Genomic DNA, 72089 nt, shown 5'->3' with positions numbered 1-72089 from the left:
GCAAACAAATCTGACAGTTCTGAAGAGATTTCCGTTGCGATTTCAAAGTCTAATTCCACACTATTGGAATCACTGTCAAGTACTTTGAGTGCTGGGTTCTATATGTAGTTTCACATAGCAACAGAAGAAACTGCATAGCAACAGCTTCAACTCTGGTAACATGACTGCAAAGATCTTTTCCATTTGTAGTGTTTAGAAGCCTTGAACTTTGGATGGGGAGAAGCAGAAAATTATAATTGTATTTTGAATATAGACTTTGCAAATGGTGACTGTAGCCATATTGGATATCAATAACAATTAGGGCTTAATTCAAGTTTGAAATTATTAATTGTTATAATGGATTTTATTTTGCATTGTAGTCTTAATAGAAATGGTATGATTTAATTTTAAAATTCATAGCCTCTTTTGTGCTGTCTCTAATACTAGGCGATAATCTACCATATATCTGATCACCTGTAAGCATTTGCAGCTATAGTCACTAACAGAGAGCAGATTGTGGTCATCCAGAAATGGACAAGTGTGAAAAATAATGCTATTTCAGTCAACGTCACAAAGACTATGTTTGGGAATGATTCAGCGTAAGGCCCATGCTTTCGTACGCGAAGCAAGTGCTCTACTTAGAACTCCTTCACGGCAAACGAGCCAAAGGTGGGCAGTGGAAACGTTACAAGGACTCCCTCAAAGCCTCCCTGATGAAGTGCAACATCCCCACTGACACCTGAGAGCCCCTGGCCAAAGACTGCCCTAAGTGGAGGAAGCGCATCCGGGAGGGCGCTGAGCACCTCAAGTCTCATCGCCGAGAGCATGCAGAAATCAAGTGCAGGCAGCGGAAAGAGCGTGTGGCAAACCAGTCCCACCCACCCTTTCCCTCAATGACTATTTGTCCCACCTGTGACAGGAACTGTGGTTCTCCTTTTGGACTACTCAGCCACCTAAGAACTCACTTTAAGAGTGGAAGCAACTCTTCTTCGATTCCAAGGGACTGCCTTTGATGATGACACAGCTGGTACATGCTCAAGGGCTTTCAAACGACACTAAAGACTCGGGGCTAGAAATTCATTATTTGGTGATATCAGTTTTTTCCCCATTATTTTAGGGCAAAAATACCACTAAAAAATCACCATTTTTTAAGGGGGTAAAATTGGCAAAAAAATGCGCCCGATGGTAAAAATCTGCATTGCAGGAGGATTCGTGATGGAAACTGCGGTCCTCGCCAAATTTAGCTGAGGCCTATCGCTGCTAAAAACACAGGCCCTGGGAGGGGAAAAAACACACAAAAAAGAATTTAAAAATAAAAACTTCAACTTACCTTTTCTGTCGGTCTTCATACCTACCATTGTTTCTGCGGCTTCAAACACAGCCTTTTTTCAGGTGCTTTTTTTCACCGTTAATTTTAAGCAGTGCGGTTTTTTTGGCATTGCACGTAGTCAATCCGCATTTCAGTGATATTTCAAAACCGCCATTCGTAAACTTTGCCCAATTTAGGTGAGTATCTTTTACCGGCAAAAAAGGCAAAATATCGCCAAAAAAAACATGCGCAAGGCTGGCCAATTTCTCTGTGTTGAGCTTTGAACATACCTGTAACTGTAACCATCTTTTTTTTTAAAACACCACTTTCCAATTATTTCTCCTTTTCAAAGCATTGTTGTTTAAGTTTTGTCTCTGAACGTTGTTGAATGAAGTTAGCTGTTAGGAAGAGACGATTTTTTACTGAATACAGAGAACACACTGTGTTTTACAGAAATATAACACTCCTGTGCATGTCATTGATCGTGCCATCAACCATTGAAAAAATACATGAAAACACGGGCTCTGAATATCCACAGAGTAGGCATCATACATAAGTGCCGCAATATACCCACCCTAGACCTCTGATACTGATCCTGCCAACATTTGTGGGGTCAGGGGGAGATCTCGGAAATAACATGGCAATGGTGGGCACTCACCCTACTGGGAGCTCATTTGGTGGCATATGTTGGCAGAGTCCCGTGAAAGAGTGCTGGGCCAGGGTTGGCAGGCCCCGCCCTCCACCCAGAAGAATGTCTGTGGCTCCCTTACAATAGGGGCTACTTTAACAATGTAAAAGAAGATGGGGCCGAAATTGCCCACCGCCACTCCATATTTACAAGTTTATCTCGGCAGAGATGCTGTCAATATTTGGCACTTTGAAGTTTTTTTTCGGTCGGGGCGGATGTCATGGCGGCGTAACAATGACCCTCCCCTCCCCTTCAGTTAAAGGGGAGGGCCGCTGTGAGCTCTGCATATTTTTCACACAGGTTCACTGGACCACCAAGGAGGGTTTCGACCGGACCAGCAGCCTGGCACCCAAGAGGGGGTGCAAAGCTGCCTGTTGGCGGCACAGCCAAACCTGGGGGCATAATTGTCAGACCGGCCTGGCAAATGGCCGACAATAAAAAATAAAATGTAGTCACCGGCAGCGCCACCTCCCCTTTAAGGGTGGCCGCACTGCCAACCAACAAGAAGTGGACCGACAAACAATGCTGTCAGGGATACCGACCAGTGACCGCGCCGCAACCGCAAAAGGGATATTTCTCGTGAGGCAATTTGGGGAAGAGTCCGCACGCCGGTTGGTATGGGGTTGGCGCGTGCATGCCGCGGCGGGAAAATGGGCGGAGCGGTCCCCTACACCGCTCCGACCCTGAGAAAGCGCAATGTTTAAAATGCCGGCCTCTCCACAGAGAGTCGGCGGCCATTCCGCGCTGCCATGTGGCCGCCACTTTTACGTGTCCAGAGGCCTTATCGGAAGGGGCAATTTCGTCCATGATATGTGGCCAAAACCTTCAGTGATCCACTCCCTGATCCCAACCTGGCACACCAGATGGTCTCCACAATTGGCGGTGGGCTCGGAGGCATGTCTGATGAAGTGAACTTACATCGACCTGCCGGATTCCCCTTCATAGGGAGTCCCTGTCCTCAGCCTCCACCGCACCGCTCCCCCCACCCATAACAATGGCCTTGCATTGGGTAAGCGAAGTCTCTGCCCCCAAAAATCCATACTTTGCTGTTAGTTGAGACCTAATGCAATTAAGTTCTGACCTAGTGTCCAGTTGTTCCAGTATACTCCAGCCAAAGTTACATGCTGGAGAAGCTGCAGATTTTTGGGCTCTCTGCGAATATACAATACCTTATTCCAGATAATTTACATGGATTTACTCTTTGGTTTTCTAAAGAGTCCTACAATGACAATATCAGCCTTGTTCAAATCTCTCCAAGTCCTCATGTACTCAATTTTATCGAACCCAATGTAGCAGCATCTACCACCTCCGCTCTTCCGACTCTCATCCATCGTTCCTCTTTCCATCAGTCCATCAGCAATGGCATCGTGCCCCGGCACTCCAGAATTTCTTTCTTAAACCCCATGGTTTCTTCTAAAGCCTCCTAAAAATCCAACTGTATGATTATGCTTTCATCCACCTTCCCTATTTTCTCTTGCTCTTCCTGAATAGGTTGCTCACCCCCTATAAAGCACACTGGAACCTTTCATTATGTGGAAAACAAATTACAGCATGTGTTATTGGTATACTAATGCTTAATGTGTTGTAGAATATTACTTTGATGTAATTTTAACTAAAGTTGAAAGTTAAGTTACAACCTCTCTTATAGCAGACACAATAATTTCATAGGAATGCATTATGCATTCATGTGCTAATATCACACATGGTAATTTCCAGATTTATATGTTAGTTACTTCGTAATATGTTAATAATATTGTTTTTGTCATTGTTTCTACTACTATTACTTAGTACCTTTGCCCCTTTAAGGTCAGTACCTAGAAGTGAAAAAGGTAGGTTTTGAGGAAAGTTTTTGAGAGAGATAGCCAGAAGGAACAGAATTCTGAAGTGTAGTAACATGCTGGCTGAAAGATCTGTTATCCAGGTAGATTGAAGGGATGAAAGTCTCGTGCTCCTCTCTGCCAACTACAAAGGTCCTCTCTCTCCCTCTCTCTGCTAGCTGTAAACATCGTGTGTGAAATGTAGTCTCAGTCTCAGTCCTGCTCTGGACTCTACATCACCAGCTTGTTATTTCTCATAGTTTCTTTTTCTTTGATTTTTTTTCATGACATTTGTTCTGTGTGATTTTTTTCCCCCTCATTTTATATCATGTACTATATTGTTCCATCGGTGATATAGCATTAACCATTAATGATTTACTTGGTACTATTTTCATTCCTTATGTGGGCTCTCTGAATTAATTTATTAACAAAACTGAAATTGAATCCATCATCATCAGCACCATGTTGTTACTACAGCAGCTCTAATTGCTGGAACTGCAATAGAAAGTAAAATCTACCTTCCGCAAGTCATGCATACAATTTTAAGTGTTTCTGACAGCCATCAATCTATCTGACAATGTAACTCCTTCTCTCATAGTGAACTACGATTTGTCTCTAATATCTGCCAAAGTGTTCAAGGTGGTTGACTTTAGTCTTTCATCGAAAATAATCACGTCTGACCATATAGCTGCTTTAGGGTTGATCCTATGTAACACATATCCAGAGTCAGAGTACTTCCCATTGCCTAAGTCGAGGAGTTGATTAAAATTGCATTGCAGCCACCAGGTCAGATAACACAGGTCATCATGTTGGATTGCAGTTAAGCCATCCATTGGTTCAACTAGCATAAATCCCCAAAAAAGGAGGGAATAATCCCATGGTGGTTTTCTTGATGTCATTTAATCTTTTATGGGTCCTTTCTATTTGTGATGCTTGTGTTCAGCTGACCAGCTCATCTCCTCCTATGGTTGCTCCTAATTTGTTATGTAGGAGGATGGGGTCTTGTGTCTTTCCTGGCCATGGCCTCCTCCACAATGAAGATCACCTGTAAAGCAGACTTCCTGTTTTCCTGCATCATATTCTGGAATTTTCAGATCATCATAATTAGTGCCTGGTAACTTGTAAGGGCAAGCACCTCTTCATCCATCATACTTATTGTGATTATTCTAAGTATGCATTGCTTGAGTTTCATAACTTATTGTTAACTCTGTCAAAAATCTGTCAAAATTACCCAATATTCTGCAGCTTACATCTGTCCCTCTTGCTGACACCCTTGCTGACCTCTTATCTCACTCTCAAACTCCTCCATGGCCTCGCCCCACCCTAGCACTGCAACCTCCTCCAGCCATATATCCCAGTCCATACCCTTCAGGCAGTTCATTGTTTTGTTTCATTTTAAAAAATTCCAATTGCCTGGAAACTCAATCAAATAGGCTCATATTAATGCTTTGCAATGGACCTGTTGTGCAGAGATACCCTTGATTAGCTTAACACTCAACACTGCATGAATGCACCTACTTAATTTCCTCATCACCAAAATGGAATTCAAATGTGTTGTACAGAACCCTCAAATACCAATTTCTCACAAAATAAAGGTAACAAAAAATTCCGAGAATTACTCAAGCATGCAGTACTTTACATTTCAAATATTCACCCGGAAAGTTACCTTTTCTTTCTAAAGCTTGCACAAATGCCTATCTCGTCTTCTTCAGATATCTTGTCAAATGTTTCCATTTCATTTGTACATTCTGTTCAAATAAAGTGGTGAGCTGCCTGACTACAGCCATCAATTGGTTCGTCCTTTGCATTCAGGTAAAAGTTATTACTTTCTTTGATCATAGAGTGCAAGTTTCTGATTGCCTTGCCAATTGTCTGTCATCAGCTCTGTGTTATCTTAGGTTTCAGTATATCGGCCTACAATTTTCTCACCTTGGCCACTACTGCCCTCATTTGCTCTTCTCATTACAGATTTTCATCAGACAGGAAGAAAATGAATCACTCCCTGACTGTTCCTCAGCCATTCTGTCTGCTCACCTTTGTGTTTTATTTTGGACTGTTATATTTCATATAGCTACTGAATAAGGCAAATTAAGTGCTCCGATTCCAAAGAAATAATGTTATTTTTAAAAATGTCATTGAAATTCTTCGATGAAAAATAGACAAGCATGTATCAACATTCTTTTAAAGAGCAGCTAGACAGGCAACTCATTAAGAATGAGATTGAAAGTTATAGGACTAAGTATAGACCTGGGTGAGCAAATGTTCCGTGGACCACCATCAGTCTTGCTGTTTGCGGAAAATGGTCCATGTTGTCCAAGGCCGCATCGTGGACTTTGATGACCGGGGGGCAGTGCTCCCAAAGCAAGCACTCTACTCGGAACTCCTACATGGCAAGCGAGACCCAGGTGGGAAGAGGAAATGTTTCAAGGACACCCTCAAAGCCTCCCTAATAAAATGCAACATCCCCACCAACACCTGGGAGTCTCTGGCCAAAGACCGCCCTAAGTGGAGGAAGAGCATCCGGGAGGGCACTGAGCATCTCGAGTCTTGTCACCGAGAGCATGCAGAAAACAAATGCAGGCAGTGGAAGGAGCATGCGGAGAACCAGACTCATCACCCACCCTTTCCTGTCTGTCCCACCTATGACAGAGACTGTAATTCCCGTTTTGGACTCTACAGTCACCTGAGTAGAAGCAAGTCTTCCTCGATTTTGAGGGACTGCCAATGATGATGATGCTGCTGCTGTTTGCGGTGATAACTAGTATAGGTATAGGGGACAGAATTGCTCTCGCTGTCATGTGTAGCAGCATTGAGAGTAACCTTAACCTAACCTGCCTGACGGGAAACTGCTGGGATTGACTGCTCGCCGCTCGATTTTACTTTCCATTGACTTAGAAACATAGAAAAAATAGGTGCAGGAGTAGGCCATTCGGCCCTTCGAGCTTGCATCACCATTCAATAAGATCATGGCTGACCATTCCCTCAGTACTCCTTTCCTGCTTTCTCTCCGTACCCCTTGATCCCTTTAGCCATAAGGGCCATATCTAATTCCCTCTTGAATATAACCAATGAACTGGCATCAACAACTCTCTGCGGTAGGGAATTCCACAGGTTAACAACTCTCTGAGTGAAGAAGTTTCTCCTCATCTCAGTCCTAAATGGCCTACCCCTTAACCTAAGACTGTGCCCCTGGTTCTGGACTTCCCCAACATTGGGAATATTCTTCCCGCATCTAACCTGTCCAGTCCCATCAGAATCTTATATGTTTCTATGAGATCCCCTCTCATCCTTCTAAACTCAAGTATATAAAGGCCCAGTTGATCCAGTCTCTCCTCATATGTCAGTCCAGCCATCCCGGGAATCAGTCTGGTGAATCTTCGCTGCACTCCCTCAATAGCAAGAACGTCCTTCCTCAGATTAGGAGACCAAAACTGAACACAATATTCCAGGTGAGGCCTCACCAAGGCCCTGTACAACTGCAGTAAGATCTTCCTGCTCCTATACGCAAATCCGCTAGCTATGACTTCAATGGATAGTAAAATTGGGTGAGTATAAAATGGGCCGAGATTGCAGGATTGCTGAACTTACCTATATATTTTAAGCTATTGTGCCATGACAAAACAACAAAATAATTAAAAGGTCTGACAGATAAATAATACAGGTAATGGTAATTATAAGACTAATAAAAAAGTGGAACTTTCCTTTCAGTTCTCCCCTCTTCTCCTTTAAGGCACTTACTCAGTTTGGCATAAGGTTCAGTAGACATCCGCAACCTTCTAATATCTTGTCCAAGTGGTCACGTTTTATCTGTGCGCCATGACGGTGGGTGTTGGCAGACTGTAGAGCTTCACAGCAAAGCCCAATTCAGTCCTCATCCAATATTAAATCACTCGCACATTCCAGCAATGTTCACGGGGCACTGAGTGTTCACTCCATGGCCCAGGGGCTCCGAGGCCATTTGTTGATGAGATCAATCCATTCAATACAGACCTGTGATTAACCCTGGGAGCTTATGGTCTGTGTGGTTGAATGCCAACCAGACTCAATTTTTAAAGTCACAGGAAGTTCTTAGCTCCACAATAAAGCTATTTTGGAAAATATCTTCCACTTGTAGCAAAGGCCCAAAATATTTTTTGCTTTTAACTTCAAACTGATTTCTGAACTACAGTGTTCTTTGGCACTGTAATTACTGAAAGATTGTTTTTGAATCAGCTTTTTGGAACCTTATTTGAGCTGTCACGATCACATAGCTGTGCTTGTTGTCAGTGTCAGCACCCCGGGAGTGCGTTTGTAATTAGTATGTGCAGTTGCCACCATTTGGGGCCCATGGCACTTTGAAGTTTTGCCTGGGTAGGTTCAGGTGTACCTTTGTCAGTTTTTAATCTGAAAGACACTACCTGCTGCTACAATATCGGAACTTCATGCCATTGTTTCTGTAGATGGTCTCATTGATTTATTTTGAAAGGTCCCAGAATGTTGCAGTTATTATAGATTTCCCTCCACAATAGTATCACCCATAACAGTAACAGTGTCCTGCTCAGGAATGTTGTCTGATGTCTTCCAGATCTTCTTCTGAATAAGTGATTGACAGAACACAAAGAAATGCCCAAGTAATACTGAAAGGCTTCTCTTGAAAATGTACTGTTCATTACTTGATGGCCCCCAAGTGACATTTTTCTGACTCTTTATCTATTGCTGCACCAGCAACAACTTCACTTTTGATTCCTTTGATTACAGTGCCAGCTGTCCCCCTTCTGTGGTGTCATAGTCATTGTCCTTCCATCTGGCTGTTTCAAAAGTAGCTGCAGACACCTTGAATGTCTCTGTAATTGCACCATGATGAGAAATTAGCAATATTATGTCAATTGATGAGCCAGTGAGATTTCCTTGCCGGTTCCATTAGGAATGCACCTTCCCAGTTCAGTCTTTGAACCTGTGCCATCACTTGCTTTCCCACTCTCTCCCAGCACCATTGATGACATTGGACTTGCACTCACTCATCTTCTTTTATTCACAGTTTGCTCCATGCTGTTTTCTTTGGGCCAAATCAGTGCAATGGGGCCCCTCATCCCTCCACTCTTTGAAATAAAGACCATCTTGAGAAGTACAGCCTGTGAGCTACAGAAAAAAAAAATCATAAGAATGCACTTATTGAAATGCAAAACGGTATCAAGTAATTATTCAGCAACAACCTTCCAGTGACAGAAGACTACAATTCTATAAGAAAAAATGAAAAATTTAGATTTATTTATTTTTAATTCTCAACTTTGATCAACTTGTGATGATTTTTTTTTAACAACTTAGTTTGGCTCTGTGATTGCCAAAGATTGTAAACAGAGCTGAAAATTGGGCATTGGATTCACTGTCAAGAAATACCGTTAAGTGTCACATGCAAGAAATAATGTTACTTCAAAACTTCAGGATACTTAAGCAAAAAAGCTAAAATAATAGAACAAATGGCTCAAAACTGAAATATGTTTCATTGAGAAAGAAACCACTTGTAAGCTGAGGGTTGGTTTTTCAGCGATTATGCTTTCGCATTTTCTCACAATTGAATCAGAAATTGCTGACTTTTTGCATGAATATCAATTTGCATAAAAATTACAGGAAATCTTCCTTTTTACAGATCACTAAAGGCTTTATGAACAGAGTGCTTGTGTCAATGCAAATGTAATACAGTACTTACTGTACCAGGTGTTATCAAAAAGCCTCTCTCTTTTCCTCTCTCATTTTTCTTTATTATACTGTTTAATACAGCGAACAACCATCTGTTTAAAATTCAGATCACAACAGGGTCAACCACATCTGCCCCATACTTACAGTATATTCATTATGCACATCTTTTGGTTTTAAGACAATGCACACTTTAGGCGTCACAGCGATACATCAGTCACAGCACACAATCTTATGTTCCTATGGAACAACTATTTGGCAGAGTGTAATGGGAATTCTCCTCCTGTGCTGCATTTCATTGCATTGTTTCACAGTGATATTTCAATGTGAAATGAACTTTTTTTGTCATGCTGTGATTCTGAGTGGAAAAAACTACAATTCTAAATGGTAAAATATTCTGGCAAAATACGGCAACATGTGCGATGACAAAGATGTTCATTTCTATATAATCTTAAATGGTGCTTTTAAAACATTTCTTTTTAGCTTTAAAGAGGTATATATGTGTGTGTGGCGGGGGGCAATATTGCTGCAGCAGGTGTCAGCTTCGCTCTGTTGACTGCCAACCTTTTAAGGCATAAGGTTGTAGGTTCAAGCCCTGCTCCAGGATTTGAGCATGTAAATTAGGGTGACATTCCAGTGCACTACTGAAGGAGCACTACATTATCAAATGTGCTGTCCTTTTAACATAATGTTACACTGAGGTCCTGTCAGCTGTGCTCCAGTAGTTCAGCTGGATGCGAAGGATCCTACCACACTATTAAAAGAAGAGAAGGGAGTTCTCCCGGTATCATACCCAACTGTCTTCCCTCAAGCTGGTCATGCAAATTATTGCTGTTTGAGGGGTTTTGATATGTGCAAAATGACTGCTAATTTTGCCCACAGTGTGTCAGCTGTGGCTCAGTTGGTAGCTCTCTCACCTCTGAGTCAGAAGGTTGTGGGTTCAAGACTTCAGCATATAATCCAGGCTGAAATTCCAGTGCAGTGCTGAGGGAGTTCTCCCCTGCGTCCTGGCCAATATCTATCCCTCAACCAACATCACTTAAATAAAAATGATCTGGTCATTATCACATTGCTGTTTGTGGGAGCTTGCTGTGTGCAAATTGGCTGCCGTGTTTCCTACATTACAATAGTGACAACACTTCAAAAAGTACTTTGTTGGCTGTAAAGCGTTTTGGGATGTCCTGAGGTCATGAAAGACACTATTTAAATGCAAGTCTTTTTTCCATAACAATAGTCACTGCAACTAATTGTATATGGAGCAATCTGAGACATGTCTGAAAGGTTGGATGAAAAGGAAAGGAAAATTGATGAGATACTTTAAAAAAATTTGGTGTCATATGTGCTCTATAGAGCTGTCTAGCACAAAACAACTGATCAGTTTCTTTTTATTATCCCATAATTATAATGGATTATTCAATCATTTCATGCATGCTTGGCAGAAACTAATGAAAGATTAACTTTAAATGATTAGTTTCACTTCTTTAATTGAGGTTTAAATGGAGCAATGTCATTAAGCTCACATACTCTGTACCTAATTATTGCTGTCACTGTTGAAGCTGTTGTACCCCTCATCAACTATTAATGACAAAGTTTAACTAGCTTTAGTTGTGTAACTTGTCTTAGGTCTCCCCTGCTTCATTATCTATTACATTCATTATTACCCTTCAAAGTCCTGACTCAGCAGCCCCTGCTATAGATAAGTCTCCAGAGCTACAACCTCTGCCGCACCCAATTAGTCTTAGCAGGAAAGTGAAGAGGGAGATGGAGGGAGAGAATTTATTCTGAATTTAAGTCTTGATTGCCCTAATTTCAAGAGAAATAAGATTGTAGCAGTGAGAACTTCGAAACTCTAAACTTGAAAAATTTAAATTTTATGAACTATTTTACTGCGCCATTTGCTAGAATCATAAAAATCATGGAAGAGGAAGCCATTCAGCCCATCATGTCAGAGTAGGCAGGTGCAGCTGAAGAGCTACCACCAATCGTAATATTTAGGCTATCTTGTCCCCCGAATGGGTGCGATATTCAGATTCAGGTATTGAGTATAAGGTAGTGGGACTAAAATTCAGGTCCTCCAGAAAGCTGGCCGTTTTATAAGTAATTTTACTGCCATCTCGGAAGAGGCCGACTCTTGATTGATATTCAGGTCTTTGTCGTTTTTTCCCGAGAGGACCGGAAGTCGGTCATAAAGGGGGCAGAAGTGCAGCGGTAAGTGCTGGTGAGGGGCGGAAGTGGAGGCGGGATGAATTCTCTGCCATTGTTAAGTCAGCAGCGGAGCGGTGGTGACGTCAGTGCGCATCTGCGACACCACATCTCTCCCCTCCTTTAAAGGGGAGAGAATCGGCGAATCTTTTAACATTGACCACTGGACCAACAGGGGGCGGTGTTTCAGCCGAGCCAGTGGCCTGGCACCCAAGAGGGGATGCCAGGCTGCCAACACCAGGGGACATAATAGTCCGACCGACATGGAAGTCGGCCGGCAAAAAAAATTGAGCGGCAGCGGCATTGGGCCCTTGCCTTTAATGGCCGCGGCTCAGCCAGGGCTCACAGAGAGAATACAAGGTGCACCAACAGAGAAAGCTGTCGGGGGCACCGCTCGGCAGGCATTAGATTTTTAGCCCTGAATATCGACGGAGGTGGGGGGGGGGTCCCGGCGGTGCGCGCACTGATGGCACACTTACAGCCACTCGGCAGCGGTGGGGTGGAAGTGGGGACCACCAGAAAAAAAACCCGACTGAATTTGGCTTGCGGCAGCCATTCGACCAGAAATCGGCAGCCATTGGATTCCGCCGGTAACAGGCCTTATCGGCACCCGGAATTTTGGCTCCAGTATCTTTTCTCTCTTTGTTCTCTCTGTCTGGGTTTCAATTAGCTAAATTTTCCAGTCTGCCTCGAAACTGATGTGCAGCAAGTTTTGTGTTGGCGGAAATGACAACCCTAAACGAAATCCTGGTCTGAATTGGACCTGGTGCCAGCAGCTTGCCAAAGGTAGGTTTAATATCTGGCACATTAGCAGCCATTAAAAAGGCCACAGATAGAAATTAAAGGAATGCAGATGCTTAAAGGGACACATTTTGTGGAACTTTCCAAAGACACAGAATCCTAACTGCCTTTCCAAAACCTTTGTGGATCAGAAGAAGTGGCAGGATAACACTTAATCGATGTCAAAAGAAAAGGGACAGGGAACATGTCATCATCATCATAGGCGGTCCCTCGAAACGAGGATGACTTGCTTCCACGCCAAAAAAAAAGAATGAGTTCACAGGTGTTTCAAAAGAAAATCCCGAACTACATCCTGAAGAGTGGAAGATGCCTGTGCGTGGATTTTTTTAATGTGTGGTGGCTGGTGTGCAACGGCCATCACACGGGCTTGACAGAGCTAGGTCTTGTTCCAGTGGAAAGGGTTAACCAAGACGACTGGAGACCTGCTCTGCTGCACGGACCTAGTACGCACACATGTCACAGTCTGGGCTGGCCTGTGCTGCCCCTGGTCCCCTGGCCCTGAATTCATGGAACATGTGGGCAAATAATGGAACACATAGCATCTAAAAGCCCTGTTCGATAGATGGCAAAGTGAAGGGTTGAGGAAGGATGCCCTGTTTGGCTTTCCTGCCAGGCAGCTAGGGTCAATGCCATGTACAGTATCCATTGGGGTTAGGAACAAATATAAAGAGGATGGCAAACTTTTAGAAAGCTGCCAAGAAATGGTAGCAGGTAAATGGCTCAAGTTTGAAAGCTATAAAGTGTGGCCTGTCAATCTGCTACCTATTTGCTGCTAGCCCACTCCTAGCTCTAAGACAACTGTACAGCTCTTTCAGTGCTTATCATGCATGCCCACACTTCACAAGGCTACACCCTCAAGCTTTAACTTCCAACTGAAACCCTTGGCACACTGATATCTTAAAAGGACCTCACACAACAAATCATTTGAACACCACCAAGTTGTATGTCAGCCACTCGCACACAGGAGGGGCTGCAAGTAGGGCACGTACCCTGTCACGGTAAGTGCTTCTTCAATTTACACTATCTAAAGATTACTTTGCTACTTGCTTGACAAGGTCATTTACTGAGTTGGTACTCCCAGTGGGGAGACTAGTTCCCCAGGAGCACAAATCGAAAATTTGGATGTATGCTTAAATTTCCAATATTGCACTTCCTGTCGGAGTCGTAAAGTTAGCAAATTACCCCTCTAATACAAGGGAACAGACCAAACCTTCAGGAAGGCACAGCAATTACAAGCGCTTGAACCTCCTGAAGGAGAACCTACAATAGTACTGAGGGATTAGAGGAGAGTGAAGGCAGAGGTGTCCCCAAACTCAGGACATGTACTATCCTTTTGTTATATCTTGTCACCTTTCTCACTCACTCGCACACAGGCATACTCACAACTGCACAAATCTCAGAAGCAGCACTTTGCAATGCAAGGTGTATTTGAAGGTGTGTCTTAGAGCCATCATTTGAATCCTCTTCTGACATTTGAAGAACAGCTTGTCAACACTGTCAGTAAATCAGAATAAGGCAGCGCCTCAGAACACACTGCATCCTCATCAGTATTTGCAAGCAACAGCACAGCTATACATATGCCAGAGAATGCTGTTTGTGAGCGTGAGAAGGTAGCATCAGATGAGTCACAGTAGATGAGAAGGACCAGGTGGCAGAGGATGAGCAAGAATCTGCCACCTGGAATGGCACCTGACTGAATCAATAAGCAACAACAACACCTTGCATTTATATAGCGTCTTTAATGTAGTAAAACGTCCCAAAGCGCTTCAAAAGGAGCATGATCAAACTCTGAGACTCGTGTAATTAAAAACTTGCTCAAAAGAGGTAGATTTTAAGGAACATCTTAAAGGAGCTCCTTAAGAGAGAGGCAGAGAGACTTAAAGAGGAAATTCCAGAGCTTAGGGCCCAGGCAGTTGAAGGCACATCGGCCAATGATGGAGCGATTTAAAATCGTGGATACACAAGAGGCCAGAATTGGAGGAGCGCAGAGATCTTTGCAGTAGTGCAGTGAAATTGGACAGCTGTGTCATGCTTATTGCTATTCAATGAGAAAGGAGATGAAAGTGCCAGCCATGCTGGCTAATGCATCAAACAGAATACATATGTGGGCAGCACATTAGCTGGTACAACAGATGATCCTGATACATGTATAATATATATATAGTACTTGCATATTGTTAACTGAACACTAGTTGACCCTGTGAAGGGAGTAAGCACATTGTAGCAATTCCATTTCTCTTGTATATTCCTTCTTTGACAGGAATATTCCAGAGGGTCTGAAAATAAAAACTGTTGGTTATTACCACAGTAATTAAAGTGTTTCTTCAGACATGACCGATCCCTGTGCTGGCCTAGAGGAGGAGGCAGAAGATGTAAAGTAAGGATGGCGCTGTCCTTTCCTGCATCCGGCATTGCTGTAGGTCGGCTTTCCAAAAATTAATTCTTGGGATGTGCGTGTCCCTGGCAATACCGGCATTTATTGCCCATCCTCTAGTTGCCCCGAGGTTATGGTGGTAGGAACCACCTTCTTCGATTGCTGATAATAGTTTGGTACAACTGAATGGCTGGCTAGGCCACTTCAGAGGGCAGCTAAGAGTCAACCACATTGGTGTGGGGACTGCAGTCACATTTGGGCCAGACTGGGTAAGGACTGCAGAGTTCCTTCTTCATTAGTGAACATGTTGGATTCTTGCAACAATCCGTCAGGTTCATGGTCACTTTTACTGATACTGGCTTTTTATTTTCAACATCATCATCATAGGCAGTCCCTCGAAATTGAGGAAGACTTGCTTCCACTCTAAAAGTGAGTTCTCAGGTCACTGTACAGTCCAATACGAGAATTACAGTCTCTGTCACAGATGGGACAGACAGTCGTTGAAGGAAAGGATGGATGGGGAGCCTGGTTTGCCGCACACTCCTTCCGCTGCCTGCGCTTGTTTTCGGCATGCTCTCGGCTACGAGACTCGAGGTGCTTAGCGCCCTCCCGGATGCTCTTCCTCCATTTATGGTCGTCTTTGGCCAGGGATTCCCAGTTGTCGGTGGGGATGTTGCACTTTGTCAAGGAGGCTTTGAGGGTGTCCTTGAAATGTTTCCTCTGCCCATCTGGAGCTCGCCTGCCGTGTAGGAGTTCCGAGTAGAGCGCTTACTTTTGTGAGTCTTGTGTCAGGCATATGGACAATGTGGCTCAGAGGAGTGCATGCCTGGAGATCTCAGAGGTGCCATAATCGTGACCATCTTTAAAAAAGGGGACAAGTCCGACTGCGGCAACTACAGAGGAATCTCCCTGTTGTCGGCCACTGGGAAAGTCATCGCTAGAATCCTATTTTCAACAACAACAACTTTTATTTATATAGCACCTTTAACATAGTAAAATGTCCCAAGGTACTTCACAGCAGTGTTACAAGACAAAACAGATAAATTTGACACCAAGCCAGATAAGAAGAAATTACGGCAGATGACCAAAAGCTTGGTTAAAGAGGTAGGTTTTAAGGAGCGTCTTAAGGGAGGAAAGAGAAGTAGAGAGGTGGAGAGGTTTAGGGAGGAAGTTCCAGAGCTTAGGGCCCAGGTAGCTGAAGGCACGGCTTCCGATGGTTGAGTTATTATAATCAGGGATGCTCAAGAGGGCAGAATTTGAGGAGCACAGAAAACGCATGGGGTTATGAGGATTTAATTTTCAGATTTAAAAAAAAAATGAATTCAAATTCTCAAGCTGCCATGGTGAGATTTGAACTGTGGATTATAATCCAGGCCTCTGGATTACTATTGTATACTGTTAAGATTCCATACATAAAATAACACAGCTTTGCAACTGGATCCTTGCTGATCGAGAGTTTCTGGAGGCAGTTGTCCATGGTCATTGCCAGGTCGCTGTCCATTTAGTATCTAATATAATGGCTAGTGATGGTGGTCCAGCTCTGCTGCCATCTGATCATCTTGCATTACTTCAATCACGAATTACCTCATTTGTGACACTTTTTAAAAGCATTAGAATTGCTGGGATGTATCTGCTGTCACTTGACCTACCGGCCATCACTCCACTCACATTCTGCCCGAACCCTGCGATACCCACCCACTGTCCCCCAACCTTGCCTCCTCCTCCTCCGACATGTTGGCCTTATAAGGAGCAGGAAGAGAGTCCACCATGCAAGACCGGGAGCCAGGGTATGAGACTCCTGGCCTCATGACCAGCCCTTCTGGTGAATTCCCACCGGAGTTACCGCAGGAGTGTGCTGGACCCTGTGAGGCCGAAATTCCCCCCCCCCCCCCCACCCCACCCCCCCTTTAAGGTCCTAAGGCCTTTCCGAACAGGGGGCAGGTGGATGGGCCGACTCATCAGAAATTACCCCCGGGACAGTGATGGTGGAAATGGGTTTCTGCCCCGCCCCGCGGAGCACGCGGCGACCTCTTCCCGCCTGGCAGCGACCCCTTTCCGCCCCGCAAGGGAAATTGCCCTGCGGGAATGGAACAGCCGCGACTCGTTGTCCCCGACAGCTTTTCCTGTCGGAAGCTGCCAGTGGCCAGTGGCTGGATGTCACGTCGCCGTTAAAGAGGAGGGCGCTCCGCCGTGGCCGCCATTTTATTTTAATTGTTGGCCAACTTTCAAATTAGCCCGACAATGGTGGCCATGGGTTCAGCTGGGCTGCCAACAGGCAACCTGGCACGCCCTCTTGGGAGCCGGACTGCTGGCCCAGCTAAAACCTTCCCTAGTGGCCCAATGGGCATCACTAAAGTGGCTGCAGAGCTCGCAGCGGCCCTCCCCTTTAACTGAAGGGGAGGAACGTTGCTACGTGTCAGCGCGACGCAAGGATTCGGGCGGAGAATAATCATTTAATTGAATATATATATTCACAAACAATGCAGAATCTGGATGATTTTGGTGTGAATCCCATTATCATTACTTTACCTGAGATGGACTGAAATGGACAATAAGAGGGATGCTCTATATCCTAGTTATGTGGGCTCAGCACTCGGGCCAGCTTGGCTCTGTTTTTAAATACTTTTGTTTAGCAACAATAAAAAACAATAGTGACTGCCCCTCTACCGCCGATTGTCTTAAATTATTATACAATGGCTGGCTGCTGCAGGAGGGAGAAGTCAGGCCGCTGATTGCAGCGCGGGCAGGCACAGCAGGAGGGGTGAAGGAGCGGCAAGAGTCGGTAGAGGGAAGTGACAGGGGCCCAGGAGAGGTGTGAATCTGGGGCCCAGAAGAGGCGAGGACCCAGGTGCAGCACGGACTAGCCCACATTGCAATATGTGTGCGTGTTCGGTCTGTGCAGCAGAGCTGGTCTCCAGTTAGTCTTGGGTAATCCTTGCCACTGGACCAAGACTTCGCTCTGTCAAGCCTGTGTGGTGGCTGGTGTGCAACGGCCACCACACGTTAAAAAAATCCACGCACAGGCATCTTCCACCCTTCAGGATGTAGTTTGGGATCTGGAATATTAGATCCTTCATTGAAACACCTGTGAACTCCTCCCTTTTTGGCGTGGAAGCAAGTCATCCTCGCTTCGAGGGACTGCCTATGATGAATCATTTAATTCAAATTGTCCGCCCGGTTTGGGGTACTGGACAATTTCGCCACCTATGTTTCTAAAGTTTCTGTATCTGCAAGTTGACTTTTGACTCGATTATATACTTTTTTGCCTTCTGTGAGGCTGAAGATGTCACAAACATTTATTTCTGCAACACAGTTTGAGTTTTGCTTTTATTTTCATAAAATCCTATAGTAAATCCATTGCAAAATATGGTGTATTGATGCAGAAAGCAGGAAGAGTAGATAAAATATACCAGGGTACTGAAAGCCAAACATTTCTGCTGCCAATTAAATTTCTCCACAGTGAGGCTAGCCAAACTTTTCGATTAAAAATGCATTATCAAGCATTGAAATTCATCAACTAAATTGTGCAGAATTTCAGGAACAAATTTGGGAAATATTTTAGGTTACCAAGTTTCAGTAGTGGGTAAAATGATGGAATCAATTATTAAGGATGTCATAGCAGCGCATTTGGAAAGAGGTGACATGATAGGTCCAAGTCACCATGGATTTGTGAAAGGGAAATCATGCTTGATAAATCTTATGGAATTTTTTGAGGATGTTTCCAGTAGAGTGGACAAGGGAGAACCAGTTGATGTGGTATATTTGGACTTTCAGAAGGCTTTCGACAAGGTCCCATACAAGAGATTAATGTGCAAAGTTAAAGCACATGGGATTGGGGGTAGTGTGCTGACATGGATTGAGAACTGGTTGTCAGACAGGAAGCAAAGAGTAGGAGTAAATGGGTACTTTTCAGAATGGCAGGCAGTGACTAGTGGGGTACCGCAAGGTTCTGTGCTGGGGCCCCAGCTGTTTACATTGTACATTAATGATTTGGACGAGGGGATTAAATGTAGTATCTCCAAATTTGCGGATGACGCTAAGTTGGGTGGCAGTGTGAGCTGCGAGGAGGATGCTATGAGGCTGCAGAGTGACTTGGATAGGTTAGGTGAGTGGGCAAATGCATGGCAGATGAAGTATAATGTGGATAAATGTGAGGTTATCCACTTTGGTGGTAAAAACAGAGAGACAGACTATTATCTGAATGGTGACAGATTAGGAAAAGGGGAGGTGCAACGAGACCTGGGTGTCATGGTACATCAGTCATTGAAGGTTGGCATGCAGGTACAGCAGGCGGTTAAGAAAGCAAATGGCATGTTGGCCTTCATAGCGAGGGGATTTGAGTACAGGGGCAGGGAGGTATTGCTATAGTTGTACAGGGCCTTGGTGAGGCCACACCTGGAGTATTGTGTACAGTTTTGGTCTCCTAACTTGAGGAAGGACATTCTTGCTATTGAGGGAGTGCAGCGAAGGTTCACCAGACTGATTCCCGGGATGGCGGGACTGACCTATCAAGAAAGACTGGATCAACTGGGCTTGTATTCACTGGAGTTCAGAAGAATGAGAGGGGACCTCATAGAAACATTTAAAATTCTGACGGGGTTAGACAGGTTAGATGCAGGAAGAATGTTCCCAATGTTGGGCAAGTCCAGAACCAGGGGTCACAGTCTAAGGATAAGGGGTAAGCCATTTAGGACTGAGATGAGGAGAAACTTCTTCACCCAGAGAGTGGTGAACCTGTGAAATTCTCTACCACAGAAAGTTGTTGAGGCAAATTCACTAAATATATTCAAAAAGGAGTTAGATGTAGTCCTTACTACTAGGGGGATCAAGGGGTATGGCGAGAAAGCAGGAATGGGGTACTGAAGTTGCATGTTCAGCCATGAACTCATTGAATGGCGGTGCAGGCTCGAAGGGCCGAATGGCCTACTCCTGCACCTATTTTCTATGTTTCTCTATGTTTCTATGTCCGAATGCAAAATGAAATATTCCACCTCCTTCCATAAATGCGAGATCATTTTATTTCAAAATAGACTACTAAATATTTAAAAACTTTTACTGTAACAAATTACAATTCCTCATTCTTTATTTAGCTATCTATGTTTCATAATTGCACAATAGCCGAAATTTTCTAGTACGACCGGTGGATATCAGAAAATCACCCCCCGATTATACGCATATTTTCAAAACTATCTGGAATTATGCTGTGCAATGCATTGTGAAAGCATCTCAAATTCCTCCACCTGAGGTATTTTATTTGTTTAAGGGAGTTAGCGCCTCTGTCAAAACACCAAACAAAGGAATTTGTTATGGATGCGCTAGGCATTTGTATGATATATCGTGCAGCGTAATTTCAGGCTACAGTTACCAGGTGTGAACATTTTTTGAAAAAAAAAATAATCTCAGAAAATTAGAACTGAGCAATTAGTTCCCTATATTGTCATGAAAAAACAGTTTACTATAAATAGCGCTTTAAATTACTGCATCAACAATCTCAGGTCCTGCAAATAGTCTATCTTCTGTTTTGATCTGTTAGTTTCTTGACTATTTTACACGCTAATATTGTTCTAACTATATACAGCTGCTAGTTCTTTCATGCATTACAACTTTCCTTCATTTGTCAAAGCTGCTGCTGTCCTGTTGTATCTTAGATCAAACGTAACGTTTTTTTGTAGTTTTCCTTTGAAGCAAACAAAGTATGAACTAAATTAAACTGTAAATCTATAAGCAATGTTAGAGGTGCTGATTGTGGTTTTTGCGGCATTGTTCTGTATTCCGTAGAGCTATGAAGATGAGAGTTCTGCAGTTCAGGAACACGCCCTCTGGTTTGAACTTTAAAAGGCGAGGTGAAAGACTGCAATGGCAGGCCTGTTACTGGGTCAATTTAAAGCATTTTCCCATTGTGGTTTAATATTTTAAATGGCTGCTCCCAAAGGTTTTATTATAAGATTACATAGTATATGCGGCACAGAAACATCCATTTGGCCCAACCAGTCCATGCTCCATTTATGCTCCACTCGAGCCTCCTCCTGTTTTTGCTCATCTAACTTGGTCAGCATAACCTTCTATTCCCTTCTCCCTCAAACACGTATCTAACCTCCCCTTAAATGCATTGATACTATTTGCCTCAGCCACTACCTGTGGTAGTGAGTTCCACATTCTCACCACTCTGGGTAAAGATGTTTCTCCTGAATTCCCTATTGGATTTCTTGGTGACTATCTTGTATTGATGGCCTCTAGTTATGCTCTTCCCCACAAGTGGAAACACTCTCTCTGTATCCACTCTATCAAAACCTTTCATAATTTTGAAGATCTCAATTAGGTTATCCCTCAGCCTTCTTTTTTCAAGCAGCAAGAAACCCAGCCTGCTCATCCTTTCCTGATAGGTATACCCTCGCATTTCTGGTATAATCCTTGTAAATCTTCTCTGCACCCTCTCCAGTTCCTCTATATCCTTTTTATAATATGGTGACCAGAATTGTACGCAGTACTCCAAGTGTGGTCTAATTAAGATTTGATACAAATTTAGCATAACTTCACTACTTTTCATTTATTTTGTTATGGCCTTACTAACCAGAGTCGCTACTTTTAGTGATTTGTGTGTTTGTAATCATAGAATCATAGAATGGTTACAGCACAGAAGAAGGCCCTACGGCCCTTCGAGCCCATGCCGGCTCTCTGCAAGAGCACCTCAGCTAGTCCCACTCTCCCGCCCATTCTTGGTACCGCTGCAAATTTTTTTCCCTTCAGACAATCTGGGGGTTTTTAAAAGTGATGTTGGTTGAGGGATAAATCTTGGCCAAGGCACAGGGGAGAACTCCCCCTGCTCTTCTTGCATCTAGCGCCAGAGGACCAGGCTCACCCTGAGCTCCCTTTGTGGTGAAGGGCCGGTGATGTAGAGTCAAGTCACCAAGGAATATGTTTTCAACTGCAGTGATCTTACACTGTCTCAGATCTAGTCCCTGGACCATTTTTTAAATTTTAATTTTCAGTAAAAGGTGATTCTTTTCATTCCTTCACTTCCACATACCATGGGGTAATGATGCAAAGTCAAATTACCCCAAGAGACAAACATAGAAACATAGAAAATAGGTGCAGGAGTAGGCCATTTTGCCCTTCGGGCCTATACCACCATTCAATAAGATCATGGCTGATCATACAACTGCAGTACCCCATTCCTGCTTTCTCTCCATACCCCTTGATCCCTTTAGCCGTAAGGGTCACATCGAACTCCCTTTTGAATATATCTTAACGAACTGGCCTCAACAACTTTCTGTGGTAGAGAATGCCACAGGTTCACAATTCTCTGAATGAAGAAGTTTCTCCTCATCTCGGTCCTAAATGGCTTAACCCTTATCCTTAGACTGTGACCCCGGTTCTGGACTTCCCCTCATCAGGAACATTCTTCCTGCATCTAACCTGTTCAATCCCATCAGAATTGTATATGTTTCTATGAGATCCCCTCTCATTCTTCTAACTTCCAGTGAATATAAGCCTAGTCGATCCAATCTTTCTTCGTATGTCAGTCCTGCCATCCCGGGGATCAGTCTGCTGAACCTTCGCTGCACTCCCTCAATAGCAAGAATGTCCTTCCTCAGATTAGGAGACCAAAACTGTACACAATATTCAAGATGTGACTTCACCAAGGCCCTGTACAACTGCAGTAACACCTCCCTGCTCCTATACTCAAATCCTCTCGCTATGAAGGCCAACATGCCATTTGCCTTCTTTACCGCCTGCTGTACCTGTATACCAACTTTCAATGACTGATGTACCATGACATCCAGGTCTCGTTGCACCTCCCCTTTTTGTAATCTGTCACCATTCAGATAATATTCTGCCTTCCTGTTTTTGCCACCAAAACCTTTCAAGATGGTTGTGTTTTTACGGATGTATCGTGTCAACCCATCACATGAAATTTTTTCACTCAGAGGTTGGTGAACCTGTGGAATTCTCTACCACAGAAGGCTGTGGAGGCCAAGGCACTGAATATATTTAAGAGGGAGATAGATAGATTTCTCGACACAAAAGACATCAAGGGGTATGGGGGAAAAGTGGGAATATGGTGTTGAGATAGAGGATCAGCCATGATTATATTGAATGGCTGTGCAGACTCAAAGGGCCGAATGGCCTACTACTGCTCCTATTTTCTATGTTTCTATGACCTTCCCCTTTTTTCATGCTTTATGAAGCATTTCCATTCCATCTATAGTGGGTTTTTATTTCAGGGATATGGCAGCATAGTGGTTATGTTACTGCAATAACAATCCAGAGACTTGGACTAAAGATCCAGAGACATGAGTTCAAATCCCACCATGGCAGCTGGAGAATTTAAATTCAGTTAAATAAAGAAATTGCCTGATATCGCCTCACACGGGGCGATAAGGCCTTTACGCCCGGGAACAGGCGGCGGGACCAACCCATTCAGAATTGCCCCTGGACTGGTGGCGGCGGGAATGAGTTTCTGCCGTGCCCCATGTTTCCACTCCGACCCGTTGTCAGCCACGTGCCAACCCCTTATGGCCCCGCGAGTGAAATTGCACCTCAGGAGCGCGGTCGATGCCACTGACAGCTTTGCACGGTAGGAAGCTGACAGTGGCTGGAAGGTGCGACCGCCCTTAAAGGGGAGGGCGCACCGCCGAGGACGCCATTTTGTTTTGATTGGCGGCCGACTCCTGAGTCGGCCCGACAATGGCAGCTGCTGGTTCAGCCAAACCCCTCCCTGGTGGGCCAGTGGGCTCCATGTTGGCCTCGCAGCGTCCCTCTCTAAGTGAAGGGGAGGGAAGTTGCAAGGGATCAAGGGGTATGGCGAGAAAGCAGGAATGGGGTACTGAAGTTGAATGTTCAGCCATGAACTCATTGAATGGCGGTGCAGGCTAGAAGGGCCGAATGGCCTACTCCTGCACCTATTTTCTATGTTTCTATGTTTCTAAATCAGCACCGTGCGGCATATCCGCATCGCGATGACATGGTCAGCATGGCAGTGATGGACACCGCCCCGTTCCCGACACAAACCCGTCCCTACACTGCCTCAAACAGTGCCCCAAAGGGCTGGGAGGCGGTGTCAAAGTTAAAGAGCTGAATTTCCCATCTCTTCACTGACTCCCGCCGGGCGGTAAATTTCCTGATAATTCAAATTGCCCTCCCCAATTTCCCGCTAAGGGCAATTTCGGCCCCCTAGTATCAGTAATGGTGACCATGAAACTACCGGATTGTCGTAAAAATTAATGTCCTTCAGAGAAGGAAATCTGCTGTCCTTACCTGGTCTGGCCTATATGTGACTCCAGACCCACAGCAATGTGGTTGACTTTTAACTGCCCTCTAAAATGGCCTCGCGAGCCACTCAGTTGTAGAAGGCGGCTCACCACCACCTTCTCGAGGGCAACCAGGGATGGGCAATAAATACTGGCCTTGTCAGCGACATTCACATCCCCTGAATTAATTTTTTTTTAAATCATTTGCCAACTCAGCAAAGAAGCGAATACTATCGCCCACTCAAAGGCAATTCTCTTGCTTATTAATCATTTCCAATCTGTTTGAAACTCACTCTTTGACTCTTCCAGACCGGGAAGGATTGATTGTCCCAGATGGGAAGGAAACTAACACCTGTTCCATGTAGCCAGTAACTGTCAGGAAGTCAAGATTACAGCAAGAGGTAATAAAGACCAGTATGACAATCAGAAAGTGAACAAGCCAACATGTGCACACTAGGAACAGAAAGATTTTTTTTCTAATTTCAGGAGCAAAATGAGAGTCCATGCCTTGTGTGATCTTTCAAATCTTCTCTCACCTTCAGATTTTTCAAGTTTTGAGTGTTGGACATAAATTTATTCTGTGAAGGAGTACACTTTTGGTCTCCAGCTTGTAAAAGGGCTCAATAGTGGCTTTTCTATGACTAGGAATCAGACAACAAGAACTTTTATTTGTATAATACCTTTAGCCTAGTAAACATCGCAAGCCATTTCATAGAGGTGGAGACAGATGGCAAGCAGTAATAGAAGAATTAGGGGGGTTACGGAAGGCAAGGCATAGTCAAAGAGGTAAGTTTTGAGGAGGTTTTCCAATGTAGGGAGAGAGTTATCTCGGCAAAGAAGAGAATTTCAGTTTATAGAGCCAAGAAGGCTCAAGTCTCTGCCACTGAAAGTGGGGAGGAAGGAAGGACAGATGCCGAGTTGGAAGAAGAGCTGTGGACTGGGATGTAGGGCCGGGGCAGACTTTGAACTTTATTTTTTAACCTAGTTAACATGTCATTACTGTTTCTTGAATGAAATAGCAAAAAGGAAAAGTTAATTTTATTAAAAATGAAAATGTACCTGGAAATGGCTCCGTATACCATTCTTTCAACAGTCATTTAAAACATATGGGTCAAAAATCCACATTCCTCCCCAACACGCTCCCACCGAAAGTCAAGTGGGATCGTGGCAGAAGAGCCACGAATTAGACACCCACCCAGAGTTTCTGTGGGGCCTGGTTTGGGGTGGAGGCCTCTGTTGGCCCAAATGTGGTGTCCTGCCTCAGAGGATGCTGGCTAGGTGAGGAGGGGCGGGGTGGTCTCCCAGGCTTGGAGTTTCCTTATCCCTGCCGAGGAATCCAGCTCGCAGTCTAGGATGACCAGTGAAAGCGGATATACCAGACCGCCGACCAGGTCGATGTGGAGGCCTGTGTTGGGGCCTGGAGCTTGGAAGATTAAAAAAAAGGGGCATAATTTTTCATTCATCTTATAGAAATGGCTGAAGAGGCACCTAAATTATGTTTCCAGGAGGAAGAGGACCTGATTTTGGCACCTCCCCTGGGATTAGGCACCCTTTTGCCACATTGTGTGGCCTTGCCCGCGCCCCCCCCACCCCCACCCCAGGAGTCAATCAAGATAAACTGCTCGTGGATCGGTGGGCTGCTTGTAATATTAAAATTAGGTGACCTCCGTCTGACCCTGCATTCTTTGGCAGGTTCAATGCTGCAAATCATTAAGTGGGCTCATCCTAGCACACATTCTGGGATGTCAGGCCTGTGTATTTGTGGCCCCCTGTGGTCATTTAGAATATGCAGCACAAGGTATTTTAAGTCCTACCGGATGCTTTTATGAAATCAGATGCTTCCCATGTTATGTGATAGATAAATCCATTCTATTACTTCCCATTTCATACTTTGTATCTGATGCAATGATTGAAACGGGAATAAATACAGAATAGGGTGTATGAGGTTGCAGCGTGTATATGACGAAGATGACAATGGACAGGATGCATAATATATCTGATCTGTTTTAAAGATAAGAGTATGTTTGGGTCCTTCATTCACTAACTGCAAGCAGTTGTTTATGATTTGATACTATCGTCTTAAATAAGTAGAAATAACTCCTGCTTGGACAAGAGGAGGACAAAATTATTTCTGATTTGATGTCCTCATAATTGTAATCATAGAATCATAGAAATTGATGGCACAGAAGGAGGCCATTCGACCCATTGTGTCTATGCCTGCTGAAAAAGAGCTATCCAGCCTAATCCCACTTTCTAACTCTTGGTCCATAGCCTTGTAGGTTACGGCACTTCAAATACATATCCAGGTACTTTTTAAATGTGATGAGGGTTTCTGCCCCTACCACGCTTTCAGGCAGTGAGTTCCAGTGGGTAAAAAAAGTTCTCCTCAACTCCCCTCTAAACCTTCCACCAATTATTTTAAATCTATGACCCCTGGTTGTTGACCTCTCTGCTAGGGGAAATAGCTCCTTCTATCCACTCTATCTAGGCCCCTCATAATTTTACACAACTCAATAAAGTCTCCCCTCAGCCTCTTCTGTTCCAAAGAAAACAACCCCAACCTATTTAATCTTTCCGCATGGCTAAAATGCTCCAGTCCTGGCAGCATCCTCATAAATCTCCTCTGTACCTTCTCCAGTGCAATCACATACTTCCTGCAATGTGGTGACCAGAAATGTACACGGTGCTCTAGCTGTGGCCTATCTAGTGTTTTATACAGTTCAAGCATAACCTTTCCTGCTCTTGTATTCTATGCCTCATGGGTGTTTACCTTTCTGATTAGTAATGTTGTTCAATTGGGAGGGAGGAGTTTTACTCCAACAGCATTGATTGACACCTGAACATGTGCATGATATGATTAGTTACCATAGGTGACATTTTGTGTGTGCTAAACGTATGAAAGACACAGTCATAACCAGGAGCGGTGTTTGCATTTGCAGGGCCCCCGTGCAAAGATTCAATTGGGGGTCCCCTACATTTTACTAGACACTGTTCGAAATACCACCTACTTAATCTGATGTCAAACCCGCACATGTAGTATCGTGAAAGGGCAGGTTTGCAATGAGTAATATAAAAATCATTGACAAAATGATCAGGGATCGGATATTACCAATGCGTCGGTGTCCCTCGTGGGGTCCGCTCGGGAACCCTGACTGGCTTCGGACAACGTGCCACTGCATTGTCCTAACGTTGCTCCCGGTGGATTTGTTTAGGACTCAACAGACACATGGAACCCACATCCATATCTCTCCCTAAAAGCTTCACTGTCCAACAAAAAGGGATAGTAGCCTTTTGCCACCCCGCCACCCCTCCCCCCCCAGCAGTGTCCTTCTGTACCTAAACAGATTTGTATGTTAAGCAGAAATTATGAGGCAGAAGGTGATGTAGGTTTAGTAATAGTATCATCATAAATTGTCAACCAAAGCACACTATATGAACGCAATTCATGTTAAAGCGTCACGAGTTCGAGGAATTAAACAGGAAAATTGTTTAACGTGAGAGATGACTCGGCAAGCAGTAGTCATATTTTTACATGACCACGCTCATATGATGAAAGTATGCACTTCCAAATTTTACAACTATATATGCAAATCATTTTGAGTAATTTACTGCTTGGATTACAAAAGTAATGCACAAAAAAAGCACAATTTACATCACACAGCAAATTAAAATGTTCAGTTATGCTTAATTTTTGGTGATTGTGCTGTTATCTTATTGGTGAAGTGCCCTCCTGCAGTGTATGATTTCTAGGCACAGCTGTTCTCCTAAAACACAAACTCTATGTGTTTTAAAGACGAGAATTAGTGTTGCTTGCTTGCTGGAGGGTTAGATTGGTCGTCCTTCCATTTCCCCGTGACTTCAGGGCGGCATCTTTCAGAATCTATGTGATACTTTTCATAAGCTGACCAGTCTGCATTGTTATTAGTCAGAAAAGGAGACTGTGGAGATTGAGTGTTGCACTGTGCCTTTCAGTACAGCAGCATTACCTATCGCAAACAGGTTCTGTAAAGTTTCGCATGGGTTTAATTTTATGCTTTGCTTACTCAGTTATCCCATGAGTATAGAGATCACACATCAAATCATCTGGATTAAAATATACATCTTACCTTAACTCGAATGCACGCTTCAAAATTTATGGAAATAAATGGAGATCAGTCCTGTTTCATATTTGGGGGTTGTAACATGTATCAAGAAAAGATTAACCTAGATACATGTGATCAGATAGGCCTGAAAAGCTAGTCTCTTGTACTTGGCTATTTAGCAGAATTAAGATGTTCTTTGTTATTAACATCTGTTCATCAGGGGCACAGCTCCTCTAATCACCACTAGCACCTTCTGTTTCTGTCATGAGAAGGGAGGCAATCAAGGGCTTAATTTGGCAGCTGGTTTGAGCCACTCTAATGTGTTTCTTCCTCCCGCCAAGACCAAGCGATGATTTTTCTAGCACTTTTTCATTAATCATGAAAAATTACTGAACATTTTTGCCCTCTTCAATATCACACAGACAATGAGGTATTCATATGGTGTATTTTGGTAATATGATATATTGTCCTTCGCACCTGTTTTAATCATGTTAGCCCGAGAAGGTTATTTTTATTACAGTATTAAGTTTAATATTTTACATCTGAATGTGGGGATAGGTCACGTTACACTGTAGTGTGGTACATGCATAATCTGATAATCTAAGGAGTTTTGAAACTGGGCTCTTTACTCAGTCTTCTCTTTTCTAAAGACCAGATAAAGGGCTTTATGAAACGGTTCCATAGAATCATGGAAATTTACAGCACGGATGGAGGCCATATCGGCCCATCGTGTCCGCACCAGCCGACAAAGAGCTATCTAGCCTAATCCACTTTCCACCTCTTGGTCTATAGTCTTGTAGGTTATGGCACTTCAAATGCATATCCAAATACTTTTTAAATGTGGTGAGGGGTTCTGCCTCTACCATCCTTTCAGGCAGTGAGTTCCAGACCCCCACCACCCTCTGGGTGAAGAAAATTCCCCTCAAATCCCCTCTAAACCTCCAACCAATTACTTTAAATCTATGCCACCTGGTTGTTGACCCCTCTGCTAAGGGAAATAAGTCTTTCCTATCCACTCTATCCAGGCCCCTCATAATGATATACACCTCAATTAGGTCTCCTCTCAGCCTACTCTGTTCCAAAGAAAACAAACCCAGCCTATCCAATCATTCCTCATACTAAAATTCTCTAGTCCAGGCAACATCCTGGTAAATCTCCTCTGTACCCTCTCTAGTGCAATCACATCTTTCCTGTAATGTGGTAACCAGAACTGCATGCCGTCCTCTAGCTGTAGCCTCTCTAGTGTTTTATATAGTTCAAATATAACCTCCCTGCTCTTGTATTCTATGCCTCGGCTAATAAAGGCAAGTATTCCATATGCCTTCTTAACCATCTTATCTACCTGGCCTGCTACCTTCAGAGATTTGTGGACAATGCACTCCAAGGTCCCTCTAGTGTCCTACCATTTAATATGTATTCCCTTGCCTTGTTAGCCCTCCCCAAATGCATTACCTCACACTTTTCAGGATTGAATTCCATTTGCCACTGTTCTGCCCACCTGACCAGTTCATTGATATCTTCCTGCAGTCTACAGCTTTCTTCTTCATTATCAACCACACAGCCAATTTTTGTATTATCTGCAAACTTCTTAATCATACCCCCTATGTTTAAGTCTAAATCATTGATATACACCGCAAAAAGCAATGGACCTACTACTGAGCCCTGTGGAATCCCACTGGAAACAACCTTCCAGTCACAAAAACACCCATCAACCATTATACTTTGCTTTGCCTTGGATCCCATGGGCTTTTACTTTCGTGACCAGTTCTGCCATGTGAGACCTTATCAAAAGCCTTGCTAAAATCCATATACACTACATCAAACGCTACCCTCATCGACCCTCCTTGTTACCTCCTCAAAATGCAATTAAGTTAGTTAGAGACGACTTTCCCTTAACAAATCCATGCTGACTGTCCTTGATTAATCCGTCTTTCTAAATGAAGATTTATACTGTCCCTCAGAATTTTTTGCAACAATTTTCTCACCACCAAGGTTAGGCTGACTGGCCTGTAATTACTTGGTCTATCCCGTTCTCCCTTTTTAAAGAAGGGCACAGCGTTAGCAGTCCTTCAGTTCTCTGGCACCACACCTGTAGCCAGAGAGGATTGGAAAATGATGGTCAGAGCTTCTGCTATTTCTTCTTTTGCTTCTCCTAACAGCCTGGGTTACATTTCATCCGAGCCTGGGAATTTATCCACTTTCAAGGCTGTGAACCTATTAATACATCCTCTCTCACTGTTTATTTCATCTAATATTTCATACTCCTCCTTGATTGCAATGTCTGCATCTCCTCTCTTTTTTGAAAACAGACGCAAAGTATTCATTAAGAACCATACCCACATATTCTGCCTCCAAAGATTACCTTTATGTTCTCTAATAGACCCTACTCTTTCTTTAGTTATCCTCTTGCTTTTAATGTATTTATAAAACATCTTTGGGTTTGCCTTGATTTTACTTGCCAAAAGTTTTTCATGCTCTCTCTTTGTCACTCTTTAACCTGTAGTTTAAAGTTTCAGTTCCAGCGTATCTTTTCCAGCCAATTATGGGAATCAGTTCCCTTGTGTACATTCTCAGTTTACTACGAATGGGAGTCAGGACTGGCCTTGAAGCCTTGCTGCACCACAATTTATCGAAAGTCTTTTTGCACATTATGGACTGGTTTGCGCCTGTGTCCAGCTCCATGGACACCGGAAGTCCATTTAATTCAACCTTCAGCATTATCGGGGGACACTTTGTGGTAAATGCGTGCACCCCGTATACCTCTGTCTCCTCAGTCTGAGGCTCTGGTTCCTCGTGATCCACCGTGGATCTGTCCTTCTCTGCAACATGGTGGCTTGCAGGCTTAGCAGGGTTTGCAGCTTGCCTGCACATACATTGGAGGTATCCCATTGTTCCACAGCCCTTGCAAGCGTATCCTTTGAAGTGGCATGAATGGAAATGATCATCACCCCCGCAGCGCCAACAAGGTGTTAATGGCCTTGTATTCACCAACCTTGATGGTGGACTCTGAGTCATCTGAGGACATACAGCTGCAGGCGTGTAAGTCCTGCCATTACATTTCGATTCGAAAACAAAGTTACTTTGTTCACATACTTGCAGCAGCACTAGCGTGCTGAGAAATTTGTTTGGTATTGTCACTGGTGGCGATAAACGCCTGGGTTACCGCTATGGCTTTACTCAAGTTTGGGGTCTCCACAGTCAAAAATTTGCGAAGTATTACTTCATGGCCAATGCCAAGTACAAAGAAGTAACTGAGCATGTGCTCCAAGTGTCCTTCAAATTCGCAATGTCCTGCAAGGCTCGGCGACGTACCTCACCACTTCCTGGCCTTCAGACCTCTTGCACGTGTAGAACCGATACCTCAACATCAGAACGCTTTCCTTTGGGTTTAGATGCTTCCGGACCAGTATGCACAACTCATCGTATGACTTTTCTGTGGATTTCGCTGGAGCGAGCAGGTTTTTCATGAGGCGATACTTTGGTGCCCCGCAAATGTTGAGGAGGATCGTTTGGCAGCATTCGCTTCTCCTTCCAGCTCATTGGCCACACATTATTGGTCGAGCTGCCCCACGAAGGTTTCCCAATCATCTCCCTCCGAAAATTTCTCCAGGATGCCCACAGTTCTCTGCATTGTTGCGGTGGAGTTCATCATCTGTATCTCGTCGCCAGTTGTTATGTCTTGAATAAAGAGTCAGACTAAATGCTGCAAGCTCAAAGTAAGGTGTGACCGTAGTCCTTTATTATAGATCTCAGAGTGCCTCTCCAGCCTATGAGGCCTCCTTATATACAGGTGCTCTCAAGGGATTGTGAGCCCTTTGGTGGTTAGACATGGTATTTACAGGTTTACATACATAACAGCATTCATCTGCTCTATCCTCCTATTGCTGCGCTCACTAGTATATGACACCAGGAGTAATCTGGAGATTACTACCTATGAGGTCCTGCTTTGTAATCACTCTTCCAGCTCCCTAAAATCTGCCTGCAGGATCACATCCCACTTTCTACCTATGTTATTGGTACCGATATGGCCCATGACCCTCCCCGTTCAGAATGTCCTGCAGCTGCTCAGTGACATCCTTGGACCTTGGCACCAGGGAGGCAACATACCATTATGCAATCACATCTGCAGCCGCAGAAATGCCTGTCTGCTCCCCTAACTATCGAATCCCCATCCACTCTTCTCTCCCCCGCCGAGCCACCCATCGTGCCGTGGACTTGGCTCTGGCTGTACTCCCCAAAGGAACCATCGACCCACCAGTACTCAGAACAGAATACTGGTTGGAGAGCGAGATGCACTCAGGGAACTCCTGCACTACCTGCCTGGACCTCCCCTTCTGACTGGTGGTTACCCATTCCCTCTCTGCCTGCATACTCCTAAGCAGCGGGGTGACTACCTCTAGAAATGTGCTGTCCACGTAGCTCTCAGCCTCACGGATACACTGCAGCACCGCTCAAGCTCCAAAACACGGAACTCGAGCCACAGTAGCTGGTGACACTTCCCGCACACGTGGTCGTCCAGGACACAAGAAGCGTTCAGGACATCCCACATGGCACAGGATGTGCATTCCATGAGACTGAGCTGCCCTGCCATGCCTCTACTTAATATACTATGAACATACTTAGCAGAAATCAACTTGAAACTAGGGTAGATTTGATGGGGTAGATGTAGTGAAGATGATTCCACTTGCAGGAGAGACCAGAACTAGGGGCCAGAAATATAAGTTAATTACTCATAAATCTAATAGAGAATTCAGGAGTGTTCTGCATCTGTAAAGCATGCACTCCCATGTTACATAGAAACATAGAAAATAGGTGCAGGAGTAGGCCATTCGGCCCTTCTAGCCTGCACCGCCATTCAATGAGTTCATGGCTGAACATTCAACTTCAGTACCCCATTCCTGCTTTCTCGCCATACCCCTTGATCCCCCTAGTAGTAAGGACCTCATCTAACTCCTTTTTGAATATATTTAGTGAATTGGCCTCAACAACTTTCTGTGGTAGAGAATTCCACAGGTTCACCACTCTCTGGGTGAAGAAGTTCCTCCGCATCTCGGTCCTAAATGGCTTACCCCTTATCCTTAGACTGTGACCTCTGGTTCTGGACTTCCCCAACATTGGGAACATTCTTCCTGCATCTAACCTGTCTAACCCCGTCAGAATTTTAAATGTTTCTATGAGGTCCCCTCTCATTCTTCTGAACTCCAGTGAATACAAGCCCAGTTGATCCAGTCTTTCTTGATAGGTCAGTCCCGCCATCCCGGGAATCAGTCTGGTGAACCTTCGCTGCACTCCCTCAATAGCAAGAATGTCCTTCCTCAGGTTAGGAGACCAAAACTGTACACAATACTCCAGGTGTGGCCTCACCAATACCCTGTACAACTGTAGCAACACCTCCCTGCCCCTGTACTCAAATCCCCTTGCTATGAAGGCCAACATGCCATTTGCTTTCTTAACCGCCTGCTGCACCTGCATGCCAACCTTCAATGACTGATGTACCATGACACCCAGGTCTCTTTGCACCTCCCCTTTTCCTAATCTGTCACCATTCAGATAATAGTCTGTCTCTCTTTTTACTACCAAAGTGGATAACCTCACATTTATCCACATTATACTTCATCTGCCATGCATTTGCCCACTCACCTAACCTATCCAAGTCGCTCTGCAGCCTCACAGCATCCTCCTCGCAGCTCACACTGCCACCCAACTTAGTGTCATCCGCAAATTTGGAGATACTACATTTAATCCCCTCATCTAAATCATTAATGTACAGTGTAAACAGCTGGGGCCCCAGCACAGAACCTTGCGGTACCCCACAAGTCACTGCCTGCCATTCTGAAAAGTACCCATTTACTCCTACTCTTTGCTTCCTGTCTGACAACCAGTTCTCAATCCATGTCAGTACACTACCCCCAATCCCATGTGCTCTAACTTTGCACATCAATCTCTTGTGTTCCGCCACTAGGGAGTGCATCCCCTGAAGTCCCAAGGGATCCCAGCATACCTTGGGAGCACTGTATATAAGCTGGCCCCTAAGGCCTGTTCCTCACTCTCGAGTGTCTTAATAAAGACTGAGGTCACTGTTGCTTTAAACTCCCTGTGTGAAGTCTCATCTGTGTTAGGAACACAACAACTGGCGACGAATATACGAATCCAACGCAAAGATGCAGCAAACTGTGGGCATCCTGGAGAAGTTCTCGGAGGGTGAGGACTAGGAAGCCTATGTCGAACGGCTAGACCAGTACTTTGTAGCTAACGAGCTGGACGGAGAAGGAAGCGCTGCAAAAAGAAGAGCAGTCCTCCTCATGGTCTGCGGGGCACTGACCTACAGCCTCATGAAGAATCTTCTGGCTCTGGTGAAACCCACAGATAAGTCGTATGAGGAGCTGTGTACACTGGCTCAGGAGCATCTTAACCCGAGGGAGAGCATGCTGATGTCGAGGTATCGGTTCTACACATGCCAGCGATCTGAAGGTCAGGAAGTGGTGAACTACGTCGCCGAGCAAAGGCGACTTGCAGGACAATGTGAGATTGATGGCTACCTGGAGCAGATGCTCAGAGACGTTTTTCTACTGGGCATTGGCCACAAGATCATCCTACGAAAACTTTTGACTGTAGAGACACCGACCCTCAGCAAGGCCATTGCGATAGCACAGGCGTTTATGTCCACCAGTGATAACACCAAACAAATCTCTCAGCATACAAGTGCTAGCAATGTTCATTAATTAACTGGAACTGTATTTGCGAGCAGAAATGAACAGGGCAGAAACCACGAGTCTGCAACTGCCAGCAGGCCTCAGGTGACGCAGATGACTCAGAGTCCGCAACAAAGGATGAATGCAAGGCAATTCACACCTTGTTGGCATTGTGAAAGCTTCCATTCAGCCTATTCATGCCGCCTCAAAGGGTATGTTTGCAAGAGCTGTGGAACAATGGGGCACCTCCAACATGCTTGCAGATGAGCTGCAAGGCTCTGCAAAACCTGCTAACCACCACGTGGCAGAGGAAGATCGGTCCATGGTGGATCAAAGCAATTTCCAGCCTCAGAGAGAGGAGGCAGATGCTGAAGTACACGGGGTGCACACATTGTTGATGAAATGTCCACCTATAATGCTCAATGTAAAATTGAATGGCTTACCCGTAGCCATGGAACTGGACACTGGCGCTCGCCAATCCATCATGAGTAAAAAGATGTTTGAGAGACTGTGGTGCAACAAGGCAATCAGACCAGCCCTGAGTCCCATCCACACGAAACTGAGAACGTACACCAAAGAGCTTATCACTGTCCTGGGCAGCACCATGGTCAAGGTCACCTACGAGGGCACGGTGCACGAGCTGCCACTCTGGATTGTCCCGGGCGATGACCCCACACTGCTTGGGAGGAGTTGGCTGAGCAAAATCCGTTGGAACTGGGATGACATCCGAGCGCTATCACATGTCGATAAGGCCTCATGTACCCAGGTTCTCAACAAATTTCCTTCCCTTTTTGAGCCAGGCATTGGAAACTTTTCCGGGGCAAAGGTGCGGATCCACTTGGTCCCAGAGGCATGAGGCATTCACCACATGGCGCGAGCAGTACCTCACATGATGAGGGAGAGTGTGGAAATCGAGCTGGACAGGCTGCAACGCGAGGGCACCATCGCCCCAGTGGAATTCAGCGAGTGGGCCAGCCCGATTGTTCCAGTACTCAAAAGAGATGGCATGGTTGGGATTTGCGGCGGTTATAAAGTAACTATTAATCGTTTCTTGCTACAGGACCAGTACGCGCTACCTAAGGCAGATGACCTATTTGCGACGCTGGCAGGAGGCAAGACGTTCACCAAGCTCGATCTGACTTTGGCCAACATGTCGCAGGAGCTGGAGGAGTCTTAGAAGGGCCTCACCTGCATCAACACACACAAGGGACTGTTCATCTACAACAGATGCCCGTTTGGAATTCGGTCGGCTGCAGCGATCCTTCAGAGAAACATGGAGAGCCTACTCAAGTCGGTACCACGCACGGTGGTTTTTCAGGATGACATATTGGTCACGGGTCGGGACACTGTCGAGCACCTACAAAACCTGGAGGAGGTCCTCCAGCGACTGGATTGCGTAGGGCTGGGGCTGAAGAGGTCGAAATGCATCTTCCTGGCAACAGAAGTGGAGTTTCTGGGCAGAAAGATCGCTGCGTACGGCATTTGGCCCACAGACGCCAAGACACAGGCTATCTGGAACGTACCCAGACCAAAGAACTTCACGGAGCTGCAGTCGTTCCTGGGACTCCAATATTTTGGTAACTTCCTACCGGGGTTAAGCACCCTCTTAGAGCGTTATTGCGTAAAGGTTAGAACTTGGTATTGGGAAATAAACAAATAATTGCTTTTGAGAAAGCCAGAAACATTTTATGCTCCAACAAGCTGCTTGTATTGCATAACGCGTGTAAAAGACTTGCGCTAGCATGTGATGCATTGTCGTACGGAGCCGGGTGTGTATTACAACAAACTAACGTTGCAGGGAAGTTGCAACCTGTCGCCTATGCTTCCAGGAGCTTGTCGAAGGCCGAGAGAGCCGACAGCATGATTGAAAAAGAGGCATTAGCGTGTGTGTTCGGAGTAAAGAAAATGCATCAGTACCTGTTTGGCCTAAAATTTGAGCTGGATACCGATCACAAGCCCCTCATATCCCTGTTCGCTGAAAACAAGGGGATAAATACTAATGCCGCAGCCCGCATACAAAGATGGGCACTCGCGCTATCAGTGTATAACTATACCATCCGCCACAGGTCAGGCACTGAGAACTGTGCGGATGCTCTCAGTCGGCTACCATTGCCCACCACGGGGGTGAAAATGGCGCAGCCTGCAAACTTGTTGATGGTGGTGCAGCCCGCAGATGTGTTGATGGTCATGGAAGCATTTGAAAATGATAAATCACCTGTCACGGCCCGCCAGATTAGGACTTGGATCAGCCAAGATCCTCTGCTGTCCCAAGTAAAAAACTGTGTCCTGTATGGGAGCTGGGCCAGCATCCCCGTTGAAATGCAAGAGCTAATCAAGCCGTTCCAACGGCGAAAGGATGAGCAGGCAGACTGCCTGTTGTGGTGTGGTGCTACCCAAAAAGGGCAGGGAGACGTTCATCTCGGATCTCCACAGCTCACACCCGGGTATAATAATGATGAAAGCGATAGCCAGATCCCACGTGTGGCGGCCCGGTATCGACTCTGACTTACAGTCCTGTATACGGCAATGCAGCGTGTGTGCTCAGTTGAGCAACGCGCCCAGAGAAGCACCACTAAGTTTGTGGTCCTGGTCCTCCAGACCATGGTCAAGGATCCATGTCGACTATGCGGGCCCGTTTCTAAGTAAAATGTTCCTTGTGGTGATGGATGCTTTTTCAAAATGGTTTGAATGTGAAATAATGTCGGGAAGCACCGCCACCACCACCATTGAAAGCCTGAGGGCTAAGTTTGTCACCCACGGCCTGCCTGACATACTAGTCAGTGACAACGAGCCATGTTTCACCAGTGCCGAATTTATAGAATTCATGACCCGCAATAGGATCAAACATGTCACCTCGGCCCCGTTTAAACTAGCCTCCAATGGGCAGGCAGAGCGGGCAGTGCAAACCATCAAACAGAGCCTTAAACGAGTCACAGAAGGCTCACTCCAAACCCGCCTGTCCCGAGTACTGCTCAGCTACTGCACGAGACCCCACTCACTCACAGGGGTGCCCCCGGCTGAGCTACTCATGAAAAGGACACTTAAAACCAGACTCTCGCTGGTTCACCCCAACCTGCATGATCAGGTAGAGAGCAGACGGCAGCAACAAAATGTAAACGATAGTCGCGCCACTGTGTCACGGGATATTGATCTGAACGACTCTGTGTATGTGCTGAACTATGGACATGGTCCCAAGTGGATAGCGGGTACAGTGATAGCTAAAGAAGGGAGTAGAGTGTTTGTAGTCAAATTAGACAATGGACAAATTTGCAGAAAGCACCTGGACCAAACGAGGCTGCGGGTTCACAGACTGCCCTGAACAACCCACAGCAGACACCACCTTTTTTGAGCCCACAACAGACACCCAAAGGATCAACGACACCACCCCAGACCAGGAAATCGAACCCATCACGCCCAACAGCCCAACAAGGCCAGGCTCACCCAGCAGCCCTGCAGGGCCAACAACACACCAGCCCAGCGAGGACATAGCCAACACACCAGAACAGACATTTGTACCGAGGCGGTCCACCAGGGAAAGAAAGGCTCCCGACCGCCTCACCTTGTAAATTGTTTTCACTTTGACTTTGTGGGGGGAGTGATGTTGTGGAGCTGTAAAGCATGCACTCCCATGTTCTGCCACCAGGGAGCTCATCCCCTGAAGTCCCAAGGGATCCCAGCATCCCTTGGGAGCACTGTATATGAACTGGCCACTAAGCCTGTTCCTCACTCTGGAATGTCTTAATAAAGACTGAGGTCACTGTTACTTTAACCTCCCTGTGTGCAGTCTCATCTGTGTTTGGAACACAATAAGGAGAAACATCTTTACCCAGAGGAATGGTTGAAATGTGGAACTCACTACCACATGGCGCAGTTGAGGTGAATAGCAGAGATGCATTTAAGGGGAAGCTAGATAAACACATGAAGGAGAAAGGAATAGAAGGATATATTGATGGAGTTAGATGAAGAACGGTGGGAGGAGGCTTGTATGAAACATAAACACCGGCATGAACCTGTTGGGATGAATGGGCAGTTTCTGTGCTGTAAATAGTATGTAACCAAGCAGAGTGTTTGGTCTGTTCGATCTAGAAGCTGCAATTTTTTTTGTTTCTGACCAGATACAGTAAAGGTAAGTAGGCCAAATGGAAAGGTTTCCACCCAATTGGGAAACAAACCAAACAAACTTGATTTTAGAAATGTATTTGACTGACACCAGCTCAGCCTATCCTCCTGAGCTCTTACTGCAGTAAGTACTTGTCAATGGTCTGTGAAGAAGGTTCTGAAGCATAGGCTTCAAACACTATTTGATTAAAGGGTGCAGTACAATGCTCAATCCCTCTTAAGAGAAATGGTATTAAGCAATGCCACCTAATTCTCACCAGTTATATTCTGTTTTCTGCATACTGTTTACATGAGAAACAGTGCACCACTGCATATGCAAACCTGCTCAAGCTCAGTCATGTTCCTAGTTTGAGACAACTGGACTTTTTCATTGTATGTAATATAATTCATCCAGTCACCCATTTCTTCAACCTATTTGTGTGAATCTATTCGTGCAAAGGTTGAGACAGGAGGAGGCTAACTTGGGTTAGGTTGACCTAAGTTCATTCATATGGTGTCAGCTCTTGATGTTATTCTGGGGCTGACATAATGGCCAGGATTTTGCGATAGAAATAACATTTAGGTTATCGGAGCTCACCGTTATTATGGAGTAAATCGGACAGCAACTTCTGGCGTCCGCACATGGAGAAGAACACGAAAATACAGAAGTTGCTGTCCTATTTGTCCTGCTCCTCCACAAGCTTCGCCTCACACCAGAAAAAGTTAGATCTGGTCCATTCAGGTATAAGTAAATGTTTAGCAGTGTGATAAATCTTAATTACTGCCAAACAACCTTTCTGACACTGAACGTTTCATTTTATGTGTGGCGCCTCATTCTTTCAGATTTTAATTATTGTTGGAGATTTAAAAAAATATATATTTTTACTTTTTCTTTCTGTCTCTTTTAAATCTCTCTCTTAATCCCATCTTTCATCCCCTTCTCTTTTTTCACTTTCTGTACATGATTTTACATTATATTTCCTGTTTTAGATTCTGTGTGGCTCAGAGAGGATTCTTCAGTCTGATTGGTTGAAGAGACCTGTTCACACATGCTATAGATCCCCTTTAGAGAGCGCCGTACTGAAAAAGATCTAAATATCTAAATATCATAAGTTGCCACTCTAAAGCCCGTGAAATGGCAATCGCTATTGACTGCAAAATCCGGGCCATTGTGTTCAATTTCTGTTTTCCAAAGGTGTGACAAGGAATGCAATTCTGGACACTGGTTCATCTATACCTCAGTGTCATACCACCAGCTTGTTATCCTGAAAGGAAATTTTGTGATGGTCCGTGCCGGTCACACATGTGCACAATGACATAGGGAGAGTCTTCGGAGCAGGCCTTATGCCTACTTCACACGAGAATTGCTCAAACCGTATTTTTGCAATGGGAGTGTACTGATACAGCTTCAGGATCCTGCTGGCAGCACAGTGCAAGCTCATAACGGTCTGGACAAACGTATAATTCAAGGCAAGGCTACCCTGCATATAGCATGGTTTCCCATCCAGACAAGTGATGATACTTCTCGAGGCAAGTTAGAAGCAAATGCATTTCAAACCTCACTTTCTAGACCTTAAAGGTGTGTTGATTTGTTTTGGGAGTGACAGATTTCCTTAATTTTTTTTGCTTATTGGTTTACATCTGTTGCATTTAGTTAGTGCCATTGATTTTATTGACAATCTTGTCCTATTGTAGAATCATACAGCACAGAAGGACGTAATTTGGCTCATCGTGCCTGTGTCAGCTCTCTGAAAGAGCTACCAATTAGTCCCACTCCCCTGCTTTTTCTCGATAGCCCTGAAAATGTTTTCTTTTTAAGTAGAGATCCAATTCCCTTTTGCAAGTCACAAGTGAATCTGATTCAAACCACCCTTTCAGGCAATGCATTCCAGATCGTAACTACTAGCTGAGTTAAAAAGAAAAGTGCTCTTCATGTCTCCTAACACTTCATCCTTGGCTTTTTTGCCAATTATTTTTAATTTGTATCTAGTGGTTATCAACCCTCCTGTCAATGGAACCCTCCTGTTTCTCCCTATCTACTCTATCAAAACCCCTCATACTTTTGAACACCTCTATTAAATCTCACCTTAACCATTGCTGCTCTAAGACAAATAATCCCAGCTTCTCTTGTCCCTCTAGATAGCTGAAACCCCTCACCCCTCCAAGGCCTTGGCTCTGCATTTTTTATATTTTTTTTGTTCCTTATGTTTCTCACTTCCTACCATCGGGGGGTGTTTAACTCTATTTTCCATCACACTAAATTTGGAGGTGGACATCTCCCTTGATGTTCCTCTTGCCCTCAAGGAGCTGGGGGATGAAGAAGTGTTCAATAGAAATGTGCAGAAACAGGTTTCCCTGCATTTGAGGTGGTGTGCCCTCAACCATTGTTACTCCAGTATGTGGAACCACAGACCTTTCCAAATCTATTTGGGAATGTCAGAGGGGATGTGCCTTTGCCACCCACACTTTACCAGAAATGTCTTTCCCGAGGTCAGTCCTGTGCCCTTGACATGCCATCTTATATGATAGTAGTTTTGCATTACTCGCAGTTGAAGGAATGCATGGACAGTGACAGACATGTATCCAACGTACATACCAACCTGGGTCAGTAAGTGTCAGTACATCATGAGGCCAGGCAGTGTTACAATGACTTTGACGTGCAATATGCTTGGAAGAAGTGGTAAGACTTTAAATGGTAAGGTATGTTGCATCTTGAAGGTGTGCCCTCATCATCATCATCATAGGAGACTTGCTTCCACTCTTAAAATGAGTCCTTAGGTGGCTGAACAGTCCAATACGAGAGCCATAGTCCCTTCCAGTCGTGTCTCTCCGCCATACTTCAGTGCCTCAGCAGGGATTCCATCTGCTCCCATAGTCTTGTTATTTTTTAGCTGTCTTATGGCCTTTCCTACCTCATGCAGTGTTGGGGTCTCACTAAGGTGGTGGCAGGTAGCATGCTGTGGGATGGAGTCGAGAACACTTGAGTCAAAGGCAGAGTCTCGGTTGAAGAGATCCAGCGGGCCCTGTCCCCTGGGAGGACAGACACACAAACATTAGCGTCCTCGTCCAGGCCAACATTCCCAGCATTGAAGCACTAACCACAATTGATCAGCTCCACTGGGCAGGCCACATAGTCCACATGCGAGGCACGAGACTCCAAAAGCAAGCGCTCTACTCAGAACTCGTCCATGGCAAAGCAATCCACTTCAGTCATCAAATAAAGGGTTGGTGGTATATTGTAGCCGCTTTGGGCTTCCTTTCACTTATTTTTGCCCCAAACTTTGGTCGGATTTGGCAAAGGCTAACCAATTCGTTTGAAGTTTTAGAAAGATTGAAATGTGTGCCTCACATGGAACTTCCCTCTATGGGCCCAAGTTTCGGGCCGCGCCTAGAACGGCGCAGCCCCGACCTGGACACCCGTTTTTCGCGCCACAAAGTGCGCCTGAAAAAAACTTACAGATTCTCCAGCTCCCTGCTGGTCCTCTGGAGCCTGGCGTGGCGTAGCACGAGCTGTAGGGGGCGGAGCTAGGTCCCTGCGCTGAAAACAGTGCCGGGACCTCTGCACATGCGCGCTACAGTGGGCACGCATGTGCAGTAGCTCCAGGCGCCCAAAACTGTGTGGGAGGGGCATAAAGCACGCAGCCCCTAGCCCTAGCTGAATGGCCTCACTGGGGCTGCGTGCATAAGGCTGCCTCCCACGCACAGCTCCTGCTTCCTCCCGACCCGACTCGACTCCCGCTTCCCCCCCCACCCCGGACTGGACCCGACCCACGCTCCCCCCCCCGCCACCCGACCTGACCTCCCTCTCCCTCCCTCCCTCCCCCCCCACCCGACCCGAACCGAACCGACCTCCCTCCGCCACCCCGATCCGTGCTCCCGACCCCGACCCGCGCTCCCCCCGACCCGACCCGCGCTCCCGACCCCGGATACCGGACCCGACCCAACCCAACGCCACCTACCTGTAAATGTGGTGCTGGGGACAGGACCTGCCCGAAGACTTGGGCCCGGCCGGGCCCGGCCCGTTCAGCCTTCCTCCCCCTTCTCCTTTCCCCCCTTCTCCTTCCCCCCTCTTCTCCTTACCCCCCTTCTCCTTTCCTTTCCCCCCCTTCTCCCCCCTTCTCCTCTCACCCCCTTTTCCTTCTCCTCTCCCCTCTTTCCCTTTCTCCTCTCCCCCTTCCCCTTCTCCTCCCCCCTTCTCCTCCTCCCCCCTTCCCCTTCTCCTCCTCCCCCCTTCCCCTTCTCCTCCCCCCCTTCCCCTTCTCCTCCCCCTTCCCCTTCTCCTCCCCCCTTCCCCTTCTCCTCCCCCCTTCCCCTTCATCCCTTCCCCTTCTCCTCCCCCACTTCTCTCCCCCTCCCCCTTCTCCCCCTTCCCTCCTCCTTCTCCCCCATCCCTCCCCCTTCCCTCTCTCCCCCTCTGCCTCCCTCCCTCCCCTCCCCCTGCCCCCCCTCACTCCCTCTACCCCCCTCCTCCCCCTCCCCTCACTGTCAGAAACACAGACACTGACAGACAGAGAGTGAGAGACACACACAGACAGACAGACAGAGGTAGAGACACTGACAGAGACACATTGGGGGGGGGGGGCATCCCAGCACGCTGTTGGAGGGCTCCCGGTGCTGCAGTCGGTAAGTAGAAAATGTTTTATTTATTGATTTAAAAAAAAATGATTTCTTATTAATTTTTTTTGATTGATTTATTGGTTGATTTATTGATGTTTTTATCATTTATTATTGATGATGGCTCTTTATTTGTAAAACCGAAGTGTTTAATGTTTGTAAACTTCCCTTTAAACCCCCCTCCCCCCCCATTCCCTACGCCTGAATTGTAACCTACGCCTGACTTTCTAAAGTGTAGACAAGGTTTTTTCGAGCGTACAAAAATCTTCACTTACTCCATTCTAAGTTAGTTTGGAGTAAGTTTTCACTGCCGAAACTTTGAAAACAGGCGTAAGTGGCCGGACACGCCCCCTTTTGAAAAAAAAATTCTGTTCCAAAGTGAAACTGTTCTAACTGACTAGAATTGGAGCAAACTAAATGCCGAGAATTTGAATTTCTAAGATATTCCGTTCTACACCAGTTGCTCCAAAAAATCAGGAGCAACTGAAGCCGAAACTTGGGCCCTCAGTGTGTATACTTTAAAATGTGACTTGCAGATCGCCCATTAGATGAGCTGCCTGCACAAGGCCAGAGCTGTACAGGTAGCTATCAATTATTATTTAAATAGGTTGACTCCAAAAAATTGGGGGCAGTCAACTCACTGTGCTGTTGGATAGCTTTATGCCAACATCTATGCAGAAGCCAAAACTTAGCATAGACTGAAAAATTGTCTCTTTATGCCAGTCTGGCACCTACCTGCTAGCGCAACAACAGCATAAGTGACTCCAATAAAAATCACAGAAATAAGCAATTTAGTAAAATAATTTACTCCCTTATACCTTCTTTAAAATTACTAATACTGATTACTAATATGGATAAGTGTGAGGTTATCCACTTTGATGGCAAAATCATGAAGACTGAGGCCTCACTTGGAATATTGTGTTTAGTTTTGGTCTCCTAATCTAAGCAAGGATGTTCTTGCTATTGAGAGAGTGCAGCGAAGGTTCACCAGACTGATTCTGGGATGGCAGGACTGACATGAGGAGAGACTGGATCGACTGGGCCTGTATTCACTGGAGTTTAGAAGAATGAGAGGGGATCTCATAGAAACATATAAAATACTGACGGGACTGGACAGTTTAGGTGCAGGAATGTTCCCAATGTTAGGGAAGTCCAGAACCAAGGGACACAGTCTAAGGATAAGGGGCATGCCATTTAGGACTGAGATGAGGAGAAACTTCTCCACTCAGAGAGTTGTTAACCTGTGGAATTCTCTACCGCAGAGAGTTGTTGATGCCAGTTCGTTAGATATATTCAAGAGGGAGTTAGATATGACCCTTATGGCTAAAGGGATCAAGGGGTATGGAGAGAAAGCAGGAATGGGGTAGTGAGGTGATGACCAGCCATGATCTTATTGAATGGTGGTGCAGGCTCGAAGGGCCGAATGGCCTACTCCTGCACCTATTTTCTATGTTTCTATGAACTAATATAATGATGATACTTTCAAAATCATCTTGCTATGTTATGTTTAACATTGATTTGAACACTGCTTTCTGATACCACGGAATAAACACTTTTCTGCAATAAATAGAAGGGCACTTTGTAATGTAAATACTTTAAGTAGGTATTGCAGTCACCAGCTGAGAATATCATATTTTAGGTAGGGATGGAATTGGGAACTTATCAGTGTTGCTCTTCCAGTCTGCTGATTTTCTATCGCCGCTGATGTAAGGACCGTGTTTCTCTTTTAATCTGTGATGGCAAAGAGCATTAGCCACATATAATATTTACAGGATCCACTGTTCCCCTGTGATATGCAGTAAAGTCAAACCTGATGCTGCTTATTTTCTATTTGTAAGATATTGAAATCCAAGTCCTGTGATTCAGTTGCCCTTTATTGAAGCCTATCACCATCTAAAAAAATAGAATGAAAGCCAGCCCTCACCCACTCCATCTGTGTATGCTATAGAGAGTAACATTGGTTTCAAGACAGCAATATAACTGTGATTTCTTTATATCTCAGTTTGTAACGTCATCTCAATCCTTCAGTGTTGCACTGGGTTCAGCATGTGTATTGCTCTGTATATGTATAATCAGATAGGTCTCAATTGTTACTCCATTAGTCTTAGGCTTGTCCTTGCTTAAACAGCCATGATTCGACAGTGGTTCTTACATTTCTGGTTGCATTTATATAAAAGAAAGACTTGCATTTATATGTACCTTTCATAACCTCAGGCCGTCCCAAAGCGCTTTACAGCCAACTAAGTACTGTGGAAGTGTAGTCACTGTTGTAACGTAGGAAACGCAGCAGCCAACTTGCGCACGGCAAGCTCCCACAAAAAGCAATGTGATAGTGACCAGATAATCTGTATTAGTGATGTTGATTGAGCAATAAACATAGGCCAGGACACCGGGGATAACTCTCCATTTCTTCAAAATAGTGCCTTGGGATCATTGACATCTACCTGAGAGGGCAGACGGGGCCTCGGTTTGACACCTCATCCAAAAGGCAGCACTTACGACAGTACAGCACTCATTCAGTACTACACTGGAGTGTCAGCCTAGATTTTGTGCTTGTCTCTGGAGTGCCCATAACATTTTCCTATTTTTTTTCCAACCTTACCAAAATACTTACTTTTCTGTTAGTTTTTATCATTTTCTTGAAACAATGACATTTCACAAGTGTGGAAGTATTTTTATATAAATATAATGGGTAGAATCCAATTATGTAATATTGAGTGTAATATCTCCAAGTCTCCAAGTTTGCAGATGACACTAAACTGGGTGGCAGTGTGAGCTGTGAGGAGGACGCTAAGAGGCTGTAGGGTAACTTGGACAGGTTAGGTGAGTGGGCAAATGCATGGCAGATGCAGTATAATGTGGATAAATGTGAGGTTATCCATTTTGGTGGCAAAAACACAAGGGCAGAATATTATCTGAATGGCGGCAGATTAGGAAAAGGGGAGGTGCAACGAGACCTGGGTGTCATGGTCATCTAACGAACTGGCCTCAACAACTTTCTGTGGTAGAGAATGCCACAGGTTCACAATTCTCTGAGTGAAGAAGTTTCTCCTCATCTCGGACCTAAATGGCTTACCCCTTATCCTTAGACTGTGACCCCGGTTCTCGACTTCCACAACATCGGGAACATTCTTTCTGCATCTAACCTGTCCAATCCTGTCAGAATTTTATATGTTTCTGTGAGATCCCCTCTCATTCTTCTAAATTCCAGTGAATATAAGCCTAGTCTATCCAGTCTTTCTTCGTATGTCAGTCCTGCCATCCCGGGAATCAGTCTGGTGAACCTTCGCTGCACTCCCTCAATAGCAAGAGCATCCTTCCTCAGATTAGGAGACCAAAACTGTACACACTATTCAAGGTGTGGCCTCACCAAGACCCTGTACAACTGCAGTAAGACCACCCTGTTCATATACACAAATCCTCTCGCTATGAAGGCCAACATGCCATTTGCCTTCTTCACCGCCTGCTGTACCTGCATGCCAACCTTCAATGACTGATGTATCATGACACCCTCCCCTTTTCCTAATCTGTCACCATTCAGATAATATTCTGCCTTCCTGTTTTTGCCACCAAAGTGGATAACCTCGCATTTATTTACATTATATTGCATCTGCATGCATTTGTCCACTCACCTAACCTGTACAAGTCATCCTGCAGTCTCTTAGCATTCTCCTCACAGCTCACACTGCCACCCAGCTTAATGTCATCTGCAAACTTGGAGATATTACATTCAATTCCTTTGTTTAAATCGTTAATGTATATTGTAAATAGCTGGGGTCCCAGCACTGAATCTTGCGGTATCCCACTACTCACTGCCTGCCATTCTGAAAAGGACCCATTTATTCTTACTCTTTGCTTCCTGTCTGCCAACCAATTCTCTATCCACGTCAATACATTACCCCCAATACCATGTGCTTTAATTTTGTATACTAATCTCTTATGTGGGACCTTGTCAAAACCCTTTTGAAAGTCCAAATACACCACATCCACTGGTTTTCACTTGTCCACTCTACTACTTACCTCCTCAAAAAATTCTGGAAGATTTGTCGAGCATAAATCCATGCTGACTTGGACCGATCCTGTCATTGCTTTCCAAATGTGCTGCTATTACATCTTTAATAATTGCTTCCAACATTTTCCTCACCACCGATGTCAGGCTAACAGGTCTATAATTCCTTGTTTTCTCTCTCCCTCCTTTTTTAAAAAGCGGGGTTACATTAGCTACCCTCCAATCCATAGGAACTGATCCAGAGTCAATAGAATGTTGGCACATGACCACCAATGCATCCACTATTTCTAGGGCCACTTCTTTAAGTACTCTGGGATGCAGACTATCAGGCCCTGGGAATTTATCAGCCTTCAATCCCATCAATTTCCCTAACACAATTTCCTGACTAATAAGGATTTCCTTCAGTTCCTCCTTCTCGCTAGACCCTCGGTCCCCTAGTATTTCCGGAAGGTTATTTGTGTCTTCCTTAGTGAAGACAGAACCAATGTATTTGTTCAATCGGTCTGCCATTTCTTTGTTCCCCATTATAAATTCACCCGAGGCACTTACAATTTTAGCAACCTTTAGATGGCTTTGCTGTCCCTCGGGTTTCACGCCAGGTAAGTGTGTCGGGTTCTCAGTGACTCTCTCTTGCTTTGGCTAGTTGACAGCTGCAGAAGTGATATAAAAGCTACCATTTCATAGCTGTTCACTTTCCATGTCAGAAGCTGAAGCCTTCAGGTTTTGGAAAAGATTTGTGAGCTGTATGCACTTTGGAAGTGTTTGCAGTGAACTTTCTATTCACTGTCACCTCCTTGGAGCAATCTCTCTCAGCATTGACAGGGCACTTCTGTCATCTCAGCCTCACCTGATGTCTATTCCAGCAGCCTCGGTGCCCTTGAAAGAATCTCACCTTGGTCCTTCGAATCCCACCACGATCAGCCCCAATACCAACATCACTAAACACACCAGCATCACCACCAACAACACCAACCTTTTCCGCAATCACCTGATGCTGCACAGTACACAGGACAGCAACACCCGACCACAATGCTGCTCATTTAGGCCACTTGTACTTGACTTCATACTGTACACCCTGACTGCCATATGATGCACCAGGTTGGCACCTACCCACACCAGCTCCATAAAGCATCCCTGCAGTGTCCAACCCATTTCTTTCACACCCATCACCATTGTGTGGGGTACCCTTATGTCTCACTATTCACTACAACTCACTAAGCCATTTCCAAAAGTGCTCACAAATATGTTCAAGAACGCAAAGTCCTGAAAATAAAAATATAAATGTTTGACAATACATCAACATTAACTATACATGAACACTGGCTAAAGGACTCAAGTGCCTACCCATATGTGTTCGTTGATATGATCGGACAAGGATGAGGGTGAGTGTGAAAGGTGGTTAGTGAAATGGGGAACTGATATTGTAGATAGAGAGAGAGAGAGAGAGAGAGAGGGATGGGTGGAGGTGCAAGGTAAGTTGGTGTGAATGAGGATGTGCAGGGGTAGAGTGGGGAAGGCAGAGTGATGGGGATGTGATGAGTGGCACAGCAGGATGAGGTTGAGTGTGACTTTGCAGTAACGCTTCATGATCTGCTGAGATCATTGAAGTGTTTGTGCCACGGCAGCCTGATCCTTGTGACCACATTCCTGCTTGTGCCCTCCTGTGCAATGTGCAACCAGGCTGCATGAAGTCAAGTACAAGTGGCCTAAATGAGCAGCATTGTGGTCGGGTGTTGCTGTCCTGTGTACTGTGCAGCATCAGGTGATTGCGGAGAAGGTTGGTGTTGTTGGTGGTGATGTTGGTGTCCGGGAGAGGCCCTTTATGCCCATGGGAAGGGAAAAGGACATCCTTGCGTGCTGTGACTCCCTCCATAAGCATCTGGACGGAGTCATGGGAGAGCCTGGGTGCAGCCGTGCACCTTTGTGCAGTGTTTGTCAGTGTTTGCAGTCCTTAATGCTGCAGCACCACTGACAGAACTGTCAAAACCATTGTGGGCATGGTCCCTTTAAGGAAAGCGGCTGATCACATGTCATCAATTGACGTCATCAGACTGGCTTCCTCTTAATTGGCCGGGAAGCCTGCAGGGCGGGATTAACAAGCCCCAGCATGGGAAGATTCCGGAAAGCAAGCGGGTTCGGGAGTGGGGAGTGGGGAGTGGGCTTTCAACATGCCACCAACCCCGACCTCATCGATTGTGCCATGTGTGGAGAAGTCACAGCCTTCAAAGCTGACAAACCACATGTGGTTGCAACATAGGGCCCAAACTTGGTGGCCTTACCGCTCGCTGCCACTGAGTTTTTTGGGTGATCTCCCCTAGGTGCCATTTTCCACTAGGCCTCCCGCTGGCGGGAGGGGAGGACCACTGGGAACCGGCCGCTAGTGCATAAGTGTCTTCCCGCCCTCCAAGCTGGCAGATTCCTCTGGGCAGGAGTCGGCGGCAGAGGGAGAAGGACCACTGCATGGAGGCAGGTCTAACCCTAACAGTAAGTATGAAGACCTGTAAAAAAAAGTTAGTAAACTTTTTATTTATTTTTTGCAGCGATTCATTTGGATGGGGTCCCCTGAAGGTTTTCCAGTATTTTTTTTTTCTGTGCAAATTTTTATTTTTATGTGTTCCCCCCTCTCTGGGCCCAGCTCAATCCTCGGTGGCACTTTGGCGAGGATCGCATTTGTCGCCGACATTGGGAGCTCCCGCCCACTGCCGCCCAGATTCACGGCGTAAGTAATTTTTTTGCCGCTCAGCGGTCTTTGCAGATCTTTTGGAGGAATCTCCCAGCCAAAGTACCCCTAGGTCTCTCAGCGGTCCTTTGGGTGGCACTTGGCCGGGCCTTAGCATTGACTAAGTTCGAGCCCATAATCCTTTGAGCAGTAGACGTACAGAGAAATAAACCCTGTTTTTCCCTTGGGTAGGCAGGTAAAGTTTGTCGATCCTTTCAATCTTGACACTCTCTACACATTGTTAAGGAAAGCTCAAGATCTGAACAGGCCATTTCTCACAAACATTATCTTTGTTGATTCATTATGGTATGACAAGTGTTATTGTGAAGGCAGAACGCCGCCTTCATGGAGTCAGCTTTGCCGTCAAGAATGAGGTGGTCAACTACCTCAAAGACTCCACCTGTGGGGTTAACGAATGCCTCATGACTCTCCGTATCACCCTATCTCTGAACCAATGTGCCACAGTCATCAGTGCGTACGCTCCTACACACGATGCAACGGATGAGGCTAAAGAAGGGTTTTATTCCAACCTCGAGACATCCTTGTCCCGCGTCCCCACGGGCGACAAATTGATCCTCCGGGGTGATTTTAATGCCAGGGTTGGCAAAGACACAGCCCTCTGGGGAGGCATGATTGGCAGAGAGGGGGTAGGGAAAGCCAACTCCAGCTGTACCCTACTCCTGACAAAATGTCTAGAACATGAACTCCTCATCACCAACACCCTGTTCCGCCAGAGGGACAAATACAAGGCATCGTGGCAACACCCTTGCTCCAAACACTGGCACCTGCTTGAATATGTCATTGTCCGAGCCAGGGATCGCAAGGATGTACGCATCACCCGCGCTATGATAGGAGCTGACGACTGCTGGACGGACCACCGCCTAATCCGATCCATCATCAACATTAACATTGCCCCAAAGCAGAGGGGACAGCAGAAGCAGTTCCGCAAAAAAGCTAATGCCGGGGTACTTAGAGACCCAGCTAAGAGAGCCCTATACAGCCAATCTGGCGTGCCTTGATGACCCTGAGATGCTGAATCCTCACAGCGCTTGGTCTGCCCACCAGGCCGCTATAACCAGTGCCTGTGAAGAGATATTTGGTCACTCAACCACAAAACACCAGGACCAGTTTGATGAAAATGATCAGGAGATCGAAGAACTAATAGATCGCAAGCGCAAAGTGTTGTGTATCTGTAAAGCATCCACTCCCATGTTCCGCCACCAGGGAATGCATCCCCTGAAGTCCCAAGGGATCCCAGCGTCCCTTGGGAGCACTGTATATAAGCCAGCCCCTGGAGTGTCTTAATAAAGACTGAGGTCACTGTTACTTTAACTGCCCTGTGTGCAGTCTCATCTGTGTTAGGAACACAACAACTGGCGATGAGTATACGAATCCAACACAAAGATGCAGCAAAATGTGGACATCCCGGAGAAGTTCTCGGAGGGTGAGGACTGGGAAGCCTATGTCGAACAGCTAGACCAGTACTTTGTAGCCAACGAGCTGGACGGAGAAGGAAGTGCTGCAAAAAGGAGAGCGGTCCTCCTCACGGTCTGCGGGGCACCAACCTATAGCCTCATGAAGAATCTTCTGGCTCTGGTGAAACCTACAGATAAGTCGTATGAGGAGCTGTGTACACTGGTTCGGGAGCATCTGAACCCGAGAGAGAGCGTGCTGATGGTGGGATATCGGTACTACACGTGCCAGCGATCTGAAGGTCAGGAAGTGGCGAGCTACGTCGCCGAGCTAAGGCGACTTGCAGGACAATGTGAGTTTGATGGCTACCTGGAGCAAATGCTCAGAAACTTTTTTGTACTGGGCATTGGCCACGAGACCATCCTATGAAAACTTTTGACTGTAGAGACACCGAACCTCAGTCAGGTCATTGTGATAGCACAGGCGTTTATGTCCACCAGTGATAACACCAAACAAATCTCTCAGCACACAAGTGTTAGCAATGTTCATAAATTAACTGGAACTGTGTTTGCAAGCAGAAATGCACAGGGCAGAAACCACGAGTCTGCAACTGGCAGCAAGCTTCAGGTGACCCAGATGACTCAGATGGTGTTGTGGAGGCTTCCATTTAGCCAATTCATGCAGCTTCAAAGGGTATGTTTGCAAAAGCTGCAAGCTCTGCAAAACCTGATAACCACAACGTGGCAGAGGAAGATACATCCATGGTGGATCAAAGCAATTTCCAGCCTCAGAGAGAGGAGGCAGATGCTGAAGTACACAGGGTGCACACATTTTCGACGAAATGTCCATCTATAATGCTAAATGTAAAATTGAATGGCTTATCCGTAGCCATGGAACTGGACACTGGCGCTAGCCAATCCATCATGATTAAAAAGATGTTTGAGAGACTGTGGTGCAACAAGGCACTCAGACCAGCCCTGAGCCTCATCCACACGAAACTGAGAACGTACACCAAAGAGCTTATCACTGTCCTGGGCAGCGCCATGGTCAAGGTCACCTACGAGGGCACGGTGCACGAACTGCCACTCTGGATTGTCCTGGGCGATGGCCCCAAATTGCTTGGAAGGAGCTGGCTGGGCAAAATCCGCTGGAACTGGGATGACATCCGAGCGCTATCACATATCGATGAGGCCTCATGTACCCAGGTTCTCAACAAATTTCCTTCTCTTTTTGAGCCAGGCATTGGAAACTTTTCCAGGGCGAAGGTGCGGATCCACTTGGTCCCAGAGGCACAACCCATTCACCACAAGGCGCAAGCGGTACCTCACATGATGAGGGAGAGAGTGGAAATCGAGCTGGACAGGCTGCAACGCGAGGGCATCATCTCCCCAGTGGAATTCAGCAAGTGGGCCAGCCTGATTGTTCCAGTAATCAAAAGTGATAGCATGGTCAGGATTTTCGGCGATTATAAAGTAACTATTAATTGTTTCTCGCTACAGGACCAATACCCGCTACCGAAGGCAGACGACCTATTTGTGACGCTGGTAGGAGGCAAGACGTTCACCAAGCTCAACCTGACTTTGGCCTACATGACACAGGAGCTGGAGGAGTTTTCGAAGGGTCGCACCTGCATCAACACTCACAAGGGACTATTCATCTACAACAGATGCCTGCTTGGAATTCGGTCGACTGTAGCTATCTTCCAGAGAAACATGCAGAGCCTATTCAAGTCGGTACCACGCATGATGGTTTTCCAGGATGACATATTGGTCACGGGTCGCGACACCGTTGAGCACTTACAAAACCTGGATCGCGCAGGGCTGCAGCTGAAGAGGTCGAAATGCGTCTTCATGGCAACAGAAGTGGTGCACATTGGTACCAACGACATCAGTAAAAAAAGGGATGAGGTCCTACGAGACGAATTTAAGGAGCTAGGAGCTAAATTAAAAAGTAGGACCTCAAAAGTAGTAATTTCGGGATTGCTACCAGTGCCACGTGCTAGTCAGAGTAGGAATCGCAGGATAGCGCAGATGAATACGTGGCTTGAGCAGTGGTGCAGTAGGGAGGTATTCAAATTCCTGGGGCATTGGAACAGGTTCTGGGGGAGGTGGGACCAGTACAAACCGGATGGGAGACAGAGGGAAACAAAAAGGAGACAGAAGCAAAAGACAGAAAGGAAGTGAGTAAAAGTGGACGACAGAGAAACCCAAGGCAAAAAACAAAAATGGCCACTGAATATAAAGGGGCTGCAGGAAGGGTCAAAACTAAACATCATGGTTTAAAAACTAGGATTAAAACACTCTACCTAAATGCACGCAGCATTCGAAATAAAGTAAATGAGTTGACGGCACAAATCATTACAAATGGGTATGATTTGGTGGCCATTACAGAAACATGGTTGCAGGGTGGCCAAGATTGGGAATTAAACATACAGGGGTATCTGACGATTCGGAAAGATAGACAAGAAGGGAAAGGAGGTGGGGTAGCTCTGTTAATAAAGGATGATATCAGGGCAGTTGTGAGAGATGATATTGGATCTAATGAACAAAATGTTGAATCATTGTGGGTGGAGATTAGAGATAGTAAGGGGAAAAAGTCACTGGTGGGCATAGTTTATAGCCCCCAAATAATAACTTCACGGTGGGGCGGGCAATAATCAAGGGAATAATGGAGGCATGTGAAAAAGGAACGGCAGTAGTCATGGGGGATTTTAACCTACATATCGATTGGTCAACTCAAATCGCACGGAGTAGCCTGGAGGAGGAATTCATAGAATGCATACGGGATTGTTTCTTAGAACAGTATGTAACAGAACCTACAAGGGAGCAAGCTATCTTAGATCTGGTCCTGTGTAATGAGACAGGAAAAATAAACGATCTCCTAGTAAAAGATCCTCTCGGAATGAGTGATCACAGTATGGTTGAATTTGTAATACAGATTGAGGGTGAGGAAGTTGTGTCAGAAATGAGTGTACTATGCTTAAACCAAGGGGACTACAGTGGGATGAGGGCAGAGTTGGTTAAAGTAGACTGGAAACACAGGTGGCACAATTGAGGAACAGTGGAGGACTTTTAAGGAGCTCTTTCATAGTGCGCAACAAAAATATATTCCAGTGAAAAAGAAGGGCGGTAAGAGAAGGGGTAACCAGCCGTGGATAGCCAAGGAAATAAAGGAGAGTATCAAATCAAAGACCAATGCGTATAAGGTGACCAAGGTTAGTGGGAAACTAGAGGATTGGGAAAATTTTAAAGAACAGCAAAGAATGACTAAAAAAGCAATAAAGAAAGGAAAGATAGATTACGAAGGTAAGCTTGCGCAAAACATAAAAACAGATAGTAAAAGCTTTTGCAGATATATAAAACGGAAAAGAGTGACTAAAGTAAATGTTGGACCCTTAGAAGATGAGAAGGGGGGATTTAATAATGGGAAATGTGGAAATGGCTGAGACCTTAAACAATTATTTTGCTTCAGTCTTCACAGTGGAAGACACAAAAACCATGCCAAAAATTGCTGGTCACGGGAATGTGGGAAGGGAGGACCTTGAGACAATCACTATCACTAGCGGGGTAGTGCTGGACAGGCTAATGGGACTCAAGGTAGACAAGTCCCCTGGTCCTGATGAAATGCATCCCAGGGTTTTAAAAGAGATGGCGGAAGTTATAGCAGATTCATTCGTTATAATCTAGCAAAATTCTCTGGACTCTGGGGAGCTACCAGCGGATTGGAAAGCAGCTAATGTAATGCCTCTGTTTAAAAAAGGGGGCAGACAAAAGGCAGGTAACTATAGGCCGGTTAGTTTAACATCTGTAGTAGGGAAAATGCTTGAAATTATCATTAAGGAAGAAATAGCGGGACATCTAGATTGGAATAGTGCAATCAAGCAGAAGCATCATGGATTCATGAAGGGGAAATCATATTTAACTAATTTACTGGAATTCTTTGAGGATATAACGAGCATGGTGGATAGAGGTGTACCGATGGATGTGGTGTATTTAGATTTCCAAAAGGCATTCGATAAGGTGCCACACAAAAGGTTACTGCAGAAGATTGAGTACGCGGAGTCAGAGGAAATGTATTAGCATGGATCGAGAATTGGCTGGCTCACAGAAAGCAGAGAGTCGGGATAAATGGGTCTTTTTCGAGTTGGAAATCGGTGGTTAGTGGTGTGCCACAGGGATCGGTGCTGGGACCACAACTGTTTACAATATACATAGATGACCTGGAAGAGGGGACAGAGTGTAGTGTAACAAAATTTGCAGATGACACTAAGATTAGTGGGAAAGCGGGTTGTGTCGAGGACAGAGAGGCTGCAAAGAGATTTGGATAGGTTAAGCGAATGGGCTAAGGTTTGGCAGATGGAATACAATGTCGGAAAGTGTGAGGTCATCCACCTTGGGAAAAAAAACAGTAAAAGGGAATATTATTTGAATGGGGAGAAATTACAACATGCTGAGGTGCAGAGGGACCGACCCCCTGGGGGTCCTTGTGCATGAAATTCTTTTGGAGTTTATCTGAAAAACATAAAACATTAATCCGTGCCACCCGACCTGGATGACACACCAGACATTTACAAGGCCCTTTTTTTTTCTTTTTTGTGTTTTTTTTTTTTCTTCCTCCAGTGCCCCCTGTAAAAGGGGAGGGGGACACTAAAAGCACCGGCAATTAAAACAAATTAAACTTTAAAACGTAAAATCAAATTAAAATTTGGTTGCCGGGCGTGATGATGCACTCCAGTCCCTCCGGTGCCCACCTCTCGCGGAAGGCCGCGAGCGTACCGGTGGACACCGCGTGCTCCATCTCCAAGGACACCCTGGACTGGATGTAAGAGCGGAAGAGAGGCAGGCAGTCAGGTTGAACGACCCCCTCGACCGCCCGCTGCCTGGACCGGCTGATGGCACCCTTGGCCGTGCCCAGGAGCAGTCCTACGAGGAGGCCCTCAGACCTACCCGCTCCCCTCCGCACAGGGTGCCCAAAGATCAGGAGAGTGGGACTGAAGTGCAGCCAGAATTTCAGGAGCAGCCCCTTTAAATAATAAAACAGGGGCTGCAACCTCGTGCACTCAATAAAAACATGGAACACGGACTCCTCCAGATCGCAGAAATTGCAGGCGGCCTGGGAGTCCGTGAACCGGCTTAAAAATTTGTTGCACGGCACTGCTCCGTGCACCACCCTCCAGGCCAAGTCCCCGATGAATAGTGGGAGGACTCCCGCATAGAGTGCCCTCCATCGGGGACCCCCGCCTCCTCCGGACGGCAAGATGGTACGCCATGGCGTGTCCGGACGGCCGGCGAGGATGGCAAAGTTGAGAGAGTGCAGGAGCAGCCTGTACAGGAAACCCCTCCGCGCGGAACTGAAAGGCACGGAGGGGATTTCCCCGAGGCGGCTCAAGTTGTGAGGCGCCGGCCCCCGAGGGAGGTTCCGGGGTTTGGCGCCGATGAGGAATTCCGTCCGGACGGGGGTCAGTTCGGACGGGATCTCCCCATATGCTTGAGCCTCCTCGATGCACCTAACAGAGTCAGGGCCCAAAGCTGTTTTTAGCGACTCGATGGCTTCGGCCGCGCTGCGGACGTGCTGAATTTAGGCGCCGCGCCGCGTGCCTGGTGCCATCCAGCCCGCTTCCTTGTGCATGAATCCCAAAAAGTTAGTTTGCAGGTGCAGCAGGTAATCAGGAAGGCGAATGGAATGTTGGGCTTCATTGCAAGAGGGATGGAGTACAAAAGCAGGGAGGTCCTGCTGCAACTGTATAGGGTATTGGTGAGGCCGCACCTGGAGTACTGCGTGCAGTTTTGGTCACCTTTCTTAAGGAAGGATATACTAGCTTTGGAGGGGCTACAGAGACGATTCACTAGGCTGATTCTGGAGATGAGGGGGTTACCTTATGATGATAGATTGAGTAGACTGGGTCTTTAGTCATTGGAGTTCAGAAGGATGAGGGGTGATCTTATAGAAACATTTAAAATAATGAAAGGGATAGACAAGATAGAGGCAGAGAGGTTGTTTCCACTGGTCGGGGAGACTAGAACTAGGGGGCACAGCCTCAAAATACGGGGGAGCCAATTTAAAACCGAGTTGAGAAGGAATTTCTTCTCCCAGAGTGTTGTGAATCTGTGAAATTCTCTGCCCAAGGAAGCAGTTGAGGCTAGCTCATTGAATGTATTCAAGTCACAGATAGATAGATTTTTAACCAATAAGGGAATTAAGGGTTACGGGAAGAGGGCGGGTAAGTGGAGCTGAGTCCACGGCCGGATCAGCCATGATCTTTTTGAATGGCGGAGCAGGCTCGAGGGGCTAGATGGCCTACTCCTGTTCCTAATTCTTATGTTCTTATGTTCTTATGTTTTGGGGGAGAAAGATCGCGGCGGACAGCATTCGGCCCACAGACGCCAAGACAGAGGCTATCAGGAACCCGCCCAGGCCACAGAACGTCATGGAGCTGCGGTCGTTCCTGGGACTCCTCAACTTTTTTGTTAACTTCCTACTGGGGTTAAGCACCCTCTTAGAGCCCCAACATGTGTTATTGCATAAAAGTGAGAACTGGGTATGGGGAAAAAAACCAAGTAATTGCTTTTGAGAAAGCCAAAAACATTCTATGCTCCAACAAGCTGCTTGTATTGTATAACACGTTTAAAAGACTTGTGTTAGCATGTGATGCTTCGTCGTACGGAGTCAGGTGTGTACTACAACATGGTAACGTTGCGGGGAAGCTGCAACCTGTCGCCTATGCTTCCAGGAACTTGTCTTTGGCCGAGAGGGCCTACAGCATGATTGAAAAAGAGGCATTAGCATGTGTGTTTGGGGTAAAGAAAATGCATCAGTTTGGCCTCAAATTTGAGCTAGAAAGCGATCACAATCCCCTCATATCCTTGTTCGCTGAAAACAAGGGGATAAATACTAATGCCTCAGCCCTCATACAAAGGTGGGCACTCGCACTATCAGCATATAACTATACCATCCACCACAGGCCAGGCACCGAGAACTGTGCGGATGCTCTCTGTCGGCTATCATTGCCCACCACGGGGGTGGAAATGGCGCAGCCTGCAAACTTGTTGATGGTGGCGCAGCCCGCAGACTTGTTGATGGTTATGGAAGCCTTTGAAAATGATAAATCCCCTGTCACGGCCCGCCAGATTAGGACTTGGATCAGCCAAGATCCTCTGCTGTCCCTAGTAAAAAACTGTGTACTGCCTGGGAGCTGGGCCAGCATCCCCGTTGAAATGCAAGAGCTAATCAAGCCGTTCCAGCGGCGAAAGGATGAGCTGTCCATTCAGGCAGACTGCCTGTTGTGGGGTAACCGCATAGTGCTACCCAAAAAGGGCAGGGAGACGTTCATCTCGGAACTCCACAGCACACACCTGGATATAATAATGATGAAAGCGATAGCCAGATCCCACGTGTGGTGGCCCGGAATCGACTCTGACTTAGAGTCCTGTGTATGGCAATGCAGCATGTGTGCTCAGTTGAGCAACGCGCCCAGAGAGGCACCACTAAGTTTGTGGTCCTGACCCTCCAGACCATGGTCAAGGATCCATGTCGACTAAGCGGGCCTGTTTCTCGGTAAAATGTTCCTGGTGGTGATGGATGCTTTTTCAAAATGGATTGAACGTGAAATAATGTCAGGAAGCACCGCCACCACCACCATTGAAAGCCTGAGGTCCATGTTTGCCACCCACGGCCTGCCTGACATACTGGTCAGTGACAACGGGCCATGTTTCACCAGTGCCGAATTTAAAGAATTCATGACCCGCAATGGGATCAAACATGTCACCTCGGCCCCGTTTAAACCAGCCTCCAATGGGCAGGCAGAGCGGGCAGAACAAACCATCAAACAGAGCCTTAAATGAGTCACAGAAGGCTCACTCCAAACCCGCCTGTCCCGAGTACTGCTCAGCTACCGCACGAGACCCCACTCGCTCACAGGGGTGCCCCCGGCTGAGCTACTCATGAAAAGGACACTTAAAACCAGACTCTCGCTGGTTCACCCCAACCTGCATGATCAGGTGGAGAGCAGGCGGCAGCAACAAAATGTAAACGATGGTCGTGCCAATGTGTCACGGGAAATTGATCTGAATAACCTTGTGTATGTGCTCCCAATTGGACCGCGGGCATGGTGATAGCTAAAGAAAGGAGCAGGGTGTTTGTAGTCAAACTAGACAATGGACAAATTTGCAGAAAGCACCTGGACCAAACGAGGCTGCGGTTCACAGACTGCCCTGAACAACCCACAGCAGACACCACCTTTTTTGAGCCCACAACAGACACCCAAAGGATCAACGACACCACCCCAGACCAGGAAATCAAACCCATCACACCCAACAGCCCAGCAAGGCCAGGCTCACCCAGCAGCATGCAGGGCCAACAACACACCAGCCCAGCGAGGGCACAGCCAACACACCAGAACAGACATTTGTACCGAGGCGGTCCACCAGGGAAAGAAAGGCTCCCGACCGCCTCACCTTGTAAATAGTTTTCACTTTGACTTTGCGGGGGAGTGATGTGTATCTGTAAAGCATGCACTCCCATGTTCCGCCACCAGGGAGTGCATCCCCTGAAGTCCCAAAGGATCTCAGCATTCCTTGGGAGCAGTGTATATAAGCCGGCCCCTAAGGCCTGTTCCTCACTCTGGAGTATCTTAATAAAGACTGAGGTCACTGTTACTTTAACCTCCCTGTGTGCAGTCTCACCTGTGTTAGGAATACAACACAAAGCATTTCTGAGCCTCAATCAACAGCCCAACTCGGGAGCTGAACATGACATTACAGACAGCTCAATGCTGAGGTCCAACAAAAAACTTGGGACCTAAAGAACAGGTGGTGGATGGAGAAAGCACAGGAGATGCAACAACTGGTCCACAGCCACGATGTGCGAGGATTCTTCGCTGCAGTCAAGGCCACCTACGGTCCAAACTCCCAAGGCCCCACCCCACTCCTTACCAAGAACGGGGAAACACTCATCAAGGACACCGAGGTTGTCAGGGCCCGATGGAAGGAGCACTTTGAAGATCTCCTCAATCGAGACTCTGCCTTTGACTCGAGTGTTCTCGATTCCATCCCGCAGCATGCGACCCGTCATCAACTCAGTGAAACTCCAATGTTGCATGAGGTCAGCAAAGCCATAAAACAGCCTAAGAATATGGAATCCCTGCTGAGCTGCTAAAATATAGCGGAGAGGCGCTGTTGGTGCTGATCCATGACTTCATCTCTCTCAGCTGGAGGGAGGAGAACATGCTGGGAGATCTGAGAGATGCAGTGATTGTGACCATTTTTAAAAAGGGGACAAGTCCGACTGCGGCAACTACAGGGGAATCTCCCTGCTTTCAGCCACTGGGAAAGTTGTCGCTCAAGTTCTCCTCAATCGTCTTCTCCCTGTGGCCGAGAAGCTCCTCCCGGAATCACAATGCGGATTTCGGTCTTACAAAGGCCTTTGACACTGTCAACCGCGAGGGTCTATGGAGCGTCGTCCTCTGTTTCGGATGCCCCCAAAAGTTTGTTAACATCCTTCGCCTGCTTCACGATGACATGCAGGCTGTGATCCTTACCAACAGATCCATTACAGACCCAATCCACATCCGGACCGGCGTCAAACAGGGCAACGTTATCGCTCCAACCCTCTTCTCAATCTTCCTCGCCGCCATGCTCCACCTCACAATCAACAAGCTCCCCGCTGGAGTGGAATTAAACTGCAGAACCAGTGGGAAGCTGTTTAACCTACGCCGCCTCCAGGCCAGATCCAACCTCTGTCATTGAGCTTGCAGTATGCGGACGATGCCTGCATCTGTGCACATTCAGAGGCTGAACTCCAGGATATAGTCAATGTATTCACTGAGGCATATGAAAGCATGGGCCTTATGCTTGACATCCGTAAGACAAAGGTCCTCCACCAGCCTGTCACCGCCGCACAGCATTGCCCTCCAATCATCAAGATTCGCGGCGTGACCCTGGACAACGTGGACCATTTCCCAAATCTCGGGAGCCTCTTATCAACAAAGGCAGACATTGATGCGGAGATTCAGCATCGCCTCCACTGTCCAGTGCAGCCTTTGGCCGTCTGAGGAAAAGAGTTTTTGAAGACCAGGCTCTCAAATCTATCACCAAACTCATGGTCTATGGTAATACCCGCCCTCCTGTATGGATCTGAGGCATGGACAATGTACAGAAGGCACCTCAAGTTGCTGGAGATATATCACCAATGATGTCTCCGCAAGGTCCTGCAAATCCCCTGGGAGGACAGGCGGACCAACACCAGTGTCCTCGACCAGGCTAACATCTCCAGTATTGAAGCACTGACCACACTCGATCAGCTTCGCTGGGCAGGCCACATAGTATGCATGCCAGATACGAGACTCCCTAAGCAAATGTTTTTTATGCGGAGCTCTTTCATGGTAAACGAGCCAAAGGAGGACAGCGGAAACTTTACAAGGACATCCTCAAAGCCTCCCTGGTAAAGTGCGACATCACCACTGACACCTGGGAGACCCTGGCCGAAGACCGCCCGAGGTGGAGAAAGTCCATCCGAGAGGGCGTTGAGCTCTTCGAGTCTCAATGCAAAGAGCATGAAGAGGTCAAGCGCAGGCAGCGGAAGGAGCGCGCGGCAAACCAGCCCCACCAACCCCTTCCCTCGAGGAATGTCTGTCCCACCTGTAACAGGGTCTGTGGCTCTCGTATCGGACTGTTCAGCCATCAAAGAACTCACTTTGGGAATGGAAGCAAGTCCTCCTCGATTCCGAGGGACTGCCTATGATGATGATGATGATGAAAAGTGTTATTGTGAACAAGACCCCCAGAAATGAGAGATTTCCTTAAAAACACCAGATGTCAACATGTTTACCATCCTGGATGAAACTAATCTTGAGCTCCATTGCCCCACTTCCAATGTCAAGACTGCTTTGACTATCTAGTTTCCCAATTAGGCCACAAAAAGAGGTTAGCAGGCACGAATCAAATATCCTATACTTTCAGCAGAAGCTAAACAGCACAGTCAGCTAAATTGTAACCTGACACATTAAATCCTAAAGGAATGAACAAGTTTAACCATTTCATTATTTTTAGCTACAGTGAAAATCCACAAGCCATTTATATGTAAAAAGAAAGCAAAAACCTTAATCATTTGAGATTAAACCAACTCATAACCCTACGCATATATATATAAATGACTAGGGTATCTTACATAAAATACTTGCTTATCTGTTAGTTCAAATGAAGAGTATACACCTAAAACCTTAACTTCTCTTTTCTCTTTACAGCTTATGCTTTGTATTTCTAGTTTGTCATATTCTAATTTCCCAGATTTCCAGCATTATTTGTACTATTTGCCAGTGTTTTGTTCAGTACAACAGAAGACTTACTGAAAAGATTACAAACTCAAATTTCCAGTATTGTAATTATTTTTAAAAACTCATTGGTAGTTTTCCACCGGCGCAAAATTTTTTTTTTGATGAAAAGATTAATTATTTTCATCTCCCTTTAAATTACTTTCGGATAAAAAGACTTCCCCCCCCACCCCCACCGCCCCGACCCCACTTCCTCCACTAGACAAGTGCCCCCCACAGTGGTTTCTGCTTTCATTTTAACCAAAGGCAGGTGTTTGACAAAGTACAACACTCGAAAGCATTTACTGCTAGTCATCTGAGTTCACTATGGATAATCCCAGTTTTGCTTCTGTTTGCATTAGAAGCCTCATATACATAGGAAGCGTATGTGTAATAAAACTTTCAGCTGCACCTTGTAATAACAGCAGAATCTAAGGCTAAACTGCATCAAGATGTCACTGTCATGCACCAATTAGGATATAGTTTATAGATACAACACTATAAAAGGTGTATTTGCATGCAATGCCCATGATACAGTGCAGTACAAGGCCTAGACACGTATGCGAGCTGAGCTACATAAGGTGCGTTTGGTGCCCAAGCACAACTGTATCTCACACAAAGTACTCAACAAGGTTTCTGTGCACACTCTGTTGGGGGCTAGAGTAGTAAATAAGGTGCATATTCATACAGTATATAGCTCCAATAGTTTATGTGACATGCACACTGATTACAATCTACTAGATAAAATTGTCAGTATTCTAAACATAAAGCATATATCCGCGAAAAGGCAAATCATTGATACCAGTAATTTGAAGTGTTTTATCAGAATTGCTAAGTAAAGTTAAATAGTTGCCACATAAAATGATTACTTTGCGACTATAAATATTTAAAATGAAAAGCAGGACTCATAACTTTCTCTCCCCGTTCCCTCATATATGTACTTCACAATAAGAAACAATTGTCTTTTAATTCACCTTCTTGTAGCAAAATAATTGAGTTATAATCCCCCCACTGCCAGCCTCTTACACCTCAGACATGCACACACACACAAAACACTGCTTTCAGGAAAATATGTATTACCAGTATCAATATAGGAACATAGGAACAGGAGTAGTCCATTTAGCCTTTCGAGCCTGTTCCACCATTCTAGGGATCAAACTGACTTAATACACATGGTGCAAAGTAATTTCTAATATAAAACAATGTGAGCATAGTAAATTTTGACTGATTTTGTTCTTGATCTTATTTTAAAAGTTCACCACTTTCCATAATAAAACAAGACTCTTATAGACGAGGTTAAGGCTAAATTTAGTGAAGACATGGAAAATAAACAAACATCCTGATTGCCTAGGCACAGTGCCAAGTTGTACAGACTGTACAGTGCAATAGTGATCTGTCAATCAGAGGGCTATTCCCTTTTCTATCAATTAATGAGGCTGAAGATGTTCAAATCTGTAATTAAGAAATTATGTGCAAATGAAATGTTCTTTGTATGTTGTTTGCCTGTATAGAATTACATTAACATTCACAAGGCAGCCTGCCTGGTATTGGATTGGTTTGTCCAGTATACTACATCACATAGTGGTAGAACGTGGGTTTGCCTCTGCTATTCCCCAAACAGTGGATTTTCTGTCTCAGTTTGATTGTTGTGGGGCAGATGAGTGGAGGCATGTCATTTTCTGATGGGGGAGGGAGGGGAAAACTGGAGAACAACAAGCTGTGTCATTTCTGTGAACCTAAAAAGAAAGGGCTCGTGAATGGCATCAGCAGAGGCCTGAGAACTAGTTGTCTGTTAATCATGGGTTAGAGAAGGGAGAGCATGCTGCACGATACTAGGAACCTGAAGGAAGGGGGAAGAAAATTGTTTTCAAAATAAAAAGCAAAAGTCTAAAAAACGGTATTTTCTTTCAATCTGCTTGTCCTTGAGTAAATGTGCTTTATGTAAGCATTGATTTGTCTGGTCTTGTATAGTGTGAGTGACAAGGTATTCTAACTGTTAAGATGCTTCCTAGGAAGGATGGAGGCATCACTTCTAACAACCATGTTGACACTATTACATTGCTAGTTACTTTAGAGTCTTTACTCTTCCAATTTATTTTCCATCAGCCTAGATTGCGAGCAGGACTCTTAATAGTTTTGTCCTGTCAAAGGACAGAAGGCTTGTGTAATATTAATCTGAATCTGCATTTTCTTTAACAATAATGCATTGAAATCAGTCATGACTTAAAAAGAAATAAAAGTACATTCAGGACATGCCATTTTATAAATAAATTTGTCGATGAAAATCAGTGATGTGCTTTTGTGAACATGGAATACAGACAGTGTGTTAACACCAGATGACAAAGCAAATGCGCCTTTTTGTGTTTTAATAATTTTTTAAAAATCACAATTTCAGTCCCGTATTTAGGTAGATTAGTTCTGACAGAAGCATGCACTTTCAGTAAAATGCCATGTTCTTTTGTGCACATTTTTCCTAGGGATTTTAGAGTATGATTGTCCACAGGGCATGATTTGCCTGAGAGGAGATGGTGACAGACTAATGCCAGGAGAATGATAAAAGGGCAGCAGCCATATGGCCACTTATGTTGGCAATGAGAATGTTGGAATTTTGCCTGATTGAGAGGGATAGATGACAAAATGCTTCAAGCTGAAATAAAATAGAAATTAAACATTAAGATTAATTTATTGTCCAAAAGATGAGCTGCCTAATTATTCAATTTTATTTGAAATAATACTCACAGCTTAAAACAAGCAACTTTATTTTTCCAGTTTTCAACTTATGGGAGACAAGAATTGTGGAAGGCAGGTGCAAAAATGTGTAAATATGTATTTCTGTGCAACCCTTTTGTGGGCCCTGATTTGAAATGTGTCCCATTTTGTGAGAGATAGAGAGTCCGACTATCTGAAGGTTATTGCGGATGTTGTGCACTGTCGAAGATGCCGTCTTTCAGACGGGATTTTGTATAGGGAAGATCTCATGGGACTGTTCAAAAAAGTGCAGTGGTGTTCTCCTGATGTCCTGGCCAACATTTATCCTTCAGTCAACATCAGAAAAATAGATCAAAAGCAAAATACTGCGGATGCTGGAAATCCAAAATAAAAACAAAATATGTTGGAAACAGTTGACATGTTTATAAACCAGTGCAGAGCCAGGAAAGAACAGGGATGGTGGTGTAAGCCAAAAGAGGGTTGTAATGGGACAATAAAGAAACAAAAGATGGGTCTAGAGGAGGTGTAAATGGTAAGAGTAGAACTATTACCAGAACCTGCTGTGAAAAAATGGTGGCTATGATCTGAAGTTGTTGAACTCAATGTTGAGGCCGGAAGATTGTAAAGTGCTTAATCGAAAGATGAGCTGCTGTTCCTCGAGCTTGGAACAATGCAGGAGAACAGAGTGGTCAGAGTAGGACTGGGGCGGAGAATTAAAATAGCAAGCGACTAGAAGTTCAGGGTCATGCTTGTGGACTCAACGAAGGTGTTCAGCAAAGCGATCACCCAATCTGCGTTTGGTCTCCCCAGTGTAGGGACGACTACATCATGAGCAACAAATACAGTATATTAAATCGATAGAAGTACAAGTAAATTGCTGGTTCACCAGGAATGATTGTTTGGGGCCTGGACAATGGGAAGGGAGTAGGTAAAAGAGCAGATGTTGCATCTCCTGTGCTTGCATGGGAAGGTGCTGGGGGAAGGGGAGTGGTGTGTCAGGGTGACGGAAACTCTGTTTCTCTTTCCAGAGATACTGCCTGACCGGCTGAGTGTTTCTAGAATTTATTGTCGGTAAAATAGATTCTCTGGTCATTTATCTCATTGCTCTTTGTGGGAGCTTGCTGTGCATATATTGGTTGCCGTGTTTCCCTACATTACAAAAGTACTTCACTGGCTGTGAAGCATTTCAGGACGATCTGAGGTTGTGAAAGGTGCTGTATTCGTTCTTCTTTAACATAGTAAAATATCTGAGTATTTACAACATTCCTCTTCAACTGCTGCATCGGTTTGACACCACGGAGGAAGGATAGCGTTGTTCACAGTGTGTTGTAAACTCATTCATTAGGAATTCCTATAATTGGTACTTCTAATAAAACCACAAAGATGATCTAAGAGAAGATGCTTGTGGTTTCACCATCAATATCAACCAGAGGATATCTCCATACACACAATTATAATGTCACTCTACCCACAGATCACAGCAGTTCTTTTTATTTGTCTTCTGGCACAACCAGTATGAAGACATGACCATTTCTGCTGCAAAATGTTGCTGTCTGTCCAAAACAAAAGGGGTGCTAAAGTGACCCAAATTCTAAATTGTGCTGCTATCCCAAAAGGGAGGAAGGTAATATCCCGTTATTACTCGTTTACACTTTTTCTTATCTCTGCTATTCAATGCGTCAAAGGTCACATCTACACTAGAAGTATAGCAGAGGTGTTAAGTGATGTGACACTACATACCCAAGACCGCCCAAGGTGGAGGAAAAGCATCCGAGAAGGAGCTGAACACCTTGAGTCTCTTCCCCGAGAGCAAGCTGAAGCCAAGTGTAGACAGCGGAAGGAGCGCTCGGCAACCCAGGCTCCCCACCCGCCTGTTCGTCGAACCACCGCCTGCCCCACCTGTGACAGAAACTGTAGGTCCTGCATTGGACTCTTCAGTCACCTGATAACTCATTTTTAGTGTGGAAGCAAGTCATCCTCGACTCCGAGGGACTGCCTATGATGATGATGATGACGCTACAGTTTTAACTGAAATTTCACAAGTTGGCAATGCCTCGTGTACACCGGGCAGCATTAACTGTGATTTAATGTCAATTAGTGGTGCGGGTTCTTAGAAAATCTTACCCTAAAGTAAACGCAGCCTGAATCTAGCATGGAAAGAGTCTGACTCTGCTTTGTTCTGGAGTCAGGTCAGACTTTAACTCTGCATTTACATGGGGCCTGTTTCGCCCTGATGTGAAGCAGAAAGCCACATTGCACCAATGCTAAACTGCTAGTGTAACTGTACCCAACAATAGCCTGGGATATTCTCCATAATGCCTGCAACATAACCATATGCACATGGGTGTTGTCAACGTGATGTAGCAGACATGCATTGTGCAGAGGACCTAGGGTGGGCTTCCTGATGTGACTCAATGAAAGAGGTGGGTACAGTTTTACATAAGGAATCACTAGTACGGTATTATCCATAATAGTTCTTGCTTGCTGTGAATACTAATCAAAATTGGTGTGAAAGTTTTGATTGGCATGGTATATAACAATATTTTAATTTATTAAACTCCAGATTTAAAAGACAATCACGTCGGATGGTTTGGAAATGGGGTTTTTATGACCCTCAGACGTTGACATTTATTAGCTTACTTCGATGTGGTGCTTGACCTGATCAATTGTAGCATCTTGCTCATCTCACAAACCAGATTCATCCAGTAAGAAGTGTCTTGCAGGGCCAGTCCAACTAAGGGAACAAAGGGTAAAGATTGGTGACACCCTGTCAAGCTGGAGAGAGGTAAAAAGCAGAGTACCACAGGGTGCTGGGCCTTGCTGCCATTTAAAAAAAAATGATTAATGACTCGAAATTATAATATTGCACCCTGAAGAACGGAAACAATACACAGTTTGTGAATGCTGCTTCGGTCCTTGCAAAGGGACTCTGTTCTCTCGGCAAATGTGGACCATACTGTGAAGTGTTCAGTCGCAAAAGATATGTTGATCATTCCTACAAAAAGCCAAAGTTAACGCTTACATTTTATAAGAAAAATAAACCCAAATATCGAGCAGTTTGGTAAGGAGCGAGGAAAGAAAAAAATTAGGAAAATTCCACCAGCAAAATTGCTTGGGGCCACTCATTGCAAATGATCTGGATGGGATAGCCAAGTGGTGTGAGGAACAGGAAACAAGTGAGACATGTGGCATCGAAAACGAGTCAAATAGCTATATGAAATTCAAGGACAGAAAGCAAGATACATGTCCTGGTATGCCTATCTGTAAGTATGGCAGCTAAAGGAAAAGGCACCTGATATGTGGAGAAAGAAAGACTTGCATTTATATAGCACCTTTCACGACCACCGAATGTCCCAAAGCACTTTACGTCAATGAAGTACTTTTTGAAGTGTAGTTACTGTTGTAATGTGGCAAGTGGTAGGGTCTAGAATATGAAAAAGTCTTTTAAGTGACACAATCATGAACAGAAGAGAGTTATGCTGGATGCATCACAAGTAATTTACTTTGTGTTAATAACTGCCAAAATAGCGTGTGGAGGAATTTGATGCAAATGTGTTAGCCAGTCCCCTAAAAATAGCATGCAGAGGAATTTCAATCTCCCCACAATGTGTCATACAGACAAAATGCCAGGATTTTGATGCATAAACGTTATCTGCTGCATTAGATTAGGGTGGCAAGAATTTTTAACCCGTTAATGCCCTCATTTTGTTTACTTTTTTGTCCTCTGCTGTGCAGGAGGAAGATGCTAGACGGTATGAGACTGATGGTATTGTATAGATCAGACTGATGCTTCACAACCAAAGGAAAATGGAATAGAAAGCAGCGGGGAAGGGAAACATAGGACATTAATAAATATAGAGACAACAGTGGCAAAGAACCAGAAAGGAACAGATCACAATTAAAGAGATGTTCAAGAGGAACATGTAAGGATGGGATAGAATGACTAATTAGCTCTAGACAAGAAGACAGGATGAAGAGCTTGGGCCACAAGACCTATATTGAGAAATAGTGGATGTGGAAACTAAATCCGAGAAATTAGATCAAGCACACTTCAGGCAAAAAATGGGTGCTGAAGGGTCTAATATAGTGTGCGGTTGCTGCTGCCAGAAATAGCATCATAGAAAGGGATTGATTCTTGCAGTTCCCCTGAACATTGCCTTAATCTAAGTTTTGCATATTCCTAACTTGACCCAGACTGAACCCGGACATTTTTGTGTGTTCAGCTAATAGCTGTGTGTTGACTGAGTGCGGGGAGCAGGGATGGAAATGGAATCACTCACTTATGTATCAGGGCTTCGATCTACACTGCCCCATCCTTTCAGAATTTTGAATACTTCAATCATGTCACTCCATAATCTGCAATGTTCTAATGAAAAAAGACCCAACTTTTTAAGTCTTTGTATTTTTATTTCCTCATACCAGGCAGCAACCTAGTGAATCTGTATTGCAGCCTCTCTACATCCTCAATATCCTTCCCGTAGTGCGGAGCCCAAAACTGCACACAGTACTGTAACCCAGGTCTTAATAAGGATTCTATATCGGCTCAGCATTAAGTCTTCACTTTTATAGTCTATATCTTGTGATAAAACCAACAATTCCATTAATGTGTCTTACAGCCTTATCAATCTGAGGTGCCAACTTTAAAAGCCTATGAACCTGTTCCCCGAAATCCCTCTGCTCTTCCAGTGCACCGAGTTTACTTCCATTCAGTGTGATTACTGCTGTTTTTTTTACCAAAATGCATCACCTCACTTGCATTGAATTTCATCTGTTAGTTTTTAGCTCATCCCCATTCTATCGACATCCCTTTGTAATTTCCTTTGATCTTCTAAAGAATTAACTGGCCTCCTATTTTGCTATCGCCTCCAAATTTCAACACCACTCTCTCCAGGCCTATCTCAAAATCATTGATGTACACAGTGAACAGAACCCTGTGGGATACCCACTACCCACTTCCAAACACTCTGGAAAAATTGCCCTTAACTCCTATTCTCTGTTTTCTACCTTCTCGACAAAATATCTGGTCATCACATTGCTGTTTGTGGGAGCTTGCTGTGCGCAAATTGGCTGCCCCGTTTCCCACATTACAACAGTGACCACACTCCAAAAGTACTTAATTTGCTGTAAAGCGCTTTGAGATGTCTGGTGGTCATAAAAGTCGCTATATAAATGTAAGTCTTTCTTTCAATTTTTAATCCATTTTGCGAGCCTCTCCTTAATCCCATGCCCCTTAATCTTCCGGGCAGTACCTTGTTAAAGGCTTTCATAAAATCCATGTACACTTGGGGGCCGAAATTCGGGTACGATAAGGCGGCCTTCCGAGCGATTTTCTCCACTTCAAAATTTTTTTCTCGTTGTACCGGAAGTTGGTCATAGTGAGGGCAGAAATGTGGCGGTAAGTCCTGGTGAGGAGCGGAAGTTGGGGCGGGACCCAGTCTCCACTGCTGTCACTCAGTGGAGATGACGTCATGACGCATTTGCATCACCACGCTCTTCCCTTCAATTACAAGGGAGAGCGTTCGGCATTCACAAACATCGGTCCATTGGGTCACCAGGGAGAGTTTCAGCCGAGCCATTGGCCTGGCATCTGTTGGCAGCCTGGCCAAACCCGGGGCAATAATTGGCCGGCCGATCAGGAAGTCGGCCAACAAAAATAACAACATGGCGGCCGCGGCAGTCGGCCCTCCCCTTGGTGGGCCCAGGAGAAGGCACACAGACAGGAGAAGGTGCACCAACAGAAAAAGCTGTTAGGGGCACCGTGCAGCGGCTCGTGGTTGTAGGTGCCGGATAGCGGCGGTGCGTGCTTTGATGACGAGCTTTTTAAAGGCCAGGGTTTGCAGCAAGGCCCTGAGGGGGGAAGGAGGTTGGGAGGATGACTGGTGTAAGAGGTGCAAGGAGAGCCAATAGGTTCACTGATATGGAGCTGGAGACACTGATGGACAATGTGGAGGATAGAAGAAGAATACTGTTTCCTGATGTGGGGAGACCTGGCAGACCGTCAGTACATAATGCATGGAGGGAGATTACAGGGGAAGTGTCAGGCACCTCCATATATGTGAGGACGCACCCTCCCAGGAGGGTGCTGGCCAGTCTGCACCCGGTCCTTCCAGGTGGCGATGGGTCGACGCCTCCTAGCTCTGGGGCGACGGGGATCACGGTCGAAGACACAAAACATCCCAATAGTGGATAATCAAGGGGCTATAGGGAGGGAGGAACTTAATACAGTCACTATCACTAAAGAAGTAGTACTCGGTAAAATAATAGGATTAAAGGCGGACAAGTCCCTTGGTTTACATCCTAGGGTCTGAAAAGAAGTGGCTGCAGAGATAGTGGATGCATTGGTTGAATCTACCA

The sequence above is a fragment of the Pristiophorus japonicus genome, chromosome 6 (genome assembly GCF_044704955.1).
Source record: "Pristiophorus japonicus isolate sPriJap1 chromosome 6, sPriJap1.hap1, whole genome shotgun sequence".
NCBI lineage: Eukaryota > Metazoa > Chordata > Chondrichthyes > Pristiophoridae > Pristiophorus > Pristiophorus japonicus.
The sequence above is the reverse complement of the archived record's forward strand: the minus strand, read 5'-3'. Positions refer to the sequence as shown.